The sequence below is a fragment of the Adiantum capillus-veneris genome, chromosome 30 (genome assembly GCF_014529385.1).
Source record: "Adiantum capillus-veneris isolate H3 chromosome 30, ASM1452938v2, whole genome shotgun sequence".
Classification (NCBI taxonomy): Eukaryota; Viridiplantae; Streptophyta; class Polypodiopsida; order Polypodiales; family Pteridaceae; genus Adiantum; species Adiantum capillus-veneris.
In genome coordinates, this window is record NC_140960.1 from 7,305,059 (window position 1) to 7,377,147 (window position 72,089).

The following is a 72,089-nucleotide window of genomic DNA, read 5'->3' on the forward strand; positions in this document are numbered from 1 at the left end:
TATCAAAAGAACCACGAAACTTGTGGTGACTCATGTAGTTACCTTATGTATGCTCACTTTTATAAATAGACACAAATTCCTTCAAAGGTCTTCAAAAAATTGACAGTCGTGAAAAGTGAAGATAGTATGGTGCACAAAATACTAAAAAACAAACAATTCAATCCTCAATGCAAAGAGGGAAATTGGGACTATGTTAATAAAAACAATTGTAGACATCATCATCTTAACAATACCAAATTTTGACACAATACTCTAAATGATGATAAAATTTTTAATTGGTTAATGGCTTAACCTGAAGGTTTTTTTGAAGGAAGACTAAAAACAACACAAAACTCGTGAAAACTTTGAAGATGATAAATTTGTGCTAACTATCTCAAGAAAATTCAAATCATAACTCATGGGCTATAGAAAGACAAGCTAAGAACTTGGAACAGGACATAATAAAGATATGTGAGCACATGTGCAATAACATGAGCCATCCACCATGAGGCCTCTTTGCAAAACACCTTGACACAATACTTAGAACACTGTAAAGACTTGTAAGGAATTTATGAGAAAGTGGTACATAAGCATGTTGGTGGAGGGCGTTCCAAAAAGAGAAACACAAAAAATAATGAAATATAGAAGAAATTTTATGATTTTTACCTCATCATTGACACTATTATGTTCAAAAAGTCTAAAAACGACTATCCATACATATCATTTTGATATCTAGAGAGGAAAAAAGAAAGAAAATAATTGACCCAAAAATCCCCTAAAACTAATCCGTGGTGCCATGGATTGATTTAACATTGTTCAACATGTGAAGACAGAGAAAAAAGCCCAAAAAATTGACTTAAAATCCCTTGAAATCAATCCATAGTGACATGGATTGATCGAGGGATTGATTTGGGGGTGGCCGAGGGGCTTCCACTATCCAAAGACAAAGAAGAATTGTAAAAAAATCAATTTGTGGCAACGCGGATTGCTTTGGGTGGGTTCTAGCACTTGGGAGAAAATATAAAAAATTAGACCCAAAAATCTCATAAAATCAACTTGTGGTGACACGGATTGATTTTGGGGGTTCCCAACACTTAGAGAGGGAGGAAAAAATGCAAAGCACAAAATTACACCCAAAATCCCCTAAAGTCAATCTGTGGCGACACGGATTGAGTTTGGGGGTTCCAACACCTAGAGAGGGAGAAAAAATGCAAAGCACAAATTAGATCAAAAATCCCCTAAAATCAATCCATGGTGGCGACACGGATTGATTTTGGGGGGTTCCAACACCTAGAGAGGAAAAGAAATTGCAAAGCACAAAAATAGACCCAAAAACCCCCTAAAATCAATTTGTGACGACAGGGATTGATTTTTGGGGGTTCCAACACTTAGAGAGGGACAAAAAAAAGAATCAAAGCACAAAATTAGACCCAAAATTCTCCTAAAATCAATCCGGGGCAACACGGTTGATGTTGGGGGGTTCCAACACCTAGAGAGGAAGAAAAAATGCAAAGCACAAAATTAAACCCAAAATTTCCTAAAATCTATCTGTGGCAACATGGATTGAATTTAGGGGGTTCCACACCTAGAGAGGGACAAAAAAAGCAAAGCAAACCCAAAAAACTCTTAAAATCAATCTGTGGCAACACGGATTGATTTTGGGGGGTTCCAACACCTAACGAGAGAGAAAAAACACAAAGCACAAAATTAGATCCAAGAAGTTCTTAAAATCAATCCATGGTGACACGGATTGATTTTGGGGGTTTCAATTACCTAGAGAGGGACGAAAAAAGAAAAGCACAAAATTAGACCCAAAATTCCACGGATTGATTTTGGGGGGTTCCAACACCTAGAGAGGGAGGAAAAAATAAAGCACAAAATTAGACCCAAAAATTCCTAAAATCTATCTGTGGCAACATGGATTGAATTTAGGGGGTTCCACACCTAGAGAGGGACAAAAAAAGCAAAGCAAACCCAAAAAACTCTTAAAATCAATCTGTGGCAACACGGATTGATTTTGGGGGGTTCCAACACCTAACGAGAGAGAAAAAACACAAAGCACAAAATTAGATCCAAGAAGTTCTTAAAATCAATCCATGGTGACACGGATTGATTTTGGGGGTTTCAATTACCTAGAGAGGGACGAAAAAAGAAAAGCACAAAATTAGACCCAAAATTCCACGGATTGATTTTGGGGGGTTCCAACACCTAGAGAGGGAGGAAAAAATAAAGCACAAAATTAGACCCAAAAATTCCCAAAGATCAATCTGTGGCAACACTGATTGATTTTGGGGGGTTCCAACACCTAGAGAGGGGAAAAAAAAAGCAAAGCAAAAAATTGACTCAAAAACCCCTTGAAATCAAAATCTGGTGACACTGGTTGATTTGGGGCTTGTCATCATGGATTTATTTTTTGGGGTTTTTGGGTGATGCTTTTTTTCTTTCTACCCCTTCTTCAATGTATAAGCGCCTCTATGAATGCACTGTAACATTATGTAGGATGCTTAACAAGCTTATTCAGCATCTTCAAAGCTATTATAAATCAAGTTAGTTGGCAACAAGCCTACAAGGCACATCATCTCAAGATGCATACCATCTCAATTACCTACTATGGTATCTCAAAACTTTGCTATGGCATGGATGCACATGAGGATGTGAGGATTCCAAATATCTGACAAGACTTCATAGATTGGCAAAAACAACATTCCATATATGTGTTCAAGGTTGTTCTAGAAATTTATTGGTTTACATATGAGTTGTTCTTGAGGCACATGAAGAAGAGGAGAGTGTGAATCTATGTTGTTCTATAAGAATCACTGACTTTCATGCACAAAGACTTGCTTCAAGAATGTGGTATATGACTTCAACAATTTTTTACCTATTCAATGTCATAGATTTATGGTTTTTTTTGTTGTCAACACAATCATATATTTTTTGTCAAAGCTTTGTTTTAGCTTATCAGTTGTCAGTACTACCATGTCAAAATTGAACGGGTTATAGACATTTTTTTTCCACAAAACAAAAGTGGTGAGACCTTCCAAATTGTCAATTTTTTGGTTCAAGTCCTTGTTGTAAACCACTTGTCATGAGGTTATTGGGTAAGCCTGAACCCAAGGTTTTGAAGTAAACCAGAAACTCCATACGATGGTATCTACTTTTGACCTACATCTTATGTGTTTGAGGGGGGTTCATTGTCGTAGCATCGACTTATGGATATACCAAAGCCCTTGGTTATGAGAGAACCTAAAACTCATGGTTTATAAGTATACCACAAACTCATTGTTAAGAGTAAACCTAAAACTCTATGTTGTGAGAATGGTTAGTCTAGATTGGGCTTGAGGGGAGGATTCTTGGGGTTCCAAGCACATCATCCATGGGAGCATGCCCTATGGCATGCAAGTACAATCAATTGTAATCCACTCCTTATGTGGAGTCTTGCATGGTGGCTATAGTTAGTTAAATTTTATATATGTAAAAACTTCAAATCTAATACAAGCAATACTGTGGTTTTATTTTTGGTGTTGAATCTCTCTCTCTCTCTCTCTCTCTCTCTCTCTCTCTCTCTCTCTCTCTCTCTCTCTCTGTGTGTGTGTGTGTGTGTGTGTGTGTGTGTGTGTGTGTGTGTGTGTGTGTGTGTCTCATCTTCTCCCTACTCTACATGCTCAAGGTGCCATGGTTCCTCCAAGATGTCAGCATCCATAGCCGTTTCCCCTACACATTATCTCTTGAATGCCTTACTGGTCTTTAAATTTTAGTGAATACTAGCCCATTACTATTGTGATGCTTGTCTATGAGTGCCTGTGTCTCAAGATTGTTACAACCTTTCTAATGACAATGCCATGATTTGTAGCGGCTACAAGTGTAATTAGGTTGATCTTGCAATTTTTTAAGTAAATATAATATTTAAGTGGCAGCATCTTGGTCTTTATGTTAACATTGATATGATTGCAAAAATACCAGTCCTACATTTGGATTCTCATGAGTTTTCATAGTCACATTCTTATGCTTGATGCAATAAAAATGTGTTCTAAAGGATAGATGTAGACATGTAATAAACTAGTGTTGAAACACTTTTTTCTTTTATCCACATGTGCACAAGTCAAGTTTTTAATCCCTTTGATCAATTCTTTATTTGCTCAAAAGAACTCGCTCGGGCCTTGGTAACACTCGTTTGTCAGAGTTGAGCACCTCGTAGGTGCTAACAATCTACTATCTCACTGCAATTGCCCCTTCCAAGCTGTGGAAATATTTGATGGCTTACAATCTTTGCTCACTCTTGACATCTATAAGGATGGCTTGGGATCTTTACAATCTGGCAGCACCTCACCCGCTGCCAGACGCAGGATCTCCATCTCCTCCAAGGAGGGCTCCTCATTGACAAGAAAGTAGAAAGTGGCAATGTTGGACAAGAAAGATTGCCCAACTTTGCACTTCTTGAAGGAGTCTGCAACTTCCTTTGTCACTTGACAGAAGTGGTTTGCCTCTTTTACAATCGCCTCAAAGTGGGCTAGTCTCTTTGAAAATGCAATGTCCCCCTTGTGGATGTAGCAAAGCAGATCACATGGCAACCACAACATGGCATTGTCTTCAAAGTTCACATGATACTTGAGTATATGCACATGCATATACTCTATGATGTCGTGAAAAGTGTCATTGTGGAGTTGCATGGTTTTTTGTAAAATGGACGTGCGAGTAAAGAAGCCATGAAGATCATTGCATCCAACATATTCAGTGTCCTCTAGGAAAAGAAGGAACCACAAAAGGGGGGGGTGTGGCTCTTTTGATGTTGCTACTGCATGGGAGGAGGATGTGCTAGCATGTGCTGCCATGGAAATCTCTCAATCTCTCTCTCTCTCTCTCTCTCTCTCTCTCTCTCTCTCTCTCTCTCTCTCTCTCTCTCTCTAGCATTGATACACAAATAAGAAGTCCCCCTCCTCTTTATACTACCCCCCCCCCCCCCCCCCCATGTCCGCTACAAAAAAAGATACCAACCCAAAGCTCTTTTATCTACACACACAAACATACATGGGTGCTAACACATACAACCAAACAAAATTAAAAAAACTTAACCAATGACGATGATACTATAACGACAAAAAAGTTTTGTATTTCCATTAAAGAAATGTTTTACAATGTGGCATTAGAGTCGATTACATTGAACCATCATATCAACTTAAAGATAGTGCACTGCCAACCCTCCACTCCTCTTGCACTTTCATGGTTGCCTCCATCCACATACCAATCCGAAACAACAAAAAATCTTTTAGCAAGACTAACATTGGGACACATGAAGAAAACACAAAAATTCAACTAAGATTGAGACAAAAGTAGGAATCTTTGATATCTTCGTAGCCCAAGATAATCAAGTGTTCTCATATGTTGGAGAGAGTCCAATGGTCACTGACTTGTACAATTTCAGAAAGACCATTTTACAAAGTAATGGGCATGTCCAATGTCACAAAATCAGCAACATTAATTTGTAGGGGTATCCACTTTCCACTACTACACATCCAACGCTCATAGTGGAAGCGTAGGTACAAAGTAGTGTGCACTTTAAGATATCGTATCCCCATACTTGAAGCCCCCACCTTACACTTGTTATTATCTCCTCCGTGCACTCCCTCAACCATTCCCTAATTATCTCCAAATACAAGTTTTAGTGCTTCATACATAACATTTTTGCTACAAAACATAGCAGGTGTGACACTGAATGGAAATGTCTTGAACAAGTGTACAAAAATATGCACGGGGTAGCACCAATTGAGCCCTACTGATCTGAAAGCCTTCCCAATTTCTAATGAAGAGAAAATATTGGAAAGCATCTTTTCCTTCACAGAGAAGAGTGACCAAACATTGGGTTGTGTCCATTCCATGCTCAATAATGAAGGTTTGTCAATAGCAATGATCTTACCATATCCATCCTTCAAGGCCAGCACTACATACGTGTGTGAGTAGAAGAAGATTCTGTGTTGCAACAGCATCAAAGTGGCGAGTTCGGAAGCATCATAACACCAATGTTGGTCGTTGAAGGTTCTTGTGAGACTCTTGATTGATTGTTCCTCAACAAAGTTGGATGGGAATATATCTATGACAACACCAAGAACTATCAAGTCAAAAACAAATGACAAGCATTTAGAATCTGCAACCAACAGTTTTATGAATTACAATATAATGGGAAATCTCTTGAGCTTCCATTCCTCAATTGCATGGAGTGCTAAGTGTACACATGTTGAACAATGGCCATTGTGCCATTGACCCTATGGTTCTTGAAACGAAGAAGTCTCTCCCCTTCCAATATTTGTTGATTTTGCAACAATTTTGAACTTGATGAGGCGCAATAACTACAAGTTGCATGAAGACCCAATACCCTTTAGAGAACACTTGCGACACGCATTCCCCATCAGAATGCCTAGTGTTATGCAAGAAAACCACTTCTATCTCATCCTTTGGCTTCCTTGAAGTGGAGGAGGTTGACATGGTAGCACTAGAAGAAGAAGAGTTATGGCGTTAGAGAGATAGGCATGTTGCTTCAACAATCAAGTGAGGAGGAGAAGTGGTTGAACGGGGATCAAGGGGAGAAGAAGTAGTTCAAAGGGATGATGTGGATGAAAGGGGGAGAAAGGTGGTGCAGCTATGGAAAGCTTCCATATGTGTTGCAAATTGGAGAGAGGGGGAGAAGTGGTTTATGGAAAGCTTCCATATGTGCTACACCTATGGAAAGCTTGGAGGGAGGTGAGAAGGGGAGAGGGGGGGGGGGGAGGGAGAGAGAGAGAGAGAGAGAGAGAGAGAGAGAGAGAGAGAGAGAGAAAGAGAGAGGAGAGGTAGAATAGAGGGTACTAGTAAGAAATGCAAATTTTGGTCAAAGAAAATAGTTTTTTGACCATGTATTTGGTTAGGGGAGCTGTTAGGGAGAGAAAGGTGAGATTTAGAGATTTTCAAAAAAATTGAAATTTCAAGATTACTTTATGGATATCCATGAAAATGAGGGAAAGCCCCCCTACCCCCTCCCTTTTTGCCCTTCTCTCTCTTTCTAGGGGACAAAGCTATAATGAGGGGAACAAATAGGTCCTCAGGCCCCCCTACTACCCTACCTTTTAGAGGGTATAGGGCCACCACCCTCTTCCTATTGGTCCAGCTTAATCACCATTTAAGCTAAAGGGCCCTTTTGGGGTTCATATTTTCCTAATGTCCATATAGTAATTGTCCATCCAATTCCATGGGTGACTGGTATATTCAACCTTCTTCAATTGGCATTCACTTAAGAGTCAAGCTTCCATTGCTTACTTTTCTAAAATTTTTCTCAGAAGTGACTCAACAAATCTTCTTCCACTAAGGAGATCCCTTCTAGCCCATCTTTATTGTCTAGAACTATTATTTTAGGTTTGTCATTTTCAACTAAAGAATCCCTCAATTCTTTAGCGTCCTTTAAATCCACCGGTTTTGGTCTTGTTTTGTCTTTTGTTGGATTCCCAATGGTTTTTAGTTTTAGTTTATGTGCCTCAAGCATCATTTGCATGATCTTCACTAAGTTCTAGTAAGCTTCTAGTTTTGTTGCTTCCATATCAGGAGTTGAGTAGTTCTTTGATGTTGTTTTCATTGTCTAAGCCGCTTTTAAGTCCGCTTGAAAAGCTTCCAAGGCTGCATTGATGGGTTTATAAATTCTATGTACCAACATTGAGCCTTTTGATTTTGGCTTTGGTTCCTTGAACACATTAGACATTGACTTCATCCTTTCCTCGAACAACCTTTGATCTCTATCTTTGATTTTTCTTCATTTTTTCTATCTCCTAAGCCCATAGCATTGTCATCTCTCTCTTTTGGAGTCTTTAGAAGACTTATTACTATCTTTGATTTTTCTTCATTTTTTCTATCTCCTAAGCCCATAGCATTGTCATCTCTCTCTTTTGGAGTCTTTAGAAGACTTATTACTAATCTTTGACTCACTAGCATTGTTTCATTGTTTTTTATTTGCTTGTGCCCTTGTAATTACCTTGATCAATAATGTAGGTTCACTATCTGAGGAGCTAATTGACATGACATGTACTTTGTTGATCACTGTTTCTTTTTTTTTGCAGTATTCCTAGGACAATCCTAAGGATAATGTCCACCTTTTCTTTCACATTTCATGCAATAAGCCTCAATTGGATTAGCATTCTTATCAAGTGATGGATGATTGTTTCTCATATGATCATTCAATCCGTAGTTATGGCAATTTTTTGCTCTCGATTTAGGGATTTGTTTCATTATGGGTGGCCTAGATCCAAGGTTTACAATGAAGTAAATACATGATGCCTCTCAAGGTGCTTCATGGACTAGTTCCAACATGGTAATTTGCAATTGAGTGCACCATTCTTCCTATGCTACCACAATCAATGAACTAGTCTCATTATAGGGAGTAGCTAGTACTATGGTTTGTTTTTCCACTTGTCTTTTAGCATGCATATACTTGACTGGTACTGAATTGTTTCATGGTAGGGGTGGTTGTTGACCTAGCACTGACTGTCGTATTTTGCAACCAGATACATCACGTGTGCAAAATGCTAGTGTGTTGTGGAAAACATCGTGTGCAAATTGCTTGTGTATTGTGGGGGGGGAAACCATACCGTTAAGGTTTGGTGTGGAGTTGGCACAATTCTCCACATTGTTTATAGTACCGTAGGGAATGTGCCTTTCTTGGGCCACTTTTATCCCCTTCAATGTTGAAGGGGGAATTATACTTTTCCTTTAGTGTTAGAGGGACATGTTTTTTGTTTTGAATTTAGCACATTGATAAGAATCTATTACCTTTACTTTGTTCCAGTTGTTTCAAGGAGCAATGGAGGTAGACATGAGTGCGACGCTCGCCTTCGTTCAACACCTAACAGTGGCCGATGAATTGCTATAGACATGTATTAGTTTTTGCAAAATAAATGTACAGTCAAAGTCCTCCTATTCATAGCCTCTTAATGAGGTGCATAATAGCTTGTATACTACCTAAGCACCTCAAATCTAATCCAGATACTTTGGACTCACATAATGTGACTAGGCCTCGACAAACACAATGCAATAATGTTGCAAGGGGTTCATGTAAACAACACAATCAAAAAAACTTGCCCTTTTGTATTTGGCAAATTTAATACATAGAAAAAGAAATGCCATTGGGGTCTGTTGCCCTTGCCACTTGCTTAGTCGACTATCCCTTGCCATGATCGGGAACTTCATGGGGGCTTTGCCCCTGTCTCTCTCTGTCATAGGGGTGCATCTCTCTCTCTCTCTCTCTCTCTCTCTCTCTCTCTCTCTCTCTCTCTCTCTCTCTCTCTCTCTCTCTCTCTCTCTCTCTCTCTCTCTCTCTCTCTCTCTCTCTCTCTCTCTCTCTCTCTCTAGCACTCGCATCCCATCTGTTGACAAAATCCTAGAGCTTCTTGGCCCCTTCTTGGCCTTGGTGCACAGCTTCTTGGCCCTGCCCATGGACACAAACTCTCTCTCTCTCTCTCTCTCTCTCTCTCTCTCTCTCTCTCTCTCTCTCTCTCTCTCTCTCTCTCTCTCTCTCTCTCTCTCTCTCTCTCTCTCTCTCTCTCTCTCTCTCTCCGGTGCATCAAAGATGAAGGGGCTACATCTGGACCAGATTTCACATATGTGTTTGGACCAGCATGTTAGGAAACTATGGAGAATTAGGGGTTCATTTGATTCCCAGAAATCAGCATAGGGCTAAATGAAAATATCCTTACCACAAAGCAACATTTTGCACCATAATGCAAAATATTGATCCATTTGACCTCAAACTCAAAGGGGACACTTTATGCAATACATTGGACATTTACCAACATTCAATGGACACACAGCTAGTGGTTAATGACTTCAAGTCAAGCTCAGCTCAAAAGAGGACTGTCAACATCATCAGGGACAACACAAAGTGCAAGAAACACAACCAAGGGCTTCAACCTTCCTAATTAACCTAGTAGAGGCTAGATGGGGCAAGATTAGGGCCTAAGTTACAATAAATTGTAAAGTTTATCTTAGGTGTGCCGAAGATGATCTGTTAGATAAGAAGCATTTTTTGTACACATTTTCACGTTGGCATGATCCCCCTACCCATCACAAAGCCTATATTATACTGGTACACTTCTTCATGCATAAATACTTTCAAATGCACTTTACCGCACCAAAGAGACTAAAAGTTGCCAAAACTGACTTTTTAGCCTGTCAATTGAGACCAAACTCCATCAGACACCAAGAATCAACACTCCACAGCCAATCAATTTTCCAGGAGCACAAATTGGCTCAAAATGAGTCATATCTATCTTAGGTGCACCGAAGATAGAAGGGAGGACCTGACTTGCTATTTAAAAACACAGATATGTTTACAAGGGTCAAATAAAGCACCTTGACAAGTTTCATCAAGTTTGGCACAACATAACTCCATCATTCACCCAAAATCTCTGAAAGCGGTAAAGCGGACACAAATTTGTCCATAACTTTCACCACAAATGTCCAAAAGCTATCAAACTTTTTACATATCACCTACAACTTAGGCACGCCTAAGATAAATTTTGCGAGGATTGTGTTTTTTAGTGCTCTTTTTTACCTTATTAGCTTTTCTACTTGGTTGGGACTTACTGGAATTGGTTTGACCAATAAAATTGGATGATGACTTTCGAGGTTCACTCTCATCTTCTTCAGGAGCTCCAAAGAAGAAGATCATGAAGGAAAAGTTAGCTGCACTTCCACCATATCAGATTGAGGAAGACTCACTAAAAGAAGCTAATGTCACCTAGAGAGTCAGCATGTCAGTTCTACCATTGGCACCTTCAAAAGTGCTCAAGGAGCCAGAGTGGAAGTCCAAATGTTGCCCAAGGAAGCTCAAGACCTTGCCAAAGAAGAGGCAATCAGGCCACTTTGGGAGAAAATTGGCCTCAAAGACTACATAGAGCTAGAGCCTTGTGGTGTGGACTACAAGAGAGCTTATGATCTCTTACATAGAATCACAGAAGAAGGAAGGGCAACCATTTCAAACTTGAATGACTCTTCGATTGAATTAAACATCATAGAAAATAAAGTTGCAAAAGCCGTAAAGCTACAAAAAGGCAAAAAATCAATGAGAGACCGACAACTGCCCTTAACCGACATCTTCACAAGTAGGTCAACCTTATTCTTTGATCTAATGCAAAAAGAGATAGAGTGGGAACTTAGGCTCTATCACCAGCACTTTCATTTCACTACAAAACAATCTCCGAGATACATGGTTCCGAATCATGCAGTGGCTTCCACACTTACTCAGGCATCAAAGAAAGAGAGAAGGACTGAAGTAAAACATGCCCACTCTATTTACACAACTCTCACCCATGTGAAAAAGCCAGAGAATATCACTTTATTAGGAGCTCCAGAAGTACTAACACGGATAGCCTATCATACTATCAACTAGGCAGAGCACCTACCACCTTCCTTGAGTAATACTTATGGCTACTAAACAAGCATGATGATGAGGAAGAAGTACATACCAGAGCCCCACCAATGTCCACATGACATAGGACAAGATTAGTCAATGTTCCAAGCCAAGAAACCGCTATTGCAGCAAAGGCTACGGAAAGCGACAAAGAGGAAGAAGAAAATGAGGAGGAGGATACTCCTCTTGAAAGGAAAAAGAGAGAAAAATTAAAAGCTAAAGTAGAGGATGATGAGCCCAAAAAGTGGCCAAAACCTAGAGCACCAGCAAAGGAACGAGCCCAATAAGCAGCAAGAGTGGAAAGAGAAACGATAGCTTTTGAGCTTGAGATAGGACTTAAAGGGGACTTTGAGGAGAAATGGAAACCATCTCCCTAGAGGTTCAAAGTTTGAACCAAAAACCCCATGTACAATATGAAAGAAGATCCTATGGAGGGCTTAGAACATCTCTATCAAAGAAGAACGTCAATGAGAGCAGGTCAAAGCACAAGAAAAAGAGAATACACCGCCTAGAGAGGACTCACCAAGAGAACAAGCAAACACTGATGAAGGGGTTCCACACTTCACTCATCCAAGAGAGAAACCACAACAAGAGGAAGGTATCCATATGTTGGAAACATAAAAACACAGACCGAACCGCCCAAGGAGTCTAAAAAGGAGTAGGTAGATAAACCAGATGAAGCCCTCCTAATAGAAACTACAGACACACAAACTAATCAATTGGATAAGCCACTCACAATCGAGGCTCTTGAAACAACAATGGATCAACCTGAAGCAAGCCACTCAAGAAAACTGGAAAGTCTGGAAGACATAGATGAATATGCATAGTATGCACATGATGTGGTGGACAAAATGAGAGACGAGATCTATGCTCGCCACCAACAGCTCCACAATTTGTATCAGCAATTGCGACACTCAAATGGAACACTCAACATGGACAACATTTGTAATGAATCATACAAAGAAGTCATGGAATACAAATACAAGGAGTTGGCCTAATTAACTACAATGTCCGTAGTGGACTTAGAAGCTCTTGAAACAAAGAATCAGCAGCAAGAGCAATAGTTTAACAAAGCAACCACTTCTTTACAAGAGTTGGCTTCCACAATAAATGTCATAATAACTAATACCTAATTCTCCTAAATTATTTTCTCATGTTAAACTGATCATTTAATATGGGGAAGTACCATTGGACTCGGGAGAAAAAGCTAGATTATTGGTAAGGCTAGCAGACTAGTCACAGTAGGGATCCAAAGGGGGATCATCTATAGAAGATCAATGTGCAAGCAATGGTCTTCAAAGACCTAAGGTTCAGCCCATTACGACTTCCAAAATGCTAAGGTTTCAAAATTCAAAGGCTAAGCTCAATGGTCATTGCTTAGGAAAATCGGATGCTTGGTAGCGTACACAAAGTCTTCAAAGACTGGTAAAGAGGAGGGGGCGAGCCCTTTTAGTAGGGGATGAGAGAGAAACACACACACACACACACTCACATGCTCCCTTTACACAAAGGGAATAGGGGACATGTCAGCTCCCTAGCCCAGTTGCCCCCAAGGTGCATTCAAATCCTATTGGATGGCCATAGAGGTGGACCAATGAGAATTAGGCTAGAGCACATTTAGTCTAATTCATTTTAAAACACTTGATAAAAGAACCAATAGAAATTAAGATCTCTAGAAGACTATTGGATAGTCTCCCAAGGGGTCCAATGCGCATTCAGCAGCCCAATGGCTTGCCTGATTCCTATTGGCCAAAAGACAAAGGGATCCAATGAGAGTTTAATTGCATTAATTAAATACCTAAAGCTCTCACAAAAGGAGAAAGGGGGACACATGTCAAAAGGATATCACTTATGCTTCTCAATTATCATTGGCTGAGCTTTGTAGGGTCCAATGGCGTGCCAACATGAGTAAATTGCAAGAGGGGTCGACCAAGAGAGGGGGGGGGCTGATTTTGGCAAGGCATTATCACACACACACTCACACAATTTCATGTGTGAAGCAAAAAAGACTCTCTCTCCTTCTCAAGCTTTCATGGAAAGCTCATCATCTACTCCAAACTTGTGAGAAGGGAGGCCTACACCAACAACTCTTGGCTTTGTGATGCAAATCCAACCAATAACCAAGCTTCAATGCATGCTCATCTCCTCTACCATGCTAATTACTAAGCTATGCTAAGATTTTATGAGTGATTATGTGAGGAGATATATTTCTTTCTCATAAAACTACTCCTTCTTCCTCTCAATCTACTCTCATACCCCCGCTAGCTCTCACCATCTTCAAAGGTGTGTGAGGTCTTGGGTCTGAGACCGTGAGGGAATTGATGTTGTGTTTTATAAGTGTGTGCATGTGCTTGAAGCTTCTTTCTTCATTGCACCAGCAATTTATTGAAGGAACACAAAGTATTATATTGTAAAATGTCTCCCTTGATGGGGGAAACCTATAATACAAAGCCTTTTGGAGGGGGGACTTCTGCCTCCATGGAAATCCGGTCCTCAACTGTTGTCAATAGCTTAATTCTCTCTCTTTTGAAGTATTGTTCATGCCTAGGTGTTATGCTTTTTGTTGCTCTCTCCATACAAGAACTCTTGCTATGCTCATTAGGAATCTATTCTAATGAAATGCTCACTATGTTTATGCTATTTTCCGCTACACACAAGTTACTAGGCCATTAAAGGTTACATTGATATTAGAGCACAAGGCTTCTCTTTTCTTGATCAAGAAGGGAGCTCCTCAAGCTAACTATGAATGGTTGGTATTATTAATTTCAATTGAGTAAGTCGAATAAAGATTGTTTAGCCTTGCAGTGCGCGTGCTTCGTGCAGATAATGGGGTATCACCGTTGAGAGCTATGGTCTTAATAGTGGAGTCCTACGAGGCTTAACCACTATTGAGCTATTAGAAGCTTGACAGGAGGTGGTACTATTTTGGTGTTGAAAGACCCTCTCTTCTATTCCTTGCAATTAATGATATTCGAACCACAAGTGCAGGAGCTTGAGTGCTTTTCTAAAGGGGTAAAGAGGAGTAGCAACTAGGACTTTAAGTGCCAAAGTACACCTAAAAACATTTTACATATAAAAGTTGTTAGATGGCTGAAAATAGTAAAGAGAGTGAAATTAATGTTGATAGCTTTCATTTTGCTAGTGAGCAGGCTACTAATGATGCCCATATTCTTGTTAACTACCTTGTTTCTAGGCTTCAACAAGCCATGGGTTATCCATCCCTCCAAAGTAAACTGCAACGGCAGCTTCGTGCTCATGGGATTCTCCAAACTCCCCACCAAGAAGAGAGAGTACCTAGGAAGCCTCCTTGTGAGACTTGCAAAAGAGGCCTCTCTCCGATTTGGGAAGAAGAAGAGGATCCGTACGAAGGGCTCAAAAATCTACTACTTGACGACGCATCTCCTTCCCAAAGGAGAGCTCAAGAGCCCCCATCAGAAGAACAAGAAAGAAGTGAGTCTCCTGCCACCTTGATAGAGATGGCTCCACGAAGACGACGGGCAAAACGCTCTCCATCACCTCCTAAACAGAGAAAACCATTGCACACTTCTCCACACCTTAATTCAAAGAGGGATGACAGAAAACAAGAGAAGAAAAAGGTGAGAAAGATGTCACCCTCTTCTCCATCTTCTTCATCCTCTTCCTCTTATGAAGAAAGTGATGGTGCAGAAAAGGAGGAACAAGGCAAGAAAAAGGCGAGAAAGAGGTCACCCTCTTCTCCATCTTCCTCAAATTCTTCATCTTTTGAAGAAAGCGATGGTGCAATTTTTGAACCACCAAAAAGAAGAGGCCATAGGAAATCCTATGCCTCATGGAAGAGGTTGTCCAAGCTCAAGAAGTGCAAAGAGGAAGGAAAGAACATCTCTTTCCTTACCTATGATGGCACCGTTGGTGCTACGGACAAAGTCTTGGCTTTCATCCAGCAATTCAATGCGGCGTTTGGAGATGAGGGCTTCACGGGGTCCTCTAAGCTACACCATGTAGCTATGCATTTTCATAAGTCCGCCAGGCAATGGTGGTCTAGCCTACGGGCAAACGGTGAAGCTCCACGAACATGGAAAGCTTTAAGAGCATCCATCATGAAGCAGTTTTTGGCTACCGATGCCAAAGACAAAGTACTCACCGAATGGAGAAGTTTGAAGCTCTCTCCTTATGAATCTATCCACAAATATGTAAATAAGTTTTGAGGCTTACATCTCAAAGCCATTGTCTTCAAAAAGATGGATTTTGGAGAGCAAAAACAACAATTTTGTGCGGGCTTAACTGAAGATATGGTGGAGTATGTCAACTCCCAAAGGCCACGCACTATATCTGCGGTCATACACCATACCATGGTGGCTTCACAAATCAATTTCCAAACAGGGGCTAAGAGAAATCTTAAGCCCATGGAGAACAAGGGCCATAACAATAAGCCTAAGGGGAAGGACAATGTCCAAAAGTCTCCTAAAGGCAATGCCAACAACAACAAAGCTAAGGACAAGGGATTTTATAAAGGCAAAAATAAACTCTCTCCTGAAGATCTTGAGCGTTATCGTAAAGATAACCGATGTTTCAAGTGCGAGGAGCAAGGGCATGCTTACCGTGCTTGCCCCCACAAAGAATACACGAAATGACCTCCTAGAGCTACCTTGGCCAAAATCCAAGAAGAGGAAGCTCACCACAAAGGATCTCCTCCATGACATGCTTGGGGAAAGGTAAGAGAACATGATGCTTTTATTCTCTTTGACCCTGGTTCTACTCAGAATTTAATATCCACAGAGTTGGCCACCAAGCTAGGCATCCAAGCCTATGAGATGGGAGATGTCCTAACCGCCGATGGTGCTTTCAAGGGGCAAGAAGCTTCAATCACTCCCTTAATTGGGAAATTGAGGCTCCATGCCCAAAGCTATGTGGACAAAGAGGACTTCTTTATCTCTCCTCTCAAGCACGAGGACGTAATCCTAGGGGAAACATGATTTGATCGCATGGCTTCCAATGTTAAATTCCATGAAAGGAAAATCTACTTTAGGTTCAGGGAAAAAGATATGTACATAGATGCTAAGGAGTTGGGTAACACCATATACGCAAGCTTTCAATAAGTCAATAAAGAGCTCTATTTCCATGTACATGATTTTTGTTAAAGATTCTCAAAATGAACCTAATGCTTTAGCAAAATAAAATATAAATAATCACAAGGAATTAGAGTTATCCAATTTTCTCAAGGGATTTCAAGATGTTTTTATTGACGACATTCCTTGTGAACTACCTCCTAAACGAGGTAATGATGACCATGCCATTGAACTTCTTCCAGGAAGTTCACCGCTACCTCCTTATTAAGTTTCTCAAGCTCAACAGGAGGAGAGTATGCGGCAAGTGCAGGAGTTAGTTGAGAAGGGCATGGTTAGGCCTAGCTCATCTCCATTTTGTTCACCCATGTTATTAGTGCAAAAGAAAGACGGCACATATCGTATGTGTGTCGACTATAGAGCACTAAATAGGATCACTTTAAAAAATAGGTTTCTTGTTCCACGAGTAGAGGACCTATTTGATAAGCTACAAGGGTCAACCTACTTCAGTAGGATTGACCTAAAATGTGGCCCATCAAATAAGGATAGTTGAAGAATACATTGTAAAGACCACATTTCGCACTATGTTTGGTCTTTACAAATACATTGTCATGCCTTTTGGCTTGACCAATGCACCAGCCACATTTAATCGCTTGATGGAGAAGCTACTCAGGCCTCACCAAACCTTTACTAGAGTGTTCTTTGATGATATTATCATCTACTCTAATTCATTAGACGAACACAAGCAACACCTCTAGGTCATATTTCAAGTCATACAAGAGAATAAACTTTATATTAACCGAAATAAAAGTGAGTTTTTCTTACAAGAGATTCAATATTTAGGTCACAATATCTCTCAAGATGGCATCCAAATGGATCCATCAAAGCTAGAGGTAATAAAAGGATGGCCTAATCCAAGGAATCTTCATGAACTAAGAAACTTCATAGGTATGTGTGCATACTATAGACGCTTCATAGAAAAGTTCTCACAAATGGAGGGACCATTACATGACCTAACAAAGAAAAATGATAGGTATACATGGTCTGCCAAGGAGAATAATGCTTTTGAAAGCTTAAAGAAAAGCTTATCTCTCAACCTGTGCTTACACTACCGGATCTCTAAAAGCCATTTGAGGTCCAATGTGACGCTTGTGGTGATTTCCTTGCAGTTGTTTTGCTCCAAGAAGGGCACGCCATAGCCTACAAAACTCGGAAGGCTCGACCCTATTGAGCAAGCTCTAGGCATATATGAAAGGAACTCCTTGCAGTCCTACGTGTCTTAGACTCGTGGAAGCACTACTTATTGGGGACTCCTTTCATTCTACGGACGGATCACCAAAGCCTTAACTACTTCATGACGCAAACCAAGCTCTCTAACAAACAAATGAGGTGGGAAAATTTCCTTTTCCAATTTGATTTTCATATTGCTCACATTGTTGGAATCAAGTAGCCAATGCACTCTCAAGACAACCGAGAGTGAATGCAGTTTCTATAGCAACTCAGAATGATCTATCTTCTATGATAGATGAGTATGCTATTGGTCCCGATTTTAGAGATGTGATTTCAGCCCTTGCACTAGGGAAGAAAGAATAACCATTTACCCTACAAGATGGTTATCTTCTCTATGGTAATAGACTATGTGTTACTAGCTCACTACGTGAGAAAGTAATGTATGAATCTCATGCTCCTCCTTATGCGGGGCATAGAGGGACCTAGTCTACCCTAAAAGGGATTGAAACATATTTCTATTGGCCTGCCATGAAAGCAAACATACTACTAAATGTGTGGTATGCCAAAAGATGAAGTTTGATAGAGGGAAGGAACCTGGATTCCTTCAACCTTTGCCAATCCCCAATTTTTCATGGGAGAGCATATCCATGGATTTTATCTTTGGGTTGCCCAAGTTTATCCATGGGAATACGGGAATATGGACGATAGTAAACAAGTTTAGCAAACAAGCTCATTTTATACATGTCAAAAAGACTATCAAAGCCCATCAAATGGCAACCCTCTTCGTATCACAAATCTTCAAGCACCATGGCTTGACAATGTGCATAGTGCTGGATAGAGATCCTAGAATGACCAATAATTTTTGGAAGGGTCTCTTTGAGAATTTAGGGACAAGGCTAAACTTCTCTTTGGCCTATCACCCGCAAATGGATGGCCAAAGTGAAATAGTTAACCTAAAAATTCTTGATCCACTAAAAGCCTATGTAATGGAAGTAGATCAAAGGTCTCAATGGGAGAAATACTTACCCTTAGTGGAGTATGCCTACAATAATACTGTACATACCTCCATGGGAAAAGCACCTTTTTAGGTAAATAAGGGAAGATCTAAAAGTCCCCTACTACGTAAGATACATGGGAAGATCTTTGCTGCAAATGAGTACAGCAGAGACCTACAAGAATCTTTCCAAAAGATTACAGATGCTATCTCTATCTCACAGCAAAGGCAAAAGGCTACTGCTAATAAGCACAGAAGATCCCAAGCCTTTAAAGAAAATGATTGGGTCTTGCTTAAATTTCCCAAGGCTCGATTAATGCACACGACGGGAAACAATACTACGGGACACCAAAAGTACTATTCTAAGTTAGCAAAAAGGTACTATGGTCCCTTCCAGATTCTTAGGCCAATCAATGAGATGGCCTATCAACTCAAGTTGCCTAGTCATTGGCTGATACACAATGCTTTTCATGTGATCCTACTAAAGCCTTACAAATGAGAGCCACCTCAAGAACCAACTATTGAAGACCCACCGGAGATCGAGGACCAACAAGAGGTGTTGCATCCCGAGTCCATTCTCCGACATGAAGACAAGGTACTAGGAGGCGGTAAGACTATCCGACGATATCTTATTAAGTTTAAGAATTATCCTTTTGAAGATGCTAAATGGATGCAAGGCATACAATTAAAGGATAACCTAAACCTTGCCAATGCTTACAATGCTTCCTTAGAGTAAGCAAATGTACAAAAGTTTAAAATGACAAAAGTTTTTGTCTTATATGACTCTCTTTTTCTTTATTGTGCACAAATGTTAAGTAGTTTGCATTCTTAGGATCAATTTTGCAAAGACGACGTCTCCCAAACACCAAGTAGAGCTTGTTACTCTACTATGGATGATTGATAGGACTAATGCGCAGACATGCTTGTGGTAGCTTAGGCTCTCAAGCACCAAATGGATGATTCATCCATTCTGGAAAGATGTCGTAGGGTAAGATAGGGAACCTCTACCCACTAGAAAAAGGACTAATGAATAGGCTTTCTCTTCTCTACCCCATAATTGAGGACGACTATGATTTCAAGAGAGAGGTAATGTCATAATAACTAATATCTAATTCTCCTAAATGATTTTTGATGTTAAACCGATCATTTAATATGGGAAAGTACCAAGGGACTCGAGAGAAAAATCTATATTATTGGTAAGGCTAGCAGATTGGTCAGAGTAGGGATCCAAAGAAGGGAAAATAGGGATCCAAAGGGGGACCATCTACAAAAGAGCAATGTGCAAGCAATGGGCTTCAAAGACCTAAGGTTCAGCCCATTAATACTTCCAAAAAGCTAAGGTTCCAAAAAGCTAAGGTTCCAAAATTCAAAGGTTAAGTCCAATGGTCATTGCTTAGGAAAATTGGATGCTTGGTAGTGTACACAAAGCCTTCAAAGACTCCTAAAGAGGAGGGGGCAAGCCTTTTTTTAGTAGGGGATAAGAGAGAAACACACACACACAAAGACACTCACAGGCTCCCTTTACACAAAGGGAATAGGGGACACATGTCAACTCCCTAGCCCATTTGCCCCCAAGGTGCATTCAAATCCTATTGGATGGCCATACAGGTGGACCAATGAGGATTAGGCTAGAGTACATTTAGTTTAATTCATTTTAAAACAGTTGATAAAAGAACCAATAGAAATTAACCTATCTAGAAGACTATTGGACAGTCTCCCAAGGGGTCCAATGATCATTCTGCAGCCCAACGGCTTGCCTGATTCCTATTGGCCAGAAGACAAAGGGGTCCAATGAGAGTTTAATTGCATTAATTAAATACCTAAAGCTCTCACAAAAGGGAAAATGGGGACACATGTCAAAATTCTATCACTTATGCTTCTCAGTTATCATTGGCTAAGCTTTGCAGGGTCCAAAGGGGTGCCAGCATGAGTAAAATGCAAGAGGGGTCAACCAAGAGAGAGAGGGGGCTGATTTTGGCAAGGCATTATCACACACACACTCACACAATCTCATGTGTGAAGCAAAGAAGATTCTCTCTCCTTCTCAAGCTTTAACGGAATCTCGTCATCTACTCCAAGCTTGTGGGAAGGGAGGCCTACACCAACAACTCTTGGCTTTGTGATGCAAATCCAACCAAGAGCCAAGCTTCAATGCATGCTCATCTCCTCTACCATGCTAATTACTAAGCTATGCTAAGCTTTTATGAGTGATTATGTGAGGAGATATACTTCTTTCGTGTAAGACTACTCCTTCTTTGTCTCAATCTACTCTCATACCCCGCTAGCTTTCACCATCTTCAAAGGTGTGTGAGGCCTTGGGTCTGAGACCGTGAGGGAATTGATGTTGTGTTTTATAAGTGTGTGCATGGTGCTTGAAGCTTCCATCTTCATTGCACCAGCAAGTTATTAAAGGAACACAAAGTATTGTATTGTAAAATGTCTCCCTTGATGGGGGAAACCTATAATACAAAGCCTTTTGGAGGGTTGACCGGCTCCATGTAAATTTGGTCCTCAATTGTTGTCAATAGCTTAATTTCTCTCTCTTTTGAAGTATTGTTCATGCCTATCCAACTAGGTGTTATGCTTTTTGTTGTTCTCTCCATCCAAGCACTCTTGCTATGCTCATTAGGAATCTATTCTAATGAAATGCTCACTATGTTTATGCTATTTTCCGCTACACACAAGTTACTAGGCCATTAAATGTTACAATAAATCGGCTATAGATCCAGCTAAATATTCCATTGCTTATTTCGATGGTAAATGTACCGGTGTATATACCAAAGATACGATTTTGATGGTGATTCCAATGCTTATTCAAGGGATTTTTCCTATTAAAACAAGCTTTTAGTCGTCAATATCCGTGCGATTTTCGTGCGGCATGTTGTAGTGGCAGTTAGTGGGATGCCTCGCGAGATTAGCGAGATGTCTCGTTGTTAATGAGATGGAAAGGTTGCACAATTCGTGGTTAGCAAATAAATCCTTTGCAAAGGCTCTGTTGGTTAGACAGAGAAAGTCCGTGGGTAGCGGCAACTCATAAGAAATTGAAAAAGTTATTTTTGTTGAAATATAGGTTTGTCTTCATCCAAGCACTCTTGCTATGCTCATTAGGAATCTATTCTAATGAAATGCTCACTATGTTTATGCTATTTTCCGCTACACACAAGTTACTAGGCCATTAAATGTTACAATAAATCGGCTATAGATCCAGCTAAATATTCCATTGCTTATTTCGACGGTAAATGTACCGGTGTATATACCAAAGAGTGCTCTCTCCATCCAAGCACTCTTGCTATGCCTATTAGGAATCTATTCTAATGAAATGCTCACTATGTTTATGCTATTTTTCGCTACACACAAGTTACTAGGCCATTAATTGTTACAATAAATCGGCTATAGATCAAGCTAAATGTTCCATTGCTTATTTCGACGATAAATGTACTGGTGTATATACCAAAGATACGATTTTGATGGTGATTCCAATGCTTATTCCAAGGATTTTTACTTTTAAAACAAGCTTTTAGTCATCAATATCCGTGCGATTTTCGTGCGGCATGTTGTATGGTGGTTAGTGGGATGCCTCGCGAGATTAGCGAGATGTCTCGTTGTTAGTGATATGGAAAGGTTGCACAATTCGTGGTTAGCAAATAAATCCTTTGCAAAGGCTCTGTTGGTTAGACAGAGAAAGTCCACGGGTAGCGGCAACACATAAGAAATTGAAAAAGTTATTTTTGTTGAAATATAGGTTTGTCTTCATTAGGCCTTGTTTGAATTGTTTTGGTATTGTTTGAAGGGCTGTATAAAAGAACCTGTGTCTGGAATTAATTAAGGAACACTGTTTGCATATGTAAAACAGTGCGGTAGTAATTAGAAAATAAGAAGAACGAGTGAGTGTGGTGTGGAAAGTGGGAGACTAGTATCCTAACAGACACTAGTCTATGGATGGGTGGACCCGATTAGTCGGGTACTTTTCATAAGATTACTAGTTAGTTTACACTATGTCTCATATCATATTCAGGATTTATGAATGAAGGCCGTGCCTCTTAAACGTGGGGAAAAAGGCGTTGCTTATGGATTCTAATTATGTCAATGGGATTTCATCTCTATGTTCTAGGAAATAGCTTCCATTAGAATCCTTGATTTATCGACCTGGCCTTTGGCGTATGACCCTTGCAACCACAATCACTTGGATAGAGGACTTCCTCTCTTTTGTTGCTTGTATCTTTGCTTCGTGGAAATGGAGTAGGGCATCTTCAATGAAACTTGAGAATAAAGGAAGGCCAACTTTCAAGTCGCCTCAATCTTCTCGGGGTTGGGGACCTCACAATTGATATCAGAGCCTAGGTTAAAAAGATTTAATTGGCTACTTCAAGCTTCCTCGTGTGTATAGTTTTCTATACCCATCACCCGACTCACAAAGATATTACAACATGCCGATTGATGTGTATCACATTTGTGGTTGAAACTTCTATTGTGTTTTCTCATTGAGAGATTTTTCTAGGTATCTATATGACATTTTGATGTCTTTAGGAATAAAAAGATAGAGTTGTTTTTCTTCAAAAAAATTGTATGACTGGTTAAGTCATGTAAGTGAATTTTTAGTGGATTGGATAAGCCATGACTGATTAAGTCATGTGATTGAGATAATCATGATTGGTTAAGTCATGTGATTGAGTTTTGATAGACTGAAATTATGGAAACAATCTACATGACTTTGAACACCAAGCATATCAATATCACAATAAGTAGAAAAAGTGGATTGTTGCATGAAGAGATGGCATTTGGTATGATAGAAAAAACACTCTTAAGTTTGAGCATGGAAAGGACCTTAAATGCTAGCCAAGAAAGATCCTATGACACTATATTGGACGTATTTCATAATGATAATGGTGGAGTTTTCTTTTTGGATGGTCATGGTGGATCAGGTAAAACATATCTTTTATAATGCTTTACTCTCGCATTTACATTGTGAAGGTTTTGTGGATTTGGCATGTGCATCCTTGGGCATAGCATCTCTCTTGCTATCTAAAGGTCAAGCTGCTCACTGTCAATTTAAGATTCCACTTAATCTGAATGCTTTCAACACATATAACATGAGTGTAAATATTCCTCAGGCAAGATAATTAAGTTTGTGGAGTTGATAATATGAAATGAGGCACCAATGACACATTGTTATGAATTTGAGGCATTGAACATGACTCTACATGATATAATGCACAATCAAAGACTTCTAGTGGTAGTAAAATGTTCATGATAAGATATTGTTGATGCAACATTGTGCCGGTCAAGGGTTTGGTTTGACCACATGTAAAATTTCTCCTTTTGACTCAAAATATGTGTGTACTTAAAGGTCAAGCCAATAGCTGTGATTGAGAATTGTGCCAGTGAATTTTGGATAATAGAAATGGTTCTATAGAGGGCAATTAACATAGTGAGCAAGTGACAATACCTGCACGAATGTTATTAGAGAACAATGGATTGCAAGGTTTCTTTCTTAAGTCTATAGAGGGATAAATGCAAACATTGATCATGTCAATTTTTTTAAGGATCTTGCTATTTTTGCCTCTCACAAATCAAGAGATAAATGAGTGTGCTTTGCATGTATTTCCGAGAAGCCTAGTGGAATATCTCAATGCAAACTCTGTTGTACCTACATCAAATGGGAACTAGAACACATCAATGGATTGAATTCTGGTGGTGGGTTTCCTCCTTACCGATTGGTCTTGAGGCAAAATGCACCATTATGTTTTGTAGAAATTTGGGCCCTTAGTGAGGTTTACAAAAGCTTCCATTCAAATGATATAGAATCATAGGTAATTACAGGCGATAAGTAAGGGGATAAAGTATTTCTCCTAAGAATTACATTTATTTCACCCTTGCATCAGCTTACTTTTGACATAAGACGACGATAACTTCTTATATGCTTGGACTTTGGGATGATAAGAAACCAGGCTCAAAGGGAAGACTCTCAATGTATTGGGCCTTCATTTACAAACACTTGTATTTTTGCATTGATCATCCCTATATAATGCTTTGTCATGAGTAAGATCATATAGAGATTTGAAAATGTATGTAAGGAATGACGCAACAATGTCAACGGGTGGATATCCAGGACAGAGATATGATGTTATCCAAAATATTGTATACAAGGAGGTTTTATGAATGGCAATGTAAGGTACAATGGCATGAATTGCAAGCACATGTCTTCTTGCATGGACATGTATAATGTTGCATTGAGGTCCTTTAAATGACTGTACAAGCATGTATCTACAATTTCAATTGGTAATGAATCTAGAGATGGTGCAAGTTCTACTCAAAACAAATTCTAGATAAGGAAGTTTCTATAGAAAGCAAAATCATGCTAGTCACACTAAGATGAACAATGATGGTTTTGCATAGAAAGGTATACATTGTTCAAATAACAACTAGATTGTGGAAACATTTGAAGCTCCATGTAATTGAAATGACAACTAGTAATAATATACACATGGATCAATTCTTATCCAAAATATTGTATACAAAGAAATTGTATAAATGGTAGTGTACATTTTTCTTCCTATATGTTTTTAGCTTAGATATAGATGTGATTCAATGTTAGGATTAAGTGTATATGAGCATTGATTTTTAAAAGGACTTTTGAAAATGACACAATGGTTTTTTAGAGAGCACATACAAGTTTCACAAAAGAAATGTACATCAAGAGATATGGGGATTGGAATGGAGAGAGCTTTTCTTCTCTTTCTCCGTAGATGCGACATTTTACAAAAAACGCTTTCTCAAGAGGTGATTGGGGCGAACTTTCAAGACAAAGCTTTTTTAAAAAATTGTTATCCATCTCTCTCTCTCTCTCTCTCTCTCTCTCTCTCTCTCTCTCTCTCTCTCTCATTGCATCCTAAGTTTAGCTCTCCATCCCTCTCTCTACATGTCTCCCTCTCTCTATCTCTCATTGCACCCTAAGTTTAGCTCTCCATCCCTCTCTCTACATGTCTCCCTCTCTCTCTCTCTTCTTCCCTCTCTCTCTCTCTCTCTCTCTCTCTCTGTGTGTGTGTGTGTGTGTGTGTGTGTGTGTGTGTGTGTGTGTGTGTGTGTGTGTGTGTGTGCATTCAAGGGTGTTGCATATGCCTTCTCCGTGCTCCTTGCCAAGCTACAGGGTAGCGCCTAGTCAAGGGCTTAACCCAGCCCTGCTCATATCTAGCTACACATAGCGCTACCGGTTGTTGCCAGCTACATAGGTATGTTTTCTCTTTGGTGCTTGCCCGTTGCCTACTACACACAACACACAGGGGCTGCTAGTGTGCACAGGGCCAAGCTTGAAGTAAGGATGTCTCGAATACGGATTGGTGAGAATGGGGCAAGTAGATCTCCTTCAAGCAATATCTTTTCCAACGATAAGGTCTTCATGACCTTGCACATAAGAGTGCAGTCACACAGGTTTTGTGTGACCCCCACACAAGTGGCGAGGCCATGTATTCCCCCGCTACTCCAGCTTATAACCACAAGAATTTCCTTGCAATAGCAGCTACACCAAGGAAGCCGGTCCTCTAAGATGCACAAATTACAATATTGGAGACTCAGATCCAAGATTGAGCAATATTGGACATATTGATAGATTTCTAACTCAAAACAAGTTTGATTTTTAGAAATTGGATTTTTTTTCTCAACTTTGTGTTGTTAGCTATTGGGGGTATTAGGTTCCCCAAAACTCAAGAAAGATGCGAGTATATATGCATAATCACACGTCCCTTTCTATTTCATAAACATTGCCAAAAAAAAATTGATCAAAGTGTCAAACTTGTCCATAAATATGCATGGCACGATTTTTATAAATAGGTTATAACTTCAAAGAAATAAAGTATCCATTAGGAGCATATTAAAACCTATACAAGAAGGCTACTTATGTAGCACCCTAGAACATTGATGAAGCATTTTACTTATACAAGAATGAAGCCTACTTATGTGTTAACTGAGTCAACATCATTTACAGAAGCTGCTAAAGACTGAAGATGTACGGATGCACATCAAGGATGAATACAAAGAAGCAGTGAAGATTGAAGTTACACATTTTCACATTTTCCCAAAATGGTCATGTATTGTAAATTCCCAATTTATTTCAAGCCACTGTAATATTTTAATGTGTTACGGGCTCAATGGGAGTTCCAAGATGTAAAGAACAGGTCAGCTAGTGTGCCTAGGTAGCAAATTCAATAAGTGGTGGAGCCCTAAAGGCCTTGGGTGCCTGGACATTGCATATTTCTACCCTAGGTATATAAGGCAGTGTGTAGAAGAAATTAGGGTTCTCAATCTCATTTGTTGGGAGCACTCTTTGGTGAGAGCTCTCGAGTGTGTGGCTATGGAGTCCTTGAGCTTCTCCTTACTCATGTGACTTGGTTAACACTGATCAATGCTTAATTCTCTTTCACTATGCCTCTCTCATGCTTTTTGTGATTGCCTATGATGCTTTGATTAGCTAGATCTTAACTAATTAGTGGTTAATCCTGCTCTAATCTTGTGTGATTGTCCTCTTTTGCTTATGTGTGCATGTAGGTTTGATTGGAGTGTGGTGCTCGATAGATCTATGTGTGTGTGCTTGCCATTAGTGTGTTGCATGATAGGATTAGTGTTGTGTACGTCTTGCAATCGTTAGTGTGTGATTGGGTTGATTTGAGGTGCAGGGAAGTGGATGTGGAGATTGCCCTTCATTGTGGCTTAGCTCCTCCATAGGCCGAGAAGCTCACCTCATAGAGTCAACCATTCGTGTTGCCATGATTAGCTCACTAATTGTGCGAGTGTTTCCATGCCCTAGCCGGGTAGCTCATCCATCCGGATTGATAATTTTGTTGGTCATTGGAGCTATGCAATGATGGAAACCCTCAACATTTGGCAACGTTGTCGGGGACAATGGCCTACGCTAGTGTAATTGTGACATAATCGGATGTGTTTCCTCACTACTTTCACTTGTGTGTTTATGTCTTTGTGGATTTCGGATGTGTGTGCATGAAAAAATGTGTTCATAATTTCCTAATTTGTCACCGTATCTTGCCAATTGTGTGTTTACACACTCTAATTTCACACTAACCCCTTGCAAATTTCACTAATTTTGTTAACCTACACACTAATTTGCTATGAAGGATTGGAGCTTTCAACTGTTCAATCGATATACAATAAAAAGGTAATAAAGGTGGTATTCTCAACCTCCCTAGAATCTAAAGATGTGTAGAATTGTGTAGAGACTCCACCATGATGCAATGCTATGTTCGGTTGAAAATTTTTGGATTGTTCGTTTTCATGTTGTCGTAATGCCGAAATTTTTAAGAATTGGTGGCGTACGAATTTGACAAGTTTCAATTGCTAATTGGTGAATGTGCATTGCTAATTGAGTGCCTAATTGAGTTACTTGCATGCTTGAATGGTCAATTGCAAGTGTGTGCGCACTAAAATCAAGTGTGTATGCATTCTAATTGAGTGTGTGTATGCCTAATTGAGTTACTTGCATGCTTGAATGGTCAATTGCAAGTGTGTGCGCACTAAAATCAAGTGTGTATGCATTCTAATTGAGTGTGTGTGTGTGTGTGTGCCTAATTTTAGGTGTCTGTGCACTATTTTGCCCATGTTTGTGCACCTAAAAATCAATGTGTGCTTAACGATTTTTCAATTGTGATGATTGATTTGTGTTGTGATCATGCCTAACTATTGATTTGTGAAATCACATTGCAATTCCAACAAGATTTACCCTTTTGTGTGTGCACCTAAAGATTGGTAAAAACTGCCAATTATTAGTGTGTGTATGCCTAAAAAGTGCTTAATGTCCATGATTGATTCAAGTTTTGATTGCATGTTTGGTGTGTGTAATGGTTAATTGCTGCATTTTTGAGCTCAAAACAGGGATTTACACACTTTAATTGAGTCAAATTTTGACTTAATTTTGTCGCTAATTTTATCGATTTAATTGCCTAGTTTTGATTTTATTGATGAAATTGATTGGCAATTGGTATGATGTGCTTTTTGTCATTTTATTTGGCTGCACTATTCTTCTTTGTGTGGAAATTTTCCAAAAAAAAAGGGTATTTTTTGGTAATTTTTTGCAAATTTTTGCATTAATTTTTGCTTAATTCCATAAAATTTTGATATCTTGCGATCTTTATGAGCTAATTGAATGTGTGTTTTTGGCTTGATTTCGAGCACATTTGGGTTTTTGTTTGCCAAATTTTGAGCGTTTTACTATTTCAGAGGGCCAGGTTGACGATTTTTGGTGGATTTGGCATTTTTTGTAAAATCTGCTATTTTTGGTGTGCTTTTGCATGTCGAAAGTGTTCGATTGTGATTGTTGATAATTTTTTAAGATTCCTAAAAAATTTGAGAATTTTTATGAACTTTTTTGGGATTTTTTGGCGATTTTCTAGATTTTCGGGTGATTTTTGGCCTATTTTTTGGCATTTTTGGACGATTGAATAATAATAATTATAAAAAAGCCCGGGTCGAGTTTCGACACGTTTGCCTTGCAACGCATAAGATTTCTTTGTCAGCTAAATCTTTACCGTATGTTGGGATAATTTCCTTTGACATTTAACTTCTCTTCTTCTTCTTCTCTCTCCGGGGGAACCCACCCCAACACACACTCTAACTCTTCTCTTACTCTCTCTCTTTTCCCTGCCAAAACTCCGATTATTAACATTCTCACACCTTTCCCTCTCACTCTCTCTCTCTCTCCTCCCCCACTCTCTAAAAGCGCAATAATCAACCCTCTCCCTCTTCCCACTCACCCGCTCTCTCTCTTTCTCGCCTGAGTCGCCTCTACCTATGAATCCCGACTCTGATTGGAGGGTCTCTTTGTCATTTTCGCACGCACACACGCACACTCCCGCCTTGTCACTCTCTCTCTCTCTCTCTCTCTCTCTCTCTCTCTCTCTCTCTCTCTCTCTCTCTCTCTCTCTCTCTCTCTCTCTCTCTCTCTCCAGCACGCGCCGTCTCTTTTTCTCTCTCAGCAATCACCTGCCCCGCAATGCCCGCCTTGAACTCTCTCTGCGGGCCTCTCTGCCACGTCAGTGCATCCCGTACTCTCTCTCTCACGCAACCCCGTGCTGCACGCTGCCACACCACGGTGACGCCATCACCACCAGGCTCGGACCCGCCCTGGCGCCGCATTGTCACGTACTCTGCGCCTGAATACACGCTGCCAGCCCACGCGAGCGCACACACAACCCTTGCCGCTAACAGCCCACGCGGCCTCATCTTCTCCGTGCACATTGAGGTCAACATCAGCCCGTCAACGCGTTGTCAGGTTAGCTAGTTAGGTTAGTTTAAGTTAGTTTAAATTATTTTATTTTATTTTTAAAAAAAATCAAAATCAAAATTCAAAAATTCAAAAAAAACATAAAATAAATTTAAAAATCCAATAAAAAACCAATTAAAAATCAGAAATTGATCTGATAATTCACCCAAAAAAAAATTTAAAACTCATAAAATTTTCATTTAAAATTTTAAAAAAAATTCACAAAAAAATCACAAAAATGATTTAAAAATTTCATAACAACTCCTAGAAAATTCATAAAAAATCCAAAATTGATCAAAAAAATCACAATAAATCATAAAAATTCCATAAAATTTTGTAAAAATTACAAAATTTACAAAAAAATAGAAAATTCACAAAAAATTACTAAAGAATCAAAACTTTTCTTTAAAAATCATAAAAATACTTCAAAAATTTAAAATTCTCAAAATTTCATTAAAATTTAAGCAAAATAAAAAGAAAGTTGTCGAAAGTGCGAGAAAAGAAAAAAAAACACACACACACACACCGTCGAAAGAGACACACGCCGAACAAACAGCGTAAAAGCGGCCAAGTCGAAAAAAGCAAGGCCGGAGAAGGGCACCGCAATGCGAGCAAAAATTTGAGAACAGCAGCCCAAAAAAAACTGAGCAAACAACGGAACAGTCAGAAATAGCCAAAGGATAGCCGAAAAAAGCTGAAAACGATCAACTCAAAGTCATGAACAGCATACAAATATCTAAATTTGTCAAAATCAAGCCGAAAATTGACCAATCATGGTGGATTGCAGATAAGGTTGTTCAAGGCTCAGGTTTTCATCGTTTCAAAAGGTTGCAATCAATTCTGACACCTTCGAGCTAGAGTTAATCAACTCTTGTGAGTCTGAAGAGCAGTCAACTGTCAAAATTGCTTTGTCATAAGCAGTATTGTCAAACCCAAGCAGGAGAAATTTTGCTAATCAATACCAAAATCTGCTAGGAGATAGTTTTTACAGAACCAGTTGACATGGACTCAAGTCAAGCCGAGGATTCAAGCACAACAGAGCAAGCTAGTAGCAATTGCAACACATGCACAACTGCAACAGAGCAAATTTTACAGCTATATGGCTACAATGGGGATAAATTTTTATACATAGATTCAGAAGGCCATAGATACTTGATGAGCAATAAAAACAGCACACAAGAGCCAAGATCCTATTGATTAGAGTAAAGCTAGATTCAGAAAAATCCCAGATGTTCACATACTTCAGTGGAGCTAGGTATTGCAAGCTCAAAGATGAAGTGCAGAAAATCAACCCAAGTGTTTATCTAGAAATCTGCACAAGCCAGCAAAACATACAGTTGGTGCATATGCAATCAGGGTCATTGTACATGGATTACCGTGGTCAGATCTATAGTCGAGAACCAGAAATGGAAGATCCAATAGATCAACCAATAGAAACCAATCTAATTGGAAAACCAAGCCAAAGACGGTACAAAGGTCAAGATGGAGCAATCTACAGCTTGATGCTTAGTGTTTTAAAAGAAGATGCCGTCAACTTGGCAAGCACAGAAACAGAAGCTCCTCAGCAAGAGCTTGATATGACAGAACCGGTTGAAATACCACCAGTCATGGCGTATTGCTCAGATTGTGGACGAAAAGGTGGACATTTTTCTGAAGATTGTCCAAGAAATCCAGACAACAAGGACATATCAACTGCCAAGCAAGGTACATAGAAAATTGGAAATGCGAATCTCGATGTAAGTACATTTAACTTGTCACTTTTGATACAATCAGATGATTCTGCATTACCGTTAGAAGCACAAGTAAAAGCACTGCAAGTTCAAAATCAGCATATAGATGCTCAAGCACCTGAAAAGCTTAAAATTGATTCTTTGAACAACAAATTCTTGCATGAATTTAGTCAAGGTGTCCAGATATCACTGAATGTTGAAAAGACTGTTAGGTTTGCAAATGATTTTGCATCCAATACCACAAGTGTGCAATCATTCACAAGTCTAAGGGACACATCAAACAGAATGCTGTTAGCATTGTATGGTACACATAATTCATATGCACACTATGTAGACCAAAAAAGGAAACTGTACAAAAAGGATCAACCAGTGTTTGAACGGCCCGCATACTAGCTCATAGAAGTACGTCCAGTGATAGATCAAAAAGGATGGTTCATTTTAGAGGAAAGAATCTATTATAGCCCATCCTCTCTAGAGCTGAAGGATATTACCCGAGTGAACCTAGAATTTTGTTCATAGCCAAAATCTCATCCATCAGAAATCAAGCTTCGATGTTGTAACCCAACGAACATATACTTTGATCAAAACAGTCGTAGATATAGACGAGAGTCTAACATCTATGATGCCTTGGGTCCTGAAACCACAGAAACTCATATCATAGGAGACTTGTGGGATAGACAATATCATGGAAAATATAATGCTATCTACAGCTTGACTTGGGGAATAACTTGTCATGTTTCACGAAGATACATAGGAAACTATGCAGAAGGCTTACAGATGCCAAACATCAACAGTGCTACCCAAATTGTACCTTCACAGTCCCCAAAGGTGTACCTTCACAATTTTGAACTCTTAAATGAAGTAGGCTATAGTGATCACCCTAGGAAGGAGGGAGCTATAAATCCATCAAGCTCAACTTATGTACGGAAATGCTATGCCAGTTAGAAGCCCTAGAGCCTCTAGCCAACAGACCCCTTCAAGGCAAAAATCATTGAAAGATCATATGGTTGTTGGAAGTTTCCAATTAACCCAGATCAAGGATAAAAGTTCCAGCTGACCTACACAAGTCAAAGCCAAAAGCCGACATATCCCATAGTGTTCAAACAGTTACATGTGACCAAGCTCACATATGCATATCAAGATGCACATGGTAATGAATATCAGCAAGATCATGATCTTGTAGAAACCCCTATGGATGGCTGGACTGAAGTCAAAGACTCTTTGAAGATGATGCAAGGCCTCAAGCTGCCAGAACATGTGATAGAAAAGTCAAAGTCAATGAAAGCTAAAGTCCATAAGGATGCACAAAGGTCACCACCAAAATCTCCTTCAAAGAGAGAAATTCTGCCTGAAAGTACAGTGGATCTATTAAGATCAAGGGTTACCTAGATGCAGGTACACAATGCTCAATAATTGCAAAAAAGTGCAGTATCACATTCATACATGTCGACATCAACGAAAGCAGGTGATAGAAGCAAAAAAAATGCAGATAAAGCTCAACCAAAGGACACTACCATAACCAAAGTAGTCAATATAGAAAGAAATCTTGAGACGATCAAGTGCAACATTGTTGGTGAAAACGAAGAAAAGCAGTCAAGTGAAGTAAAGCTAGATTTTGAGTTAGACAAAAACCTCATATCCTTTTGCACTTAGAAAAGATGTGGCCAACCACAGCTGGAAGATGCTCCTGAATTTTTGGGCATATCTGGAGACAAACGAGCAAAATGCAAGGGAATCATCTCCACCACCATTGAAGTAATTTCACAGATCATCAGAGCTCAATTCCACGTGATCACAGCAAAAGATATGCCAGATGACATCATAATGGGAATGTTAATAGCTCAGAAGATGTTAGAGATACAGAATGTAAACATGATGTAGTCTTCAGAGACAACAAAGAATGGAGATCAAGAGTGGTCACCCGCGGACGACAGCACAAGGTCCTCAAGCACAGCTAAAATGGAGACTGACATGATATCAAAGCAGATCTTATTGAAGAGGATTCATCTCCATCAATCAGAACTTCAGAAGAGCTTAAAGCAAATCAGGCAATAGCAAGTGCAGATCAAACTAAACAAACAAAAACCACAAAAGCTATTGAGCAGAGAATGCCACCAAAGCCAGAAGTTAAGAAGAACGAGGCTACAAAAAGTTAGGAAGCAATAGGAAGTGCAAAGATCCAATCATTGCCAGTTGAATCAGCTGATGAAAGTCAGATTGGAGAACAAAGTCTCAAGTCACCCTCCATAGAGACACAGTTAGATCAAGATGAGACCATGGCAAAAGCAAGACACAAATCTCCAATAGAGCCAACAATGAAAATAGCTATAGTTCTCAGTAGTACAAAAGGAGCAAGTGTCAAATGCAATGCTCTACTGGATAAAGAAGCAAATTGCAATATGGTTGTAGACAACATCCAGAGCATTCTAGAGATTACACAAGGCAAGCCAGGTAACAGAGTAATCGTGGGTAAGGCTACAAGTCAAAAAGAAATGGTTGCTATCCTTAGCATCCAAAATCATGAAGAGCATGTGAAGTTTCAAATGAAGCCTTCAAAAGACATGCATGCAGATGTCATCCTTGGACATCAGTGGTTAGATAAACATAATGCCTACAAAGAAGATAAAATGCTAATACTCTCTTCTCCAAGAGGTAGCCAATAGCATTTACAGGTACCATTAATGCTAGAATCGGAGTTGCAAAAGTCACAAGAATCAAAGAAATCTTGCAAACAAAGCTAAAGCTAAAGTGGACCTCCCACCGACTAGCAAGGAACTTGTAACATCATATGCCTCTACATCAAAGGAACCTCATGGATCAGCTTCTTCTAGCAAGTCAGGCTTTCAAAACTTCAAGTCAAGTGCTAACCCAACTAAAGCCTCTAAGGAAACACCCAAAAAAGTAAAGATATTTCAACCAAAGTACTCAAGAAAGAAAAAGATAGTCAAGCAAGTGTTTGTTCCGAGCAGTTTAGTCAAAGTCAATGATCCAATCTGGATTAGGAACAAAAAATCAACACAGAAAGACAAACACATGGGATGGATAGCATCACAATGGAGCTTAAAAGAACAAGAGTACTATAGAGGTAACAGACAAATATGGATACCAAAACCGCAGGTTATAGCATATGAAGTAACATCAAGACCCTCCCAAGAAAGAAGGCCCACTAGGTATCAACCTCGACAATATTCCAGGATACCTAAGAAGCAGGTATACAACAGAACAACATTAAAAGATGTTGAAGTCAACCACAACTCTCAAGAGGATATAGAAAAATGATGGATCTCAAAGAATGTTCCTCTTGTACAAGGATTCTACACAAGCTATACAAAGATTGGGCTACTAGTCAACTGCAAGCCAGCTGCAACTACACCAGACTTGCATGAAGCTCTCAAGAACTCAGCAAGAACTAAAGCTAAGCAAAGTCAACCAAGGAGTTACAAAGGTCATCAAGAGATTTGGATTCCTAAGTCTTCCAATGCTCCTAGTCAAAAGCCGGATGTTGATAGTGAACAGAGAGGCCTACACCAACATCAAAGACTTCTTACAACATGCCTACTTGGAGAATCAAACAGATAAAAGAATCTTCACGGCCAAAGAAGGACAACTCAACCAACATGAATGCAGATTCAAAGATGATAAAATAGGTATGGCAAAAGAAACCTTCAATGCCAACTTGGTCCTTCACTAATCCTCTTTTTGAGGATTCAAGGTTACTTTTACCTAAAGAAATGTTTGTAGTAAGCACAAGAATGTAAAAAGTCAAGTCGCCATGGTGAAAAAAACACTCTTTGGCATAGTCAAAGTCGGGCTGCTGAGCCATAAAATGAGCAAAGCATTAGTCCCAAAGCTTCAAGTCATATTAAACTTTGTGCCAAGAGTCGTAGTTATTAGGCTTACACTCAAGCTAGAAGAGTTGAGCATATCTAAGTTGTGTTGCTCATGCTGGATAAGATGAGCATAAGAGTCAAAGTCTATTAACTTACAATTGGTGGAGTGTTGTTTTCAACACTCACGCACAGTGCACAGTAAGATGAGAGCACATATCCTCGACATGCACAGTGCACAATAAAATGAGAGCACATATCCTCGACAACAAAAACCATTCTTAAAGGGGTGCCAGCTTGCAAATCCATGTCATATGCTTTTATAGCTACACCATCTTTCTGAAGAACCCCTCAAAATCTTTCTTGCACAGCATAATGTTTCCCATGCATTTCTGTGTATGCATAAATAGGATGTCCCATTATTGGACATATGCATTAGACACTCTTTTTGCTACCACCTATGCACCTTGAGTGGACTACAATAGGAAACCAATGTCATGCTAACTGATAGGTCATGCAGTGGAGTCAATAAGGGGCGAATAGGAAGCTTGGGGACTGCCCAAAGCTCCCCATCGCTTGGTGTTGACCTTGCTGTTAAAGACATTACATACGACAATTGAGTCACTATTGGGCAAATAGGAAGCTTGGGGACCACCCAAAGCTCCCCATCGCTTGGTGTTGACCTTGCTGTTAAAGACATTACATACGATAGTTGAGTCACTACTGGGTGAATAGGAAGCTTGCTGACTGCCCAAAGCTCCCCATCGCTTGGTGTTGACCTTGCTGTTAAATCCATTACAAGCGATAGCAAAGACCATGGGGCATGATAACCGACACGGAAAGAAAAAATTTAGTGGAGTCAATACTAGCCGTATAGGAAACTTGGGGACTACCCAACGCTCCCTATCACTTGGTGTTGACCTTGGTGTTAAAGTCATTACAAGTGACTGCAAATACCTTGGGGAATGATAACCGACAATAGAAAGACAAGTCATGCAATAAATCAATATGGAACGAATAGAAAGCTTGGGGACTAGCCAACACTCCCTATCGCTTGGTGTTGACCTTGGTGTTAAATTAGTTACAAGTGACCGCAAAGACCTCGAGGAATGATAATCAACAACGAAAAGACATGTCATATAGTGAAGTCAATAGGAGGCGAATAGGAAGCTTGGGGACTGCCCAACGCTCCCTATCGCTTGGTGTTGACCTTGGTTCAACGGACCATGAAGACCATGGTGATGTGATTAAAAAAATGCAGTTGAGTCAATATTGGGCGTATAGGAAGCTTGTGGACTGCCCAAAGCTCTCCATCGCTTGGTGTTGACCTTGGGGTTAAAATCATTACATGCGACAATCAAGTCAGCACCAAGCGAATAGAAGGCTTGGTGACTACCCAACGCTCCCCATCGCTTCGTGCTGACCTTGGCCAATTGGCATCGGCCCAGTAAACTTCCACAGATATCACATTGTTTAATTCCATATCTATCAATAAATAATCCCTTTACTTTATTAATATTTCTCATGATAATAAGTACTCCAATAATGCGCGTATCCCAAAGGTACTTTTTTCCACTGGGTTTTTTCCCTTTGGTCATCCAGGTATTAGACCCTAAATTAGAACCTCATCATTCTATTTCTCTTGTACATACTTCATCATCCTTATGCTATTACAACAGACAAAAGCAACATCATCTCTCAGAAAAGACATATTCCAACCAATGAAGATGCTGCAACAAATTGAACCTCATCAATAAATTCAACAACAAAATGAAGACGATCAGCCCATCAACAACCAGTCAAAAACCTTCCACAGTCTCCACGAACACTTTTCAACAGTGCCCGAGGACGGACACTAAAATCAAAAGGGGGGAATGTTAACCGAGTCAATGTTAGTTAACAGAAGCTGCTAAAGACCAAAGACATACGGATGCACATCAAGGATGAATACAAAGAAGCAGTGAAGATTGAAGCTACACATTTTCCACATTTCTCCAAAATGGTCATGTATTGTAAATTCCTAATTTATTTCAAGCCATTGTAATATTTTAATGTGTTATGGGCTCAATGGGAGTTCCAAGATGTAAAGAACAAGTTAGTTAGTGTGCCTAAGTAGCAGATTCAGTAAATGGTGGAGCCCTAAAGGCCCTGGGTGCCCGGACATTGCATATTTTTACCCTAGGTATATAAGGCAGTGTGTAAAAGAATTTAGGGTTCTCAAGCTCATTTGTTGGGAGCGCTCTTTGATGAGAGATCTTGAGGTGTATGGCTATGGAGTCCTTGAGTTTCTCCTTGCTCATGTGACTTGGTTAACACTAATCAATGCTTAATTCTCTTTCACTATGCCTCTCTCATGCTTCTTGTGATTGCCTATGATGCTTTGATTAGCTATATCTTAACTAATTAGTGGTTAATCCCGCTCTAATCTTGTGTGATTGACCTCTTTTGCTTGTGTGTGCATGTAGGTTTGATTGGAGTGTGGTGCTCAATAGATTTATGTGTGTGTGCTTGCCATTAATGTGTTGCATGATAGGACTAGTGTTGTGTGCGTCTTGCAATCGTTAGTGTGTGTGATTGGGTTGATTGGAGGTGAAGGGAAGTGGATGTGGAGATTGCCCTTCATTGTGGCTTAGCTCCTTCATAGGCCAAGAAGCTCGCCTCGTAGAGTCAACCATTCATGTTGCCATGATTAGCTCACTAATCATGTGATTGTTTCCATGCCCTAGCTGGGTAGCTCATCCCTCCGGATTGATAATTTTGTTGTTCATTGGAGCTATGCAACGATGAAAACCCCCAACATTATGCGCTTCTCAAAGCATGCTCTAGCATTGCAGTTCAAGAGCACGGAAAATGGGTACATGACTAAGTTATCAAAAGGGGCCTAGATATTGACCCATTAATTGGAAGCTCCCTTGTCGACATGTATGGAAAGTGTGGCAACATGGAGGAGGCTCGTGCAATATTTGATAGATTGCCTTACAATAGACAAGGATAGACTGCTAGTTATGCAAGGTAAGGAGGCTCTTCAACTCTTTGAAGGGATGGTGCAGAGAGGAATATAGCCACATAGGGTTACATTCATTTCTCTAATAAAGGATTTTACAAGCAATACTGCTTTAAAACATGGATACTCAATTCATGCATAGGTAATCTACAAGGAGCATGAATCTAATTTCCATATATGTAGCACACTTATATATATATACGCAAATTGTGGGAGCCTAGAGGATGCGCAAATGCTGTTAGTGAAGAAGCCCATATAGAACGACTCTTTGAAAGTCTGCATGTAATAGGATGGTTAAAAACATCACTCAAGCATAGAATCCATGGATCACTTCCTGCGAAGGTTGGCTTGTCAGATCATAGCACAATCCCTTGTTACCTTCGAGGAATGACATCCATGTTGCATCTGTTTGCTCTGCGTGGTGGAAATTCTTCAAGCAGTTGAGGAGCATTTCGGAAATCTTAACCAGCATGATGCATGCCAAGTGGGGAATCCCTCTGAATAGATGAATGGTAGAGGATAGTGTATCCACCATATATGTCTCTGTGGGTTGGTTATTTTGTGGTGGTGGGAACCTGGGGTAGTTGATCCAGGTGGGTCTCTTTTGCTGGATGATGGAATGTTGCTGCCAACTTTTGACTCTCAGTATTGAGCACTGCACAGGATCTTGTTTGATATTTGATGGTGTATTTGTATACAAGATGAGATACCTGGGGTGTCGGTTTAGCCAGATCTCCCACCATTTTGGATGTGGAATTGTTGGGCTGGCCTGGAAGTCCTTGAGCAATCTGTCCTTTATTTGGAGTACTTCAAAATTTATGAGTGGGAAGGGGAGAGCCTGTTGATGCCATGCTTCATTGATGTTGGCCGGTGTGAGAAGGTTGACATTGATTGAGTGTAAGATCTGCTCTTCCCACTGCATTGCTTCTTTCCACATAGTCTTTGTTTCTTCTTCCACCTGCCTCTTTAATGTTGCTTCCTCCTTGACAGTTAGGCGTTTTGGTTGAGCTCAAGGTCTAGCTTCCTCCTCAACAGTTAGGCTTTTTGGTTGAGCTGAGGGTCCAGCTTCTTCGTGAGGTATCTCTATTTCCAGGAGATTTCCCTCTTGAGTGGTAACTGCTTTGAAGTCCATGAATTGTAGGGCATTTTTATCAACCATTGTGGACTCAGCCTATTCTTCTCATGTTACATGTGCCTTGGCAGCCTCTTGTGCTTTGCTCAACTCATCTTTGAGTTGCTCAATCTATTTTTGGTATCACTCCTCCCGTTGCATAAAACTGAGGGAGAGTTCCCTTCTTTGCATTTTCTCTAGCTTGAGCTCCATGTCAAGGTCTCGGATTTTTTGTTCCACCACTTTATATGCCTCATCTGTTCCCTATAGTGTGGCTACTATAGGGTTGTCCTTGAGGTGATTTAGCAATGTATCCTTCTCTTGGCAGTGAGATTTTGACTGTGTCAGCTGAATACGTGCCTTAATATGTGTCGGTCTGTAATTTTGCTATATCGACGCGTATTCCGAGGCTTAGAAGAGCATGTATATCGAGACCTGTATCGGCGGCAAAACCTGCGCAAAAAAAATTGGGCTGAGAGGGCTGAGAACTGATATGTTGCATGTACTGCAGTAGTAGAAAATAGTCCTCTCTGCCCAAAGGAAGAGTGCACAAGCAACCGCACTCCACCTACAGTTTGATGCTAAAGAGCGAGTGTATACAAGTTAGCAAAATTGTTTTTAAAAAAAACACACAAAATCAAAAGCTTAATCATGACAAGGTTCCAAAAGCATAACCATAATGTCGACTCCCAAACCATAGGCACAACGGCATGAAGATTTTATAGACATAATTAAAACATGACTTGAAAACCGCAAAACCATAAACATAACCCACTTGTCATACCATAACCATAACCATAACCTGCTTGTCATACCATAACCATAACAACCATACCATCATTGCAAAACCATAACTTGATTGCCAAACCATAACTATACCATGATTGTCATACCATCACCGCAAAACCACAACCATAACTTGATTGCCAAACCCTAACCATAACATGATTGCTATACCATAATTGCAAAACCATAACCATAACTTGATTGCCAAACCATAACCATAACCTTTGTGCCATACCATAACCATAACCTCTATGCCGCCATACCATAATTGTAAGACCATAACCATAACTTGATTGTCATACCACAATCATAATCGTAAACGGAACGCAAAACCATAAACATAAGCGTGAAACTGTACATGTATACAATGAATGAGTACAATTGTATCAAGAAGAGCACAGCTACAAAAAAAAACATGTATGGAGGATGTCACCCTCATGGTAATGCCTCCCAATCGACGGTCTCTCCCTCCTCCTACAACTGGGTCAAAAGAGCCACAAGTCTATGCTTGTATCCAATACTTCTCCTCTCGGCGTGTCAGAGGGCGCTTCACGGCAACTTGTTGCAAAATTATGGTTTAATCATTAGATAAATATTCAAATAACATATACATTTTTGACAATTTAAAGCATACGTATAATACTTACAAACTCATGTCGAAGTGTGTCATAGCCTCAGTCCCAAGATGTGACGCTCCAGCGAACTCCAAACGTGCTCTGGCTACATCTCTCTGCTACTGAAATCTCTCAGGATTGTCTTGTGTCTCTCGTACAATCCCCACCCACTCCTCTACGTCCAACCATGTCGGCTTTGGACTGTCATCCTTGTACCTGTCTCTTGTCTCTGGCCGACGATGTGAAATTATGGCCCTCACCACTCTCAAAATCCAATCGTTTGATATTGGATCGTACCTCTCTATCAGCATGTACTCTCTGTGAATGGCATTGATGATGTAACTCTTTCTTTCATCATCTTGATTATCCCAAATCTCCATCACAGAGTGGCCAAACTGAACTATACATAGCTATCGAATCCTCTGTCTCACAGGGCCTTTCTGACCTTATCTACCACAACAGTCCCATCCTTTCTCTTGTACACCTTGCTAGGATCATGCTCGTGTGATCCCCAAGGTGTACGTGGTGTGCCAACTGGTGAACTATCTACTGAAGAGAGTGGTGGACACTCTCTCAATGGTGTGGACGCATTGGTAGACCGCTACCACAACAACCACCACTTCTAAAATGACACCTATCTTGTCTCAAAGATCAACCACCGTCGACGTAGGGGGCACACTCAACTAAGGTGTGGGGCCGATCGGTGTAGGGGGCACACTAGTCCTAGGCATAGGGGCGGTCGTAGTAGAGGAACCAGCTACACAAAGGTTCTGTGCATAACTAATCTGCTTTGGTGTGAACTGTGTCAAAAAAGAGTCCATCTGCTCGAATGACATGCCGGCCGGAGTGACAAGAAAACTAAAACTAGGAGGGTATGTATCATCGTCATTGGCCATGGCTATAGATACACAAATAACATAGATACAATACTTTAGTTTACAAAAGAAACGCTTAAGCAATGCAAATGACAAAAAAATGAAGCTGCAACACAATTCAATGAATCTATCCAGTATTGTAGACTAATAAAAAGAGTTTTACAAAAGAGTTCCTAGCAAAAATCAGTAGTCAGTCTCTCATCTTCTATGAGAGCTGATGCACCAAAGATGTTTATCTCAATCTGTACTTCTGTATCTTCATCATCAAACTCCAGTTCTTCATCGCTCTCCGCATCAACTTCAATATTTGAAAGCTCATTTCTAGGTTCAGGCATCTGCTCACCATTGACCTCCAGCTCAAAATCCAAACTTACATCATCCATCAGCCTTGCACTTTGTTCATGAAGCTCTTCGACCTCAAATTCCAATCCTTTGCACACTTGCTTGCTCCGTGGAGCAACTTGAACAACATAGAGCCAGCACAATTTAGACTGATCTTTTTCATCATTTTCTCTCCATAGTGGATCTAGTGTGAACACAACTTGTTCACAATGCTGCAAAAGTAGGAACGTATCTCGCGCATCTGTCCACACCCGCCTAGAGTTCACTTGAATCAATCCACTCTTTTTTTGCGCACAGATGCATTAGGGCTGCTGGTAATAAATTTGAACCACTTGACATCAAAGATAAAAATATCAAACTTTCTAAAGCTAAACTTTAAGATGTCTTGGATATAGCCAAAGTATTCAAGTTGGCTAGTCTCTGTGTTCTCATCCCTGAAACTACTCCTACTTTCTTGAATGAAGCTTGCCCTAACACCATTGTCGAAGGTGACCCTTTGTTCATCTATCCGTTGCACTCTAAAGTGTCTCCCATGTGACCACAAAGATCCATATTTGTGATATTGCAGCCACAAAATTGAAACAAACTTAAAGTTACTAAAGTCATGTGATCATGTGGAGCTCAAAAAGGAAGTTGTGAAAATTTACATGCCAATCTCAACCCCTTGACATCTCTTCTTCCTCTTCAGTAGTCAACACTCCATTCCTCTTTGCCTCTAAGATTATTGCATCTAACCACCGCCCAATTGGAAAGGCAAGCAATTTCTAAAGATGATCTGGAAAAGGAAGGTTTCTAGTGGGACGGTTGTGCTTGAATTGCAAGCAATCTGTCAAGAGTTGTTGTTTTTCTCCTTCGTATCTCTCTAGCCGCTTTTTTGCATGATGTCTCAGTTGAGAAGGAAAAATCTCATAAACTTTTCTCGCATTGTGATATCCATATTCCTAATGATGCCTTGTCCCTACGGCTTGTCCCCTGTCACCTTGACATTGACCTCACTAGTCCACATTCGGGGCATTTCTGGATCAATTGAGCCAAAAAATTCATTGATGAGGACAAGAGACTCTTATACAAGCCATCCTTTGAACATGCTACCCTCGGAGCGAGCCCTTTGACGAACAAACCCCTTTAAAGTCTTCATGAATCTCTCCAAGAAGAACATCCACCTTCTATGGACTACCCCAGCAATTGCAACTTCATCGACCACATGCACAAGTAGATGTATTTGGATGGTAAGAATGTTTGTTGGAAAGTACTTCTCCACCACACACACTACTTCAATAGTATTTAAGCGTGTTGCATCAATGTTGTCTTTTCTTATCTCTTTTGAACTGATCCAACATACCAACTCACTGATTTTATAGATTTTTCTTCTAATGTCATTTGTCAAACAATCCTTTATAGAAATTGGTAAGATAAACTATAAAAATTTGTGCCAATTGTGGGACTCAAGACCACTAAGATTGTCATCTCTCATAAAAGTCACTTTCAAACATCGCATGCACCCAGTGGGAGTCTTACATGAAGATATAGTCTTCTTCACATGTTGCTCTTTTGCACGACTCAAAACTCATGGACCTTTTGGTATAGAAAACTTTCCATTGGGTTTAAGTCGAGGCCACATCTCTGGCATTCTACCCACAACCTATAGGTCATCTCTTTGGTCCTTGCTCTCCCTTTTTCCAATGATGGTTTTCCATATCATCTCCCCCACATTCTTGAAGATGTGCATTGGGTCAAGCAGATGATTAATCAGCAGGTCACTCTAGTACGGGAGTTCATGGAAAATAGAAAGTCTTTTCATTCCAGGTGGCATGAAATCTTCCCTCTCCAGCCACATGTTTTTCCAATTGCTTGCTTTCAGTGGATGCATGTCATGTTTTCATATGTTTGGTCCATGTAGCTCATGTCCTTCAGGCAAAAATCTAACATGCTCCTTGTAAATTGTCTTACTCAAATGATCAGAGCGGCGGAAGCCAAGTTGACGATCACATTTCAGACATGCATGATTGCTCGAGTAACTCAAGCCTGAAAAATCATAAAATTAAAAATAAAAGCGTTGGCATAGCCAAGAATAAAATGTCAAAGGCACTTACTTGAACTCACCGAAGCCTGGCCAATTGTGCATGGTCCACATGAGAATGCCTTGCACATGTATATTTAATTGTCTGATTGGTTGGGACATATCAACCACATCGATCCCTATCCACAAGATTTGGAGCTCTTCTATAAGTGGTTATAGATAGACGTCCATGTTCTTTGCTTTCTACTTTCTTGAGACGATCAGCGACAACAACAGATGGCCCTTCTTGATAGCTAGCCATGGTGGAAGATTATAATTAACCAAGCAAATAGGCCACGTGCTCCATGAAGAACTCCATAATCCAAATGGGTTTACTCCGTCCATTGCCAGACCAAAGCGGATACATCGAGGCTCATCCTTAAATGTAGGCCAACTTTTCTCTATGTGCTTCCATGCACGAAAATCAACAGGTACCCACATCACATCATCTGTCGATCTAGTATTTGAGTGCGATGTCATCAAAGCGGTTATAGACTTGCACCTGAACATGCTCTGTATTCTTGGAATGATAGGAAAGTGTCGAAGGACCTTTGCAAGGATAAATTTTCCTTGTGTGTCCTCTCTATACCTATTTGATCCACAGATGGGACACTGTTCCAAATTTGCATACTCATTACAAAAGAGTATACAATCATTAGTGTGTGCATGTATTTTCTGATAATCCAAGCCGAAGTTAATAAGAAGTGTTTTTGTGGCTGGATGGGTAGGGGGCATGTGATTGCCTTCTGGCAAGATTTGCTCGTTGAGCAACTTGTCGTTACATCAACAAGTGAACACAACGATCATATTATTGAACTGTAATTTTCACTTTGGCATGCTTAGGATACAATGTATTTACCTGAAAAGCTCTGTGACGGAGGCGTAAGACCACCCGTAGATAGGCTACAAATTAAGCATTGCCAAACCGATACGGAGAACTAAGATTTTTGTACCATTGTAAAGGGGCATACGTGCAAGAGTTTGCATCATCTCGCCTCCTTTATCATTGCTATTATGTTGTTGATATGGACGGGATGACTGAGATTGGTTTGCAGATTGCCTTGAATGTTGTCGTCTTCTATGTCTCCAATGATGGGATCCATGTCAAAGAACACATCTAGCATCTGCTCCATCTCTACGTCTTGACATGTGGAATTGGGTATTGGTTGGGTGGACTCAGTCGATGGCTGCTCGTTTGAAAATGTTCTTCTCTAGGATGATGTTGTAGCAATATCTACTTGTAGAGGGTGATCTACTACCTCCATACCATGAGATCGATAATGCAGGTCTTGTAGTTTCTCTGTGGAAAAGAGACCTTTATTGCGTATGTGTTGGTCACAGATTTTTTTGTTTTCAAAATATCTGATGCTTGCAATGCACACAAGGACACACCATTTTGTTGTCCATACCTTATCTAGCAATGATGCAACAAATTATTAATTCACTCTTGTTATAAGTACACACCACTAACTACATGACAATACATGACAATCTCACATTCTCTAGCCATGCCAGATCCCCACACACCTCGGTCTAGAGGTGCACAGAGATCATGATCATAGGGTAATAATCTCGTCTTTATTGGTCAATGACTATATATTAGGATTTTTGAAGTCTGTGTGCGCTATTGAAGTCAATTTGCATTATTTTACTTTGTTTGTCGAAGTCCATTTGCGTTTTTGAAGTACACAAGTCATTTCTGAAGTCCGTTTGCATTTTTTCTACTATTTGCCGCTAACTCTAACAACCTCACATTCTCTAGCAATGTTTGATCTCCACACACCTTGGATCAAGATCACAGGGTAATAATCTCGACTTTATTGGTCAATGACTATATATTAGCATTTTTGAAGTCTGTGTGCACTATTGAAGTCCGATTGCGTTATTTTACTTTGTTTGTAAAAGTTCATTTGCGTTTTTGAAGTACACAAGTCATTTTTGAAGACTTTTGCATTTTTGAAGTCGTTTTGCGCTTTTTCTACTATTTGTCGCTAGCTCTAACAACCTCACATTCTCTAGCCATGCCCGATCTCCGCACACCTTGGTCTAGAGGTGCACGAAATCAGGACCACATGGTAATGATCTCGTCTTTATTGGTCAATGACTATATATTAGGGTTTTTAAAGTCTGTATGTGCTATTGAAGTCCGATTGTGTTATTTTACTTCGTTTGTTGAAGTTTGTTTGCGTTTTTGAAGTACACAAGTCATTTCTGAAGACTTTTGCATTTTTGAAGTCCGTTTGCGGTTTTTTACCATTTGCTACTAGCTCTAGCAACCTCACATTCTCTAGCTATGCCCGGACTCCGTACACCTCGATCTAGAGGTGCATGGAGATCAAGACCACCGGGTAATAATCTTGTCTTTATTGGTCAATGCCTATATATTAGGGTTTGACATAAGTATGTTTTTGAAATATTTTTGCGTTTTTGTGTCTGTGTGCGCTATTTAAGCCCAATTGTGTTGATTTACTTCGTTTGTTGAAGTTCCTTTGCGGCTAACACTGAGCGGCTAACACTGAGCGGCTAAAACTATGTGGCTAGCCCTGAGCGTGTAGCCTTCAACGGCCTAAATACGCAGTGGTCCTTCCTTAGTGTTCAGTGACTAAATACCTAAGAAGTTATCTATGAGCGACAAGCCCTAATAAACTGTTTGAATACCGATTAGACCTACACAACTAGCCCTAAGTCGCCAAGTGACTAAATAATGAAACTAACCGATCCGCGTGTAAGACTAAGCGGCTCGACTAAACGATTCAGTACGTAAGCAGCTATATGCTCTAATTAAGCAGTTAACCTTCACGATCTAATTGCAGATTAGCCCTAAGCGATGAAACCACTTATTACTTAAACGGTTAGTGTTAAAGGACTAAACTTAATTAAGTGAATAGCCTACGATAAGTCACAATTACAAGTATAACAATATTTTTTTAATTTCTAAATTTATTTACACAAAAACAACAAAACTAATTATAAAATAACATAAATCAAAATACATCTTTTTTTTAATGATAAAATGTAGTTATCTTTCTTAACTCATTATGATTTTTAATTGATATTACTTATAATATAACATTTATTTTTTAAATTAAAAAAGATATGTGTGCATCGTATATAGTGTGTTTATATTGTTTAGTGTGCATTTTTATTTACTTATGTGCATGTTTATGTGAATGTGTGTGTGTATGTGTGTATGCAACAAAAAAGAATGTTAAAGCACTCACATGCGGCCTATTTGAGCAAGAAAGAGTTGAAAAAATGTCTTTAAATTTGCAAAAACGCACACACACATGTTATGTTACACACACATACACTAAAGTGCACAAATCTACAAGGAAACCTAAAAAGAAGCTCACCTTGTTGATGGGAAGTAGCCTACGAATGAAAATCTCACCTCCGGCAAGTCGTGAGGCAACAGATCTGCAGCAAGTGAGGCGGAGGAGGGCAAGAGAGGAAGAGAAGAAAGGAGGAAAATGCGCAGGAAAGACCCGCGGTTCTGTTTTTGCAGTGTCCGTTGGTACAGGTGCTAGTATGTGTGCCGATATAGGTGCCTGTATGTACGTCAATACTGTCAACAAAGTATGCATAGGTATGAGCGCCGGTATAATTGCCGAAAAACTTAAAAATTAACTTTTTTTTTTTTAATGTGGGATGGGTGTCTAACCTCACTCCTATCTTATTGCAGACATAGTGCGAACCACGAATATAATTGTCAATCCATGGGACGAAGCTGACTCGACTAGTGCACAGAGGCTACAAGAGTTTGCTAATCTCTTGAAAAACAACAAACAACTCTCATCTATCTCAAGCTACACTCAAATGACAGAAATCACCAAAAGCTAGTCACTAATCGACAAACAAATCATAATTGTTACAGCATCAAACAACATCCAAACATTACGAAACTTCTAGGACATGTTTATAAGGCCTAAGCACACATGCTTATGGTCCCAAATCTCACTTTGGTTCAAGTGCAAAAATCGCGATTATTAACAGCAGTGAGCTTTTGACCTAGTCGTTTTTGACCAAGAATGCATCTAAATGCTTAGCAATGATGCCCCAATACCCCGCCTATACTTATTTTATGATTTTGAAGCCTAAATTTCTACTTATGATGAAATTAGGCCACGGGTCGGCCATGCCAAAAGCTACGGATTACCATGAAATGCATACATCAATGCGTAGAGCTCTAACCTACGGTTGCAATGCAACAGACTGCACTGCAATGTGACAATCAGGAAGGGAGTGGGAAGTGCGAGAAGGAGAGAAGTGAGCACCATTAGATCACGCAGTGTTTCTATTATCCAAAACTTGTAAAATACTTACAAAAATTGGCTTTTATACCTTAGCCAAGGTTTTTGTGGTCAAAACTAATAATCTGGGAGCTCTAACTAAAGACAGGTTGATACAATCTAGAAGCTTGTAGTCCCGGCTCATCAATTACACTATTTATCTGGAAAGTAGGAGTTACAACATTCTCGATTCATCAAAATAATAAGTGTTTTTACAATAAAAGCTCCAAAAAATATTATTCGAGTTATCTGAGCTAGCTTACAGCTAACATTCCCCCTCTCCTCAACTGTGTCGTCCATTGACATAGCTTCATGGACTAAAGTAGTCTTCAGCTTGACGGCTCATGAGGCGGTCTTAAGTGCATGTAGTGCTTTCTCATATCTGAGTCGTCTTTCTTTGTTAGGAACCTGCAAGAACTACATGGTGACTCTGTTTTTAAGTTCAATGGTTAAATAGCCAACAAATCTGGATGTAAGGTTACTTATCACTCACTGGCTCAAATATCTTCGTCCACCAAGTGGAGAAACCTGTATAGAACGCTTCCTCAAATGCCAACATATTGCTAGAGGGTAAAAACATGCATCATGCGTAGAAGCCGTAAAGGACTTCTGCTGAAGGTTGTCCACTTAAGTCATAACAGAGACCTTTATTGCCTTCGAGGAAAGACATCCATGGTGCTCTGGCTTGCTCAGGCTCGTGAAAAGCTTAAATGCAAGTGATCAGCATGGCACATGAGAGGTCAGGGAGGCTCTTGAAGAAAGTCATGGCACCCGTTAGAGTTTTCACCATGTACTCCTCCGTTGCTGATCCTTGCTCTAGAGCTGGTAGTCGTGGATAATTTAGCCATGTAGGCCTCTTCTTTTTCAGTGCTTCATATGCTTGTCATGTCCTTACCCTTGTACAAGATAGAATGTTGGGTCTTTCTGGAGGACTGCAGGTGCTCTTGTGAACAGAGTTAGATATCTTGAATTCTAGTTCAACCAGCTCTTTCTCCACTTCAAGTGGATATCCTCTGATCCTTCTGCATGTATATCTGTGTATAGTCTTTCCTTTACCTATAATAGCTCCACTTTGATCAATGGGTATGGCAGTGATTGTTGATGCCACTGAGCATTGATTTGGTTGGGAGTGAGTTGAGTTACATTTACCAAGTGGAGAACTCTCAACTCCCAATCCATTGCTGCTTTCCATTCAGCATCTGTTTCCTGGGCAATCTACTCTTTTAGTGCATGTGACATTTAATGGCCTAGTAACTTGTGTGTAGCGGAAAATAGCATGAACATAGTGAGCATTTCATTAGAATAGATTCCTAATGAGATTAACAAGAGTGCTTGGGTGGAGAGAGCAACAAAAAGCATAATACCTAGTTAGATAGCATGAACAATACTTCAAAAGATAGAGAAATTAAGCAATTGACAACATTTGAGGACTCGATTTGCATGTAGCCGGTCCCCCCTCCAAAAGGCTTTGTATTATGGTTTCTCCCATCAAGAGAGACATTTTACAATACAATTCTTTGTGTTCCTTCAATACTAGCTAGTGCAATGAAGATGGATACTTCATGCACTAAGCAAAACACTTATCAAACACAACATCAATTCCCTCACAGTCTCAGACCCAAGACCTCACACACCTTCGAAGATCGTGAGAGCTAGCACGGTATGAGAGTAGATTGAGAGGAAGAAGGAGTATTCTTACGAGAAAGATGTACATCTCCTCACATAATCACTCATATTAGCATAGCTTAGCTTAGTAATTAGCATGGTAGAGGAGATGAGCATGCATTGAAGCTTGGCTCTTGGTTGGATTTGCATCACAAAGCCACAAGTTGTTGGTGTAGGCCTCCCTTCTCACAAGCTTGGAGTAGGTGGTAAGTTTCCCATTCAAGCTTGAGAAGGGGAGAGAGTCTTCTTTGCTTCACACATGAGATTGTGTGAGTGTGTGTGTGTGTGTGTGTGTGTGTGTGTGTGTGACAATGCCTTGCAAAAATCAGCCCCTCTCCCTCTTGGTCGACCCCCCTTGCTAATTACTCATGCTACAGCCCTATTGGACATCCCCAGCCTCAGCCAATGGAAATTAAGCAGCATATATGATAGCCTTCTGACATGGGTCCCCCTTTCTCCTTTTGTGAGAGATTTAGGTAATTAATAAATGTAACTAAACTCTCATTGGACCCCTTTGCCTCTTGGCCAATAGGAATCAGGCAAGCCATTGGGTTGTTGAATGCTCATTGGTCCCCTTGGGAGACTGTCCAATAGTCTTCTAGAGAGCTTAATTCTTTTTGGTTCTTTTATTAAGTGTTTTTAAATTAATTAAACTAGATTTACTCTAGCCTAATTCTCATTGGTCCACCTCCATGGCCATCCAATCGGATTTGAGTACACCTTGTTGGCATCTGGCCTAGGGAGCTGACATGTGTCCCTCTTTCCCCTTGTGTACAAATGAAGCTTGTGAGTGTGTGTGGGTGTTTCTCTCTCATCCCCTACTTCTTGGGCTCGCCCCCTCCTATGTAGGGCTTGACAAAGACTTTTTGGGACACACTCAAAGCATCCAATTCCCCTAATGTTTGACCTTTGGACACAACCTTTGAATTTTGGAACCTTAGCATTTTGGAAGTCTTAATGGGCTGAACCTTAGGGTCTTTTGAGCCCATTGTTGCACATAGCTCTTTTGCAGATGGCCCCCCCTTTGGATCCCTACTGTGTGGCCGGTCTGCTAGCTTAACCAATATTCTAGCTTTTTCTCCCCTGGCACTTCTCCATATTAAATGATCAGTTTAACATGAGAAAATCATTTAGGAGACTTAGATATTGATTATTATGACATTACCTCTCTCTTGAAATCATAGTCGTCCTCAACTATGGGGTAGAGAAGATAAAGCATATTCATCAGTCCTTTTCGTAGCGGGTAGAGGATCCCTATGTTACCCTACGACATCGTTCCAGAATGGATGACTAATCCATTTGGTGCTTGAGAGCCTAAGCTATCACAAGCTTGTCTACACATTAGTCCTATGAATCTTCCATAGTAGAGTGACAAGCTCTACTTGGTATTCGGGAAACGTTGTCTCTGCAAACTATATCTAAGCATGCATACTACTTCATTTTTGTGCACAATAAATAAAAAGAGAGTCTTATAAGACATAAACTTTGTTCATTTTAAACATTTGTACATTTGCTTACTCTAGGGAAGCATTGTAAGCATTGACAAGGTTTAGGTTATCGTTTAATTGTATGCCTTGCATCCATTTAGCATCTTCAAAAGGATAGTTCTTAAACTTAATAAGAAATCCTCGGATAGTCTTACCGCTTCTTAGTACCTTGTCTTCATGTCGGAGAATGGACTCGGGCTGCAGCACCTCTTCTTGGTCCTCGATCTTCGATGGGTCTTCAATAGTTGATTCTTGAGGTGGATCTCCTTTGTAAGGCTTTAATAGGCTCACATGGAAACCATTGTGTATGAGCCAATGGTTGGGCAACTTGAGTTGATAGGCCATCTCATTGATTGGCCTAAGAATTTGGAAGGGACCATAGTACCTTTTTGCTAACTTAGCATAGTACTTTTGGTGTCCCGTAGGATTCTTGCATGTCGTGTGCCTTAATTGAGCCTTGGAAAATTTGAGTAAGACCCAATCATTTTCTTTAAAGTCTTGGGCTCTTCTGTGCTTGTCAGCAGCAGCCTTTTGCCTTTGCTATGAGATAGAGATAGCATCCTTAATCTTTTGGAAAGATTCTTGTAGGTCTCGGCTATACTCATCTGGAGCGAAGATCTTCCCGTGTACCTTAAGTAGCAAGGGACTTTTTGATCTTCCCTAAATTACCTCAAAAGGTGCTTTTCCCATGGAAGTATGTACAGTGTTATTGTAGGCATACTCCACTAAGGGTAAATACTTCTCCCATTGGGATCTTTGATCTACTTCCGTTAGATACGATTTTAGTAGATCGAGAATTTTTAGGTTAGCTATTTCACTTTGTCCATCCGTTTGCGGGTGATAGGCCGAAGAGAAGTTTAGCCTTGTTCCTAAATTCTCAAAGAGACCCTTCCAGAAATTACTGGTCATTCTAGGATCTCTATCCGACACTATGGACATTGCAAGCCATGGTACTTGAAGATTTGTGAAGTGAAGAGGGTTGCCATTTTATGGGCTTTGATAGTCTTTTTGACAGGTATAACATGAGCTTGTTTACTGAACTTGTCTACTATTGTCCATATTCCCATATTTCCATGGATGGACTTAGACAATCCAAAGATAAAATCCATGGATATGCTCTCCCATGGTGAATTAGGGATTGGCAAAGGTTGAAGCAATCCAAGCTGCTTCCCTCTATCAAACTTTGTCTTTTGGCATACCACACATTTAGAAACATACTCTTGTATGTTCACTTTCGTGGTAGGCCAATAGAAATATGTTTCAATCCCCTTTAGGTTAGACTGAATCCCTCTGTGCCCTGCATAACGAGGAGCATGAGATTTATACATTACTTTCTCACGTAGTGAGCTAGTAATGCATAGTCTATTCCCGTAGAGGAGATAACCATCTTGTAAAGTAAATGGTTCCTCTTTCTTCCCTAGTACAAGGGCTGAAATCACATCTCTAAAATCGGGATCAATAGCATACTCATCTATCATAGAAGATAGATCATTGTGAGTTGCTATGGAAACCGCATTCACTCTCGGTCGTCTTGAGAGTGCATCGGCTACTTGATTATGCTTGCTTGTGTTCGTCTAATGAATTAGAGTAGATGATGATATCATCAAAGAACACTCCAATAAAGGTTCGGTGAGGCCTAAATAGCTTCTCCATCAAGCAATTGAATGTTGCTGGTGCATTGGTCAAGCCAAAAGGAATGACAATGTATTCGTAAAGACCAAACGTAGTGAGAAATGCGGTCTTTACAATGTCTTGATCAACTATCCTTATTTGATGATAGCCACTTTTTAGATCAATCCTATTGAAGTAGGTGGACCCTTGTAGCTTATCAAATAGGTCTTCTACCCGTGGAACGGGAAACCTATTCTTGATAGTGATCCTATTTAGTGCTCTATAGTCAACACATATACGATATGTGCCGTCTTTCTTTTGCACTAGTAGCACAGGAGAACAAAATGGAGATGAGCTAGGCCTAACCATGCCCTTCTGAACTAACTCATGCACTTGCCGCATAATCTCCTCTTGTTAAGCTTGAGAAACTCTATAAGGAGGTTTGTTAGGCGGTGATTTTCCTGGAAGAAGTTCAATTGCATGGTCATCATTGCCTTGTTTAGGAGGTAGCTCACAAGGGATGTCGTCAATGAAGACATCTTGAAACCCCTTGACAAAATTAGATAACTCTAATTCCTTTTGATTGTGTATATTTTCGTTTGCTAAAACATTAGGTTCATTTTGAGAATCTTTAACAAAAATCGTGTACACAAAAATAGAGCTCTTTATTGACTTGTTGAAAGCTTGTGTATGTACAATGGGTATAGTGTTACCCATTTCCTTAGCATCTATATACATATCTTTTTCCCTGAACTTAAAGGAGATTCTCCTTTCAGGGAATTTAACATTGGCATCCATGCGAGCAAACCATGGTACCCCTAGGATTACATCCTCATGCTTGAGAGGAGAGATAAAGAAGTCCTCTTTGTCCACATAGCTTTGGACATGGAGCCTCAATCTCTCGATTAAGGGAGTGACTGAAGCTTCTTGCCCCTTGAAAGCACAGTCTATGGGTAGGACATCTCCCATCTCGTAGGATTGTATGCCTAGATTGGTGACAAACTCTATAGATATAAAATTGTGAGTAGAACCAGGGTCAAAGAGAATAAAAGCATCATGTTCTCTTACCTTTCCCCAAGCATGGCATAGAGGAGATCCTTTGTGGTGAATTTCCTCATCTTGAATTTCGACCAAGGTAGCTCTAGGAGGTTCATGGCGGGTATTCTTTTGGGGACAAGCGTGGTATGCATGCCCTTGCTCACCACACTTGAAACAGCGGCGGTTATCCTTGCGGTTATCCACGTCTATTTGGTTCAACTCCAGGTCTCCTGGCAGTTGGTCCTGTTTCGAGTCCTTCAAACCAGTCTGTTGGAAAGAGTGACTCATGTAGCCCTAGACTGGCTTTAGTGTCACCCGGTTTTCTTCATGATGAGGTAGTTTTGGGTTCTTAACATTGCTCTCAAAAGATCTCTCGCAAAGTTCCCCTCTTGGAATAGTTTCTAGTCCTTGGTCCAATATCCAATCCCTTATAAAGACCCTTGGTATTTGGTTTATTCCACCTCCTCAGGACTCATCATAACAAAGTTATTTTTATAACAATCCCTAAATGGGTAGGTTGGTAGATTTGTTGAACCCTTGTCTTTGATTTTGAAGATATAGATGATCTTCATGGGTGTTAACTGTCCCGATTTGGCATGAGAAGTCCATAGAAGATCTTTGATAATTTCTATCCTCCCAACAATAGACTCCGATCCTTGGATTATCCGTGCTAAGCCGTTTCAAAGGCTTCAAATCAACTTGATTGTATTCCTCAAATTCTAAATTCAGTGGTCTTTCTTTTGCTGCCACATCTAGAATTATGGTATTTACTTCTAACCTCCATTTGTCTATCACATCATGGTTTTCAACTTGTAAATACTGAGTTCCGTTTTTATCCATATACATTTTTCCTTGTTTGTTTGCCCTGATTTCCTCTTCAAACTCTATGTCATGGTCATCAATGAGAATGGCATACTCTTCATTAGGATCCAGGTAAACTTGAGCTCCATGGCGATTAGTCTTATAAAAGGTGAGTATATTCTTATATCGCATTGTCGTTACAGTTCCTGAATATGAAGACATTTCAAATGTTGATTCTGAAAAAGTGTATGAGACTTCTTTAAAAGATAGTGTCGAAGTGATCACTTTGATTCACACTCTCTTCTATGGATACTCTACTAGCGGTCCCTCCAAATATGCCTCGATTTGCTAGTATACGACCAGATCTAAGGTTCATATAGACTTGTGAATCCCTAGATAGAGTACTTACCGTTGGATTGACTTGTTATCACTTTCTTCCACTTGACTTGATTGCAACTCCTGTCAAGCTTTCAATTCCTTGTCTGCAACCTGATTCTTGTATTAGTTTTAATCAAGTTAGTTATTCTTTCACAAAGACTGTATAATTTTTGCTAACTATTGTGATTGGTTTATGTGTATCTCTTCAAATTGAGCTAGGTGAGTCAGCAATTGAGACTTTCAAATTCTACTTTTGCAAAAAAACCAAAGAACTAATCTGCAACCTAGAAACTGAGTGAACAAGTACCAATTTGGATCCGATTGAACCCAAAATTGACCAATGGCCTTGTATTATGTTGGTATAACACTGTACAAGCTCAAAAGTCCAAAATGGTGTCCCTATGTATCAGAAGTAAATAATCGCAATTATTTACTTTTCTCAAATTTTTACACTTTTTGGCTTGTTTTTCCAAGTAATCAACTTACTGAGGTCTCTGGACAAGTTTCACTGAGTTTGAGCAAAATTTGGCCAAGTTATCGACTGTTTCATGTCCGCAGACTCAGTTTTCAAGAATCTGGCTTAAGTCTCACTTTTGTGATCCAAATTTCACCAAATTTGATTTGTGTGGTCTACTTGATATGCTTGACCTTGTGGTATACTCAAATATGCAAAAAAGTCCAATTTTGTAGCAGATGCAAATAATCGCGATTATTTACTCCTGGTATGTTTATGCAATTTTTTGCCACAATCTTGACACAGATTGGTTAAACAGCTCAACTTAAGCTCCCTAGCCAAGTTTCATCAAGTTTGGATAATTCTTGTTTAAATGGTCAACAATTTTGTGCTTGCAGACCGACTTTGCAAATTTGGCCACAATTTTCACTCTAATGATCCAAATCTTATCAAATTTGATTTGTTGGCTTGATATAACATGCTAAAACTAGTGGTATGATGGGTTGGTCCAAAAAGTTAAAAAATGGGACAAAAGTAAATAATCACGATTATTTATTCTTAGCAAATTGTTGTATCTTTTTGGTCAATTGAGCATGTACACTTGTTTTACACATCAATATAAGCCTATGAGTCAAGTTTTACAGAGTTTGAACAAAATTTTCTCAATTTACACTCAAGTTCTCGACAATCAGTACAGATTTCAATTTTTACCAAGTTTTTGGTCAATTTGGTGATCCAAATTCTATGGGCCTTTACAAAAGATGTTTGTACACATGCATAGAGTCTCTGGTATCAACCTTGGCCACTTTTAGCTGAAAGTAAATAATCACGATTATTTACTTTGGGCCTAAAATGAGCACTTTTTTTAACCTTTTTCAGTGGACAGTCTTTTTATGATCTATTTTAGGCCTCTGAGTCAAGTCAAAACTTAATTTGGCCTAAAATATCAAGAATAAGTAAATAATCTGAGTTTTTGCAAACTCTTGAAATTTTACCTCAAATGCGTCCTTAAGCTTACCCACCACTGGTTCATACAACTTTTAAAGCATAATCTCCAGTCACAATGGTGGACAGTCTTCTGGTGCTATTTCTAGCCGTATACCTGAAATTCTGCAACTTCAGATAAACAACTCACAATTGATTCTTTTGGATAGAACAATGTTGTGAGATCCCACCTCGGATTCTACTTACCCTATTCCTAGGTTCTACTTCAATGGGATTGTGGAAAGTGTCTACAACACTCGTTTTCTTGTTTTTTATGGTTTTTTGAGTCTTATTCTTAAGATTTGTCTCGTCCATCAATCATTATCAAAATCCTAATTTAACCCTACAGTTCTACAATCCTAAAAGGTACTTAGCAAGTACAGCCTACTTCCAAGCTACCCCTACACAGCAAAAGACGACAATCTTAAGCTATGTGGTTTTAAAAAGAAAGTTTTGACTCTAGGTGATCCTAAAGGAAGTTAAAGGATAACTTCACAAGACTCTCGTGTTTTTTCCTAGTTTAGGTCTCTTCGATTTCCGACAGCGGTGCCAAATGTGGGACGAGTGTCTAACCTCATTCCTATCTTATTGGAGACATAGCGAGAACCACAAATATAATTGTCAATCCATGGGACAAAGCCGACTCGACTAGTGCGTAGAGGCTACAAGAGGTTGCCAATCTCTTGGAAAACAACAAACAACTCGCATCTATCTCAAGCTACACTCAAATGAGAGAAATCACCAAAAGTTGGTCGCTAATCGGCAAATAATCATAATCGTTACAGCATCAAACGACATCCAAACGTTACAAAACTTCTAGGATATATTTATAAGACCTAAGCACACATCTTATGGTCCCAAATCTCACTTTAGGTCAAGTGTAAAAATTGCGATTATTAACAGTAGTGAGTTTTTGACCTAATCGTTTTCGACCCAAAATACATTTAAATGCTTAGCAATGATGCCACAATACCCTGCCTATACTTATTTTATGATTTTGAAGCTTACATTCCTACTTATGATGAAATTAGGCCGCGGGTCGACGATGTCAAAAGCTACGGATTACCATGAAATGCTTACGTCAATGTGTAGAGCTACCTACAGTTGCAACGCAACAGACGGCACTGCAATGTGACAATTGGGAAGGGAGTAGGAAGCACGAGAAGGAGAGAAGTGAGCGTCATTAGCTCACGTTGTGTTTCTATTATCCAAAACTTGTAAAATACTTTTAAAAATTGGCTTTTATACCTTAGCCAAGGTTTTTGTGGTCAAAACTAATAATTTGGGAGCTCTAACTAAAGATAGGTTAATACAATGTGGAAGCTTGTACACTCAGCTAATCAATTACACTTTTATCTGTAGTAGCTACAACATTCCCGATTCATCAAAATAATAAGTGTTTTTACAATAAAAGCTCCAAAAAATGTTATCTGAGTTATGCGAGCTAGCTTGCTTGTCTCCCTCCAGATTTACCTACACATATACCAACATTCGTCATTGACGTCGGTAATCTGATGTCAGAATTTAAGAGATCTCTTGTAGTGTGCGAGGAACAAAAGAGAGCCGATAACCTCAGGTTAATCTTCTGTAGCCACGGCAGAATCATCTCGCTAACCGCGAGGAATCTTGCTAACCGACAGGCATCCCGCTAACCACCAGGCATCTTGCTAGCTGTGAGGAACAAAAAAAAATCTTTAAACAATTCTTCTCTCTAAATGATTCTTCAAACATAATCAACCAACTCTTCATATCAACCAGTAACAACTTATGAAACAATAACAATTTATCAAGCAATTAACAATTTAACAAACAGTGACAATTTATCAAACAATTTATTTACTAATTTATAAAAACATATGCTTGTTTTTTGTGATAGAATCACGTTTCTTGGACGGTTTAAGGGAATCCCTATGCTTGACTTTCCAGGTCAACATGAATAGCAATGTAGAAGTATAAAGTTGTCTTACCGGATTAGCGACATGTTCGATTACCTCCCGTGATTGAGGTTGGGCAATTTCAACTTCTTTTGGAGTCGATATCTTTATCTGAGTTACGATTGGAGTAGTTGATGCCTTTCTTTGTACTTTTCTTAGAGGCGGAACGACATAAGCATCCTTCAAGCTTTGAGTCACTCGCTTCGGGGCCATCGTATCGCGAAAGAGGAGAGGGAAGAGAGAAAGAGAACTCAAGAATTTGAGGGACAACACACTGGCAGTAGAGAACAAAAATGGAGATGGAGATAGATTGAGGGTAAGAGCTTGAGGGAGAGAAGATAACTTCGCGTTATGGCAAGAGAGCTTCCACTTTCGAGAACTTCTGTGTGTGTGTCTTGAAAGTGAGGGAAGAGAGGCACTTATATAGGCTCTCAAGAGCCAAAAGCACAAGCTAAGAATAGCAAAAAGCCGAAAGATAAGTTCACACACATTCGCGGCTCTATATATATATATATATATATATATATATATATATATATATATATATATATATATATATATATATATATATATATACACACACACACACACACATATATATATATATATGTGTGTGTGTGTGTGTGTGTGTGTGTGTGTGTGTGTATATATATGTGTGTGTGTGTGTGTGTGTGTGTGTGTGTATATATATATATACATACACACACACACACACACACACATATATATATATATGTGTGTGTGTGTATGTGTGTGTGTGTATATATGTATATATATATATATATATATATATATATTATTTTATAAAAAATTTAGGACACGAATCCCTATGCGTGATTCTAAGTCTTTTATTTTAGAAAAAGCTTGGCTTCCAAGAAAAGAAGCTATAATCTTGACTCACTATCCTTTGTTCTCTAAAAATACTCCTTCTTTTACTCCTTCTCTTCTAAAAATACTTCTCCTTTTCTAAAAATACTCTTTCTACTTCTTCTCTTCTAAAAATACTAGTCCTTTCCTAAAAGTACTCCTTTCTTGAGGGTCAATTTTTATCTTTAGAAATAGACTTGAGGCTTAAGTTTCCCATATCAACCTATTGCTTCCAAGTGAATAAAGGTCATATAGTTCCAAAGTCCGATTTTTGATCCGATCGTTCCTTTGGAAAGCTTTATGACTTAACAAAATTTAACACTTAAATATTTGCAAAGCAAATGAGATAGTTTTATTGAAAAATCGGATCAATAGTTTTATTGGTTACTACACAACAAGCATTCTAGCCAAAAATAAAGTCATGTATATTGACTTATTTCTTTTTATTTTAAAAGAGACCAAAAAATCAAAGATCTTACAATGCCCAAGTGATTATAAACCACTACAGTACGTAGCACATGCATTTGAAGCAAGAGCGGAAAATTATGGACATGCTTTGAATGCACTTGACGCTTATAAGTATCATCACCTCGATTAAATGATGTCAAGGGCAACATTCGCTTAGGAGAGGGGAGTGTCTGTAGATGCTGAAACGGATACCCCTTCTAGTTAATTCCCTTTGTAAAAGCCTCAATTGTAATATCAAACTGCAAAAGCCCAACTTCTAATTTGTAATTTGTGAATCCAACTCTCATTTATACTAAGTTTTATACCATGGGAATAGATTTCAAAGCCATGTTTTAGTAACCCTATGTGTAAAGGACAAAATGTAAAGTGAAAAGGAGAAATCCTTTTGCAAAGATAGTGCTATACAAGCTAAGCTAAGCTGCTTACTCATAGAAAATTTGTAATCAAGAATCAAGTTTTTGGTAATTAGAATCAAGTTTTGACTATTTCATTGCATATCTCTACTCTTTTTCTTTCATTTGAATGTATCCAATGCCAGTTTTTTGTTTTGATGGTGTACTCAAGTGATAAATGCTAATTTTTTAATAGAATACTAGTCCTAAACCATAATTGATGCTATTATACCACTTTTCTTCATGTGTTGTTGACGTGAAAATCCATGAATCGCAATTTATATACCTCTTAGAAATGGGATTACAGGCTCCAGATAGGTTATATTAGTCCTTGCCTATAGTCTCTTAGAGTTTCGTAGCATTTCAAGATCATTTGGATGAGGAAATCATCAATTAGTTAGTAGGATCAAGGATTGAGCATGCGTTAATTATAGACTATTTGAGATGATACTGCTTTATAGTACATCTCTATTCAACTAACTTTGTTGGGTTTGACAAACTCAATGTGTCTATGTGTCCCATTCTGATTGCTTCCTTGAGTATTGACATGGAGTATGTTAGTGCTAGATAGCTATGCTATAGATGTCCGTCCGAACGATCCGCTAACACATGGTTGCTAGAAGGATTTCTTAGCTAATTATGACATTGAGATAGTATATAAATTTAGCAAACACAATGTCGTGTGATGTCTTAAATGTAATGCCAAGGATATCATTAGTGCTAGATAGATATGCTATAGACGTCCGTCCCAATTGTCCGCTAACACATGGTTTCTAGAAGGACTTCTTAGCTAATTATGACATTGAGATAGTATATAAATTTAGAAAATACAATGTCAAAGGATGTCTCAAATGTAATGCCAAGGATATTGTTATTAGTTTAGTCTAGAATGCATTGCTTGATGCAATACAAGATGGTACTAAGAAGGATCCAGCTATTCTTAGAATGACATGCTTGAAACGGGGGCACACCTCCATCGGATTCGTTGATTTGCATGTATGACTTGTTTTGGTATGCCCATAACAAATATGTGTGTCATATGTGTTAAAGTTATGGCATCTCAAGTGAACTGCCCAATGTGATCTCGATATTTATTTTGGCTTTTAGGTATTTATTTTAATTATTTGTGAAATTATAGGTAGGGCAATTTACTGAGGTGGGTATATACACAACCCATTGCCCCCATTGAATCATGTATCACTTATTCATTGTCGAGGTTAGTTGGTCCAGTTCTCTCTCTCTCTCTCTCTCTCTCTCTCTCTCTCGCTCTCTCTCTCTCTCTCTCTCTCTCTCTCTCTCATTTGACATGGTATTAGAGCCTTGCTAGAGAAAGGCAACTTGTTGAGAGAAATCGTGAAGATCCTCCCCTTGCCGGTGGTGCCACACAATTCCCCCTCTACAATCGACGTGTCTAACATTGGCTATCCGACGCTCTTGGCTTTATTTGGTGTCGTTGCCCTCCCCTTGTACCTTGCAAGGTGGCACCCAATATTGCTTGCTTGTAGTGTTTTCAAACGCACGTTGCAGAGCACCTACGAGTGCTAGTCAACCTACCTCTTCTTCGGCCTCGTGTTTTGAAACGCTATTGACTATAGTATTTGGCTGACAGCTTACCCCCCCCCCAACCCCTTCCCTTGACGGAAACACCTTGGCAACTTTTGATGACAACGCTTCAATTTCACCACCTTCCCCTAGCATTTTAAAATGTTGGAGGCTGAGGGATTTTGAAGCGCCCTTTGGGCATTGTGTTGACCTCCCCAGTCGACCGCCTTAGTAATTTGGCGATCATCTTGGCGACTCGTGTGTGGACTCCAAAGATCCCCCCTTTGTAAAATTTTGTGAATAGCTTGGAATTTGCGGTCCCTTCTAAAGTACGAGAAGGAAGTAACTTTCCAAACCTAATTGCAACTTCAATATGACCCCCCCCCCCCCCCCCGCCCCTCTCAAGTGCTAACAAAAAATTGAACGGCAATAACTATGCCCATTGGAACCTGCTTATGCGACTTTGGTTCACGCAAAAATGCTTATGGGACATAGTCGACAGTTTCAAGCCCCGTCCTACAAGGGATCCCAATAGCAGGTACAGCCGCTTTCAAGATGACAAATATCAAAAATCTTGTGTCAATTGGCATGCAAGTAGTGCAAAGGCAATGTCGTCCATTAAGAAATCTTTGACAAACGAAATTTCTCCAACCATACATACTTTGAAGGCAATGTTCAAGCGCATTGGAATGTTTGATCGGGATTCTACGATGGGAGTAGTCACCCTTCTTGGACAATTATTTGCTATCAAGTTTCCAACCGGAAATTCCATGCAATCATTTCTTATGAAGGCTAAGGTTATTCATGATCAACTATCGTCTATGAAAAGTACACCGATCAATACTCAATTAACTGCTTTGGTACTCATGAAGTTGCCTATGGCATACGAAACAGTGTCTAGGACACTTCGGCTACAAATCACGAAGGAAAAGCTAGAATTTGATGATCTTAGCTCTTTTCTCATTGAGAAGGAAGCCGTGTTAATAAGTCAAGGCTAAATTCAGAATTCTGACAAAGGTGTGGAAGCACTTGCTGCTTCGCATTCTAGAAAGAAGAACAATAGTTGTTGTTACAATATTGGAAAGCGTGGTCATTTGTCTAGAGCTTGCAAATCCAAAGGCAAAGATAGGGGCTCTACAAAGGACAAAGGCAAAGGCAAGGGTAATGAGGAAAGCAATGATAGTGACTCAAGGAAGGACAAAAAGGAATCTGCTAGTGTGGTGGAGACTACACTGGCAAGGACTCCTACCTTCTAGTCAAGTGGAGACCGTTGTCGCCACTAGCTTCAACCAAAGAGAGGCTTGTGAGTGGTAGAGAGGGACAAGTAGTGCTCCCTACAAATGATTTGGACCCATGTGTTGGAGTTCCAAGTTATCGGTGTTTGAATCCATTGGTTGAAGTTCAAGGCACATACATCTAGCAAGGAACCAATCTGACGTATCTAAATCACTATGGATGAGTGCACCAATCCATTGTTGTTGGCCGGATTATAAACAAGATGTGTTTCAACGTTCCTTATCTTGGAATATTTTGGGCGTGATGTGTTCACAGTCCATGAATGGCAATTCTTGGACGTAGTGTGGTTTATAATTCAATTTTCTAAAAGGCAACCGATGCTCAAGATGACTTCCTTCTAAGGTGAAAAAAGTTGAGGGTAGCAAATCCGAGGTGTATCCAACAAGGAGCTATTGTTGGAGTGTCCATGGTAGCCTTTTCATCAACTTGGTCTCACCATTTATGTCCACTATGAGTTGCAGGGAGGGTGTCAAAGTTATGGCATCTCAAGTGAACTGCCCAATGTGATCCCACTATTTATCTTGACTTTTAGGTAATTATTTTACTTATTTGTCAAAGTCTCGGTAGGGCAATTTACTGAGGCGGGTATATATACAACCCATTGCCCCCATTGTATCATGTATCAATTATTCTTTGCCAAGGTTGGTTGGTTCAATACACTCTCTCTCTCTCTCTCTCTCTCTCTCTCTCTCTCTCTCGCATTCTCGTGTGCATTCTCCCCTTGGTCTTTTCGCTTTTGCATCGTCGACTTTGACAATATGCTCATGCCCTAAATGCTAAATTGTTGTCAAAAACACATGATTGCAAACGGTGGTAATATGCGAGCTTATGAGTATCGGACACATTTTCCATTCCATGGTGTCAACAACCAACAGCTTCACTAAATGATACTTGTCTCCTAAGGCCCAACTATAGCTAGAGGCCTTTGGGTTTGCTTCAATCTTGCTTTATGTGTATTGGTCACAACATATTCTGCATTATAGAATAAAGGAACGTTTTATAAATTGCAATTGGGACATTGTCTCATCTCCAATAGAGATGTGCAAGGCTTGCCACACAAAAAAAGTGTGAGTTGCCCTTTACAAGATGCCAAAATAATGACATGTTGGAAGAAAAGGAAAGATACTCGTTCCAAAAGTGCTTGCAATTATTCATTGATACCATCAAACTCCAAAAGTTGAAGATTTATATTTTAACAAACTAATCATGATGTCCGCAATGCTTACATTCTTTCTTCCACCATACCATTTTTCAACACAATTTCACCAATATGTCTAAGGATGCCGCTTTGGTGATTGAGCTCATGCCATCTGTATGCAACTCAAAAAATATGACAAGAGGTTCTTAATCAGCCCTATTCCAAGATGTTTGCTAGTTGAGCAGTCAATCAGCACTCTCGTTGATTAGCCCTACCCCAAAATATTTGCTAGTTGAGTAGGTGATCAATGCAAGTTGTGAAATTGCCCACGTTGTGACTAAAGTTCAAGGTGAGATTGAATTTATAAAATTGATTTGCAATGAGAGGGAAGAGTTTTGATTAAATGGCAAAAACTTATGAGTCATCCTTGTTTTCTTTTTCTTTTTTTTCCTCTTTTTTTTTTGTCCGCGCAATTTTTTGGGCATATGTTTGATGCAACAGAATTTTTTATAACCTTTAGTATATTTTTCAATCGACTAAAACTCCTGAAATCTCGGCGATGAGTTCTTTAAATTTTAGTAAAAATTTTCAATTGTGTCCTTTTATTCACTGGTTGGGAATATATGTTTTTTACTTTGTGTCGTTGTAGCATACATTTATCACCTCAAAATGAATCTTATATAAGCTAGAATCTTCTTAGATTCCTCTAGGCTCCACTCGCTCTGCAACAAAACCTAATTCTACAGAAGCAACCCGAATTAAACTCGGGCACCTGCACGCACGAAAGATTTCAGACTTTTTGTGCAAGCATAACAACGTTTTGCTTTGGGTGTCAAGGGGGCAACGCCCTTCCATTAAAAAAAAACCCTCGTATGCTCCTGCAATCACTTCTCCCCATCTCTCTCATGTTGCTTCGTCCGACTGCCAAGCTCACATGGTGTTTCTCTTACCTGGCTTCTCTTTCAGCTCACCTTTGCTCGCACTTTTCTACTCGCGCTCCTTGGTGAGCATCATAGAAGATTCTTTTTGGTTTTCTTTTTTGAAATGTGTAGCACATACGGATTGAGAGAGAGGCAAACAGCCTTGCACGCGAGAGAAATAGAGGTGAACAACCTTTGCGCGAGAGAGAAAAATGCGCCCTCTTGCTCCTGTCGCCCTTCAACAAAAAAACCCTCCCTCTCCCCAAGGCGCTGCTGACGCCCTCCCTCCAAGAACTGTGAGAGAGCGAAAGAGCATGTGATGCACCACTGCTGGTGGAACTCAATGTAGTCCTCATGCACGAGTTGCAGTTCCATTGGAACTCTAATTTCCAAAGCTGAGAGCATCTTCAATGATTCTCTCTCCCATTTCTTTTTCACAATGTGTAACCTATCTCGATCTCATTTTTGTTTGCCTGGAATATATCAATCACCCCAACCTAAGTTTGCTATTAGAATATGTTTTTTTGTGAGCAACGCTATGATGCGTTATTCGACATGGTATTTGTAATTACTACCCTCCTTACTCCCTCTACTTCATTTTCATTACTAGGAATCTTTGCAGATTCCTTTATTCCATCTACTTGCAATAGTTACAACAAAAAAAATTATAATTCTTGGGACATACTAGCAACAGCTTAGGTTGTTTACACACAGGCTGCCCAAAATTGGACAACAAGTGCACATATCTGTGAGGAGGACAACAAGCGTAGACTGATTGGTAGTGTACTCGGAACAATGGATAAGGGTTTGGGTAGTTGGGACCACCTGTCCATCAATGGGTGGGCTATGGACTCTGCACCTGATTCATCGAAAGGACTACACAACCAATAGCATTGATGTTGTAAACCAGCCCCAGGTTTGGTGTGTAAAGGCTGCATGTCCAATGGAAACGGAGATTGGCAGGCACAGTTTGGTGTGTATGTGGAACCGATCAGGGCATAAAATTGACACCCATTTTTCGTGTCAAGGGCTATTTTGTCTATTAAAAGAGGTGCTTCAAAAGAACCTCTTGTCATTTGACATGCTAGAATCTCGAAATTGCCTGTCATTTTTTGTGTTTATACCCTTCAATTTACGTTATAATGGAAAATTATGTATGTTGATCGCATGACACAAAGCATATGAAAGGGGGCTTGGAAAATTGCCTGTCAAAAGAAATTTCTACTATGCTTGTCAATTTTAGGCCTTGGCTCAGTCGATCCTAGCAAATTAGTCAAAGGGAAATATGGAGGGATCCGAATAAAGTATGGGGGGAAAGGTCGATAACACTTGTCCGTGTAGTTTGTCAACGCTCGACAGGGAAAGCACCATGAATATGGCTGCGCCGTTAGTACGTGTGGGTTGTCATTTGAGAATGCTCGGCAGTGATCTACGCATTGTCGTGATGCAGGTGATCAAGGGGTAGAAGGCTAGGGGTTTGGAGAGTGGGATATAAGGGGTTGCGTTCTATGGTCAGAGCATGAAGTTTTGGATGACGATGGTAGCGAAGAGTGATCAGGTACACCAGGCAATTGCTTTGGTGTGTGTGTGTGTGTGTGTGTGTGTGTATGTGTGTGTGTGTGTGTGTGTGTGTGTGTGTGTGTGTGTGTGTGTGTGTGTGTGTGTGTGTGTGTGTGTGTGTGTGTGTGTGTTTGTACCACTCCCATGAGGAACTCCGAGGTCGTGGAGGGAGAGGGCACTTTGACATAGAGTACGTGTAGTGTGTGTGTGTGTGTGTGTGTGTGTGTGTGTGTGTGTGTGTGTGTGTGTGTGTGTGTGTGTGTGTGTGTGTGTGTGTGTGTGTGTGTGTGTGTGTGTGAAAATCAGCTGTTGTAAAGAGCTCCACTACCAATACTAAAGGCGCAAGAGGCCACAATAGGGATGGGCTCTGCATAAAGGCAGGAGAGAACGGGGCTCTCCAAAAAAGTTGTCTAACAACTAGCTCACATGAAATTTTACAATTTTAAAGCAGGCTATGAGCTAGAGATGATTGCAAATTTTGATGGAATGAAAGTAAATGGCTCTCAATAGCTAAATTTTGTACTTGAAAGCTCTCAAAAAAGTTGTCTACACTAGCTAGAATGAAAAAATTTGCATTTAGACAAAACTTAGAGCTAGAATTTATACAACTTGGGTCAAATGAAATCAAATGGCTCTAAATAGCGACATATTGCAATACATTGCAATGCCGACATCCCGTGTCTGCAATGGAATCCCACTTTGCCAATCACTCTTAAAAAACGAAGCCAATCATTAGTGCTCTTAAGCATATGGAAATTCAACACAAGCAAAAATGATCAACCATAACCCCAAAATGCTCTCTTTTGACCATCAAACAAGCTTAACTTTACTGCTTTACATGATTTTTTATTCAATTCAAGCACTAAAATATACAAGCAATGTCAAACCCAAACTTTAATGCACACTCTCCATCAATCATGAATGCATCATCAATGTAGCTCTCAAATGAAGCTCGTATGCTTGCTAAAAAGATTTGTTCATGTAGTGCAATGAAAATGCCATTGAATTCAAGCATCAAACCATGCATAAGCCAAAAAAAAATTGGAGGTAATAAAAGCATGGCCTAATCCAAGGAATCTACATCAGCTAAGAAGCTTTAATGGTATGTGTGCATACTATAGACGCTTCATAGCAAAATTCTCTATAATAGCAGGACCATTACATGACTTAACAAAGAAGAACCCAAATGATTTTCTCATATTAAAGTGATCATTTAATATGGGATAATAAACAGGAACAAGGGTTAGAATATAGACATGTGCTTACGGATCTATCTCAACACGAGACCAATGGTAAAGGGGTCCAAATGAGAGATGGTATGTCAAAGAGCAAGGCTAACTAATGGAGCTTAGAAGACCTTAGGGTTAGCTTCATTAAAGACCTCCAATGGTTAGTGTTAAAAGTCCTTTGACCTTAGGCAAGCTAGGGATGAGCTTGAGGTGGGAACCCGACCTAATTTTGAGGTGCTTGTCATGCTTGATGACTAAGGTGCTTAAGGTGCTTGTCATGCTTGATGACTAAGATGCTTGAGGTGCTTGTTGTCCTTGATGAGGAAGGTGCTTAAGAATCTTCCCATGCATGGGGGATAAGGTGCTTGAGTCAAATAGAGACCCTACAAAGGAGGGGAAAATCCCCAAAGTTAGGGGAATCTTTGACTTAACCTCCCATTCGCCCAAAGGACACCTCCTTTTCTCAAGGGACAGATGGGGACATGTCAGACTCTCCCTATGCTTAGCCACATGGTGTGCTTGAATGCTATTGGTTGAGCTAAAGAGAGGTCCAATGAGCTTCTAGTTCCATTCAACAAATATCTAGATATTTCAGGCTCTCTCTCTCTCTCTTTCAAAAGGATAAGGAGGACACTGTCCAAAGACTACCCATGTGCTTGAAATGCATGTTGCATGTGATTGGCTAGGGGGAGAGGAGTCCAATGAGCTTGAGGCATGAGCAAAAAGGAGAACTCGCCCAAAGCAAGGAAGGGGTTTGCTGAGGTGGTATACACCTCTCACACACTCACTTTTTTTGGCACATTCTCACTTGGTGAAAGTAGAGAAACTTCACCTCCTTCTTCAAGCTTGTTGAGAAGTGAAAGCCTACACCAACACTCTTGGATATGGAATGCAAATTCAACCAAGAGACATGCTAATTCTTAAGCTTTCCATCTTCTCCATCTTCATTACTATGCTATTATGTATGCTAGCTCGAAGAGTGATGATAAGTGAAGAACTATTTCTTTCTCCTATGGAATGTTTCTTCTTCCTCTTCCCTAACCTCATTCCCTGCTAGCTCTCTCCACCTTCGAAGGTATTTGAGGCCTTGGGACTGAGGCTTGGGATAGTTAATGCTTTCTACAAAGTTTATGTTATGCTTGTGATGCATGAAGCTTTCCATCTTCATTGCATCACCTAGGTCACAAGGAACACAAAGATTGTATTGTACCAAGTCTCTCTCTTGATGGGAGAAACTATAATACAAATGCTTATTGGAGGGGGGAACGGCTCCGTATGAATCTAGTCCTCAATTGTTGTCATGTTCTCTAAAATCTCTCTCTTGCAAAAGTATTGTTCATGCCAAGTTAACTAAGCACCATGTTTACGTTGCTACCATCAATTAAGCTCACCCGCTATGCTCACAAAGTAGTCTCACAAAGTGCTTTGTCTAATTCTGTAATTCCGCTACTCTCAAAGTTCATAGGCCATTTCCATTACATTAGCACAGTTAGTCAAAATTAGTAAAGTTAGCATGGAATTAGTACAATTAACATGAAAATGAAGCGAAATTAGTAAGGGCTAGTATTAAATTGATGAAATTGGGTGTGGAATTGGGGTTTTGGGGTATTCATAACTCAAAAATTAGCTTCAATTACTTGCACACATAATCAAATTAAACCAAAATTGACTTACACACACTCAAAAACCAATGAAATTAGTAGTGAAATTACTCTATTCTAAACATCCTCTACTCCTAGCTTAGGTTATCGATCTTCGACAACGACGTCAAATGTTGGGGACAATTGTAGCGTCACCTAATCAACCCAAGACCAACAAAATTATCAATCCTAGGATCGGTAACCTGGTTAGAGCACAGAAGCATGAGCATCATTGGATGTATCGAATGAGACAATTCAAGAGAATGCTCTTCCAATGCAATAGAGATTAGTCATGAATCACTAACTCTAATCACACCATAGTCATCAATCAAGCATCACCTACATACATTAAGCCCACCAAAGTCCGACTTGCCATAGACTAGAATCTCAAAGCACGCTCTTGACAAGCACACACTAATTGCATTGGTGTTTGCCTCTCCAATCAACACATGCCAATCAAGGTACTTAATCAAAAGCTACACACAAGGTGAATGGTGCTTGAGTTTCATTAAACCCATCCACACATGAGCAAACAATAGGGCACATACACTAATCACAAGATTAAGAACCAACTTAATCAACCTAATTAGAGATGTTAAATATCACAAATCAAGTGCTCATAGAAGGATACGAGTGGTCAATAAGCAAGAAGTCATTACACACACTCAAATCTAGAATAATGAGAAGGTGAAAGTACTTCATGGCATAATGGAATATAGAAGAATTAAGACTAATGAAAAAAGTAGAGATTAAATTAAGAAATGCTTCTCTAATTACAAAGGATTAGCACTAGCCTTCTAAGCATGGGTATTAAACTCAAGGCTAGGCCATCCATAAAGTGAACACTCAAGAGAGAGCTCTCAAGAATGGATATTCAAGAATGAATCCTCAATAATGAAGCCTCTTTGCATAAAAGGCTTTTTTATAAAGGCATGCACCACAAGCCTTTCTACTATGGGTTTAAGTTGAGCTCTCTGGCTAGTATATACAATTTCGAACTCCCAATGAGTCCAAGACCTTATACAATGTAGATAGGAAATATTCTGAACATCCATAACACATCCCTAGCTTCATGCATAATCGATGTAGCATGTGTTAGCTGCTGTTAAAAATAAAGCTGGCGCCGAGTTGCAACGGATCGGCATCTCCCCGCATACCTCTGCTCATCTCTCTCTCTCTCTCTCTCTCTCTCTCTCTCTCTCTCTCTCTCTCTCTCTCTCTCTCTCTCTCTCTCTCTCTCTCTCTCTCTCTCTCTCGTTCTCTTGCAACTATGGTTCACAAGAACCAATCGATGGGTTGGAGACGCTCCATGTGAACTTCCACAAAGGAAGCGGCTATTGTGAAGAGAGCGGACATGGGACCCGAGAGATCTGGATAGCTCATATCGGGCACCTTTCTGTCTCTCCTCACAAAATCTCTACAAGCATCTCAGCATCTCACCTCTCTCTCTCTCTCTCTCTCTCTCTCTCTCTCTCTCTCTCTCTCTCTCTCTCTCTCTCTCTCTCTCTGCCAGAGACAAACCTGCAGAAAAAGCTCCGAATTGCTCTGAACTGCTATCTGCAAAAAAGCATCGAACTGCTTTGACGACAGCATTTTTGATTTCACAACGTTTTTTTTTTTTTTGCCACGTGGTGGCTTCTGTATCCAGATAGCCTAGAAAGAGTCTTTGGATCACCAAGTAACAAGCGAATGGAGAAAGCGTTACTGAACTGCAACATGAAATGAAATGCTTTACTGACCTGCAATGTCGTACTAGCACTTTTCAATTGTCAACTCTACAAACTGATATTTGAGTCAAGCTACAAGAAAGGAATGTGAATACTTAAACATTATGCCATGCAATGATATGTCGCATATCAAAATTGCAAAAATATAGTGCACGTCATGTAGAAGTGCCATACAAAAGTAATATGGTGGAGAGTTGGCACTGTGGTCTTTCCAAAAATTATAAGAAACGGAAGCCGTGCCTTGCCCCGTAGTGTTTATGTGTTGCGCCAAGCAAACGCATAGTCATGGGAGTGTTGTGAATAGATGTTATCTCTGCCAGACACAAAACACGCATTAAGAGATGTAGCATATTGATTAAGCTTAAAGAGAAATAGATCTAATTTTATG